At 38.5% G+C, this 71,075-nt stretch overlaps 6 protein-coding genes across 8 annotated transcripts in view; 5 read left to right on the forward strand and 1 right to left on the reverse strand.

Moving 5' to 3' along the window:
• Window positions 1–107, forward strand: part of derl2 (derlin 2) — a 9,042-nt gene extending 8,935 nt beyond the window's left edge. Inside the window, 1 exon segment of the mRNA NM_001016097.3 lies at window positions 1–107. This exon segment is cut by the window's left edge and continues 343 nt beyond it. The gene's annotated coding sequence lies outside the window, so the exon portion shown is untranslated.
• A 4,992-nt stretch (window positions 108–5,099) lies between these two features.
• On the forward strand, window positions 5,100–17,913 carry dhx33 (DEAH-box helicase 33). The gene is made up of 12 exons (XM_002932278.5): window positions 5,100–5,439; window positions 8,362–8,522; window positions 9,112–9,339; window positions 10,059–10,229; window positions 10,384–10,569; window positions 10,819–10,930; window positions 12,663–12,822; window positions 13,472–13,560; window positions 13,671–13,798; window positions 14,816–15,019; window positions 15,315–15,401; window positions 15,701–17,913. The coding sequence occupies exons 1-12, from the start codon at window positions 5,238–5,240 to the stop codon at window positions 16,007–16,009; spliced, it is 2,037 nt and encodes a 678-aa protein (XP_002932324.1). The 5' UTR covers window positions 5,100–5,237; the 3' UTR covers window positions 16,010–17,913.
• Window positions 17,914–20,133: 2,220 nt separating this feature from the next.
• rcc1l (RCC1 like) lies at window positions 20,134–30,662 on the reverse strand. 2 transcript variants are annotated; one of them, NM_001007509.1, is given in 12 exon segments: window positions 20,141–20,540; window positions 20,707–20,792; window positions 21,582–21,755; window positions 22,690–22,777; window positions 23,962–24,143; window positions 25,480–25,564; window positions 26,559–26,610; window positions 27,732–27,798; window positions 28,228–28,356; window positions 28,739–28,868; window positions 29,862–30,162; window positions 30,532–30,614. In NM_001007509.1, coding segments are annotated over 11 exon segments (1,350 nt in total). In that variant the 5' UTR covers window positions 30,141–30,162; window positions 30,532–30,614; the 3' UTR covers window positions 20,141–20,462.
• A 191-nt stretch (window positions 30,663–30,853) lies between these two features.
• cep97 (centrosomal protein 97kDa) lies at window positions 30,854–45,755 on the forward strand. The gene is made up of 12 exons (XM_002932277.5): window positions 30,854–31,350; window positions 31,621–31,730; window positions 32,930–33,072; window positions 34,141–34,299; window positions 35,066–35,167; window positions 35,545–35,658; window positions 40,939–41,105; window positions 41,490–41,654; window positions 41,936–42,057; window positions 42,265–42,955; window positions 43,358–43,433; window positions 44,942–45,755. Exons 2-12 carry the CDS (start codon window positions 31,697–31,699, stop codon window positions 45,599–45,601), a joined length of 2,433 nt encoding a protein of 810 aa, XP_002932323.1. The 5' UTR covers window positions 30,854–31,350; window positions 31,621–31,696; the 3' UTR covers window positions 45,602–45,755.
• A 3,339-nt stretch (window positions 45,756–49,094) lies between these two features.
• rpl24 (ribosomal protein L24) lies at window positions 49,095–54,172 on the forward strand. The gene is made up of 6 exons (NM_001017041.2): window positions 49,095–49,103; window positions 49,247–49,322; window positions 50,804–50,914; window positions 52,550–52,686; window positions 53,871–53,928; window positions 54,047–54,172. Exons 1-6 carry the CDS (start codon window positions 49,099–49,101, stop codon window positions 54,125–54,127), a joined length of 468 nt encoding a protein of 155 aa, NP_001017041.1. The 5' UTR covers window positions 49,095–49,098; the 3' UTR covers window positions 54,128–54,172.
• Window positions 54,173–59,928: 5,756 nt separating this feature from the next.
• On the forward strand, window positions 59,929–68,580 carry nxpe3 (neurexophilin and PC-esterase domain family member 3). 2 transcript variants are annotated; one of them, XM_004911711.4, is made up of 6 exons: window positions 59,929–60,395; window positions 61,617–61,690; window positions 62,583–63,334; window positions 64,497–64,570; window positions 67,171–67,356; window positions 67,953–68,580. In XM_004911711.4, exons 2-6 carry the CDS (start codon window positions 61,628–61,630, stop codon window positions 68,495–68,497), a joined length of 1,620 nt encoding a protein of 539 aa, XP_004911768.1. In that variant the 5' UTR covers window positions 59,929–60,395; window positions 61,617–61,627; the 3' UTR covers window positions 68,498–68,580. The 2 variants fall into 2 exon arrangements, with proteins under 2 accessions (XP_004911768.1, XP_002932334.2); XM_002932288.5 differs by having other exon boundaries at window positions 59,950–60,395; window positions 61,617–61,815; window positions 67,953–68,579.
• The last annotated feature ends 2,495 nt before the right edge of the window (window positions 68,581–71,075 follow it).

Below are 71,075 nucleotides of genomic sequence, written 5' to 3' on the forward strand. Positions count from 1 at the left end.
AATTAAGAAGGCCATGCTACATGTTTAAATGGATTTTAAAAGTGTTGTGTGTATTTTTCTTAATTTCTTTGATACAGATAAGGATACAATGCAATCTTTAAAAAAAAGCGTGTTTTTCATTTTTTTTAAATCACAGGGTGTCACACAGTATCACGAATACTTTGTAAAGCAATTAATCTTTTTAGGTACACTTACATCCATCTGAAAACTGCATACAAGAGTTTACATACACATAAACCAAAACCAACATAAATGCTGCATACACATACTCAAGTACCCACTTTGCCATACTATGTCCCTATTAGCGAAGAAGGCCAAGTCTAGGTGAAATGGATGAAAGGCAGGATGTACTTGTCACTGGGAAAAACAGGTACAAAAATTAGCCCTGCATATCATGTAAGTAAAAATAGCATAAATGTGATGCTAGGCCACTAAAATGTTTTTTTCTTTCTGCTCTACATCTTGTAGACCTTTCAAACCTCTCAACAACTGTTCCCCTGTTGTTTTCACTCCTACACCCTTATGTGCACAAATCGGTAACCAGAGTAACAAAATAAAACTGTTTAAAACATTATTTATTAAAATACCCTTCTGCTAGCTTAAAGGAGAAGGAAAAGCATTTTGTCTATTTTACTGCCAATAGATTATCTACATTAATGCAAGCTAGAAAGCTATATTTTTTCTGCAGAAAGCTTTACCTTGCCGTACCTGAAAAAACCCTGAGTTTCTTTTGATAGTATTTTCTGTAAGTGCTTATGGTTGTATTTACAGACTTTTCTGATAAAGCTTACTTTTTTTTAACCTTTCCTTTTCCTTTAAACATAAAAAATCCCATTATGGCATGCAAATAAGTGTTACCAAAAGAGTACAGGGATACTATGGGGTTTTTTTTTTAATGCGGACAGTTACTCTCAGGTAGAATATAATGTAAAATTGCTCAAAATGCTCTCGACTGAACTAAACTTTAGTAGCACTTTTGATACATATTCATGAAATTAGTAGTAATTGACTGCTAATATCACAGAAACTAATGAAAAAAAAAACGTAACGTGCAAAAGTGGTTGCCAAATGAGTGGATCTTTCTCTATCAGGCTAATCTGGGTGTGTGGCCCAAGGCCAAATGATTGGATTACAAAGACAGGACTATGAGCCACTGGAGTGAGTACTGCATCAACGAGCCAATGCAGTGCTCCAGGTCTGGACTGGGATTCAGAATAGGCATCTTAAATCTGCCCATGTATGGACACCTTTACACTTATTCATTCAGGTGAATATAAGCCAATGTACATGGTGTGTGGTGTTTTAGATGGCCAACATGCACCATGTTGAAAAGCATCACACAGCACTAAGAAGCATATGGAAACAATGGTTTTGTCTGAACCTTTAATAAATAAACATATGTAAATTAATAAAAGTAACTCTAAACAGCATGACATAAAAAAGTAAGTGTTAGTACTCCTTTAACAAATAGCTTCTTGCTGGCTGCTTTTGAAATCAAAAAGTTATTCTTAAAATATTCCTGCTTTTCCAAGCTTGACTCGAGGGTTATAGAAGTCACAACACTATGCTGTCATCACAACCGTCAGCTAAGTCACAACTTTTTGCTGGCTTATGAACCCTGCTGTCAGTATGTGTTTTAGGATGCCATGAATAAGGCAAAATGCACACCCTAAGAAAGAGTACAATATATACTATATGCAACAATTTCTTTATATAGTCAAAAAAAGTATAATAATAGAATATAAATATATTACAATATACCTAGCACAGTGCAAAAAGATACAAAGCGAGCAAAGATATGCTGGATAAATGAGAAAACCCTGACATTTCGGAACTACTGTATATATCTTATCAAGGGGATTCTGATGTATTTCTACCAGATCTACATTTAAATACCTTCTTAAACACCAGCAAACTTTTTGTGTTAAATTTAGTTGCTTTTGCTGTGTCATTTCTAACATTGTGTCAGGTTTTGTGACAATTGGTATAAAATTAAATTCAGGCATGTTCACTAAGCAAGCGTAAATTTTAGACAGGCATCTAAAGCTGGCCATACATGTAAAAAATTTTCTTTACTTCAAGGAGAAGGAAAGTCATTTTGGCATTTTACTGCCAATAGATTAGCCACATTAGTGCCACCTAGAACTATTTAATATACACTGCTCAAAAAAATAAAGGGAACACTTAAACAACACAATGTAACTCCAAGTTAATCACACTTCTGTAAAATCAAACTGTCCACTTAGGTAGCAACACTGATTGACAATCAATTTCACATACTGTTGTGCAAATGGAATAGAAACAGGTGGAAATTATAGGCAATTAGCAAGACATCCTCAATAAAGGAGTGGTTCTGCAGGTGGTGACCACAGAGCACTTCTCAGTTCCTATGCTTCTGAGTGACGTTTTGGTATCTTTTGAATGCTGGCGGTGCTTTCACTAGTGGTAGCATGAGACGGAGTCTACAACCCACACAAATAGTTCAGGTAGTGCAGCTCATCCAGGATGGCAATCAATGCAAGCTGTGGAAAGAAGGTTTGCTGTGTCTGTCAGCATAGTGTCCAGAGTATGAAGGCGCTACCAGGAAATAGGCCAGTACATCAGGAGACATGGAGGAAGCTGTAGGAGGGCAACAACCCAGCAGCAGGACCGCTACCTTCGCCTTTGTGCAAGGAGGAACAGGAGGAGCACTGCCAGAGCTCTGCAAAATGACCTCCAGCGGGCCACAAATGTGCATGGGTCTGCTCAAATGGTCAGAAACAGACTGTATGAGGGTCTGACATCCACAGGTGGGGGTTGTGCTTACAGCCCAACACCGTGCAGGACGTTTGGCATTTGCCAGAGAACACCAAGATTGGCAAATTCGCCACTGGTGCCCTGTGCTCTTCACAGATGAAAGCAGGTTCACACTGAGCACATGTGACAGAGTCTGGAGACACCGTGGAGAACGTTCTGCTGCCTGTAACATCCTCCAGCTGCACAGCCCTCCATGTGCTCGCCAGAGGTAGCCTGACTGCCGTTAGGTACCAAGATGAGATCCTCAGACCCCTTGTGAGACCCCATATGCTGGTGCGGTTGGCCCTGGGTTCCTCCTAATGCAAGACAATGCTAGACCTCATGTGGCTGGAGTGTCAGCAGTTCCTGCAAGACGAAGGCATTGATGCTATGGACTGGCCTGTCCGTTCCCCAGCCATGAATCCAATTGAGCACATCTCGGACATCATGTCTCGCTCCATCCACCAACGCCACGTTGTACCACAGACTGTCCAGGAGTTGGTGGATGCTTTAGTCCAGGTCTGGGAGGAGATCCCTCGGGAGACCATCTGCCACCTCATCAGGACCATTCCAGGCATTGTAGGGAGGTCATACAGGCACATGGAGGCCACACACACTACTGAGCCTCATTTTGACTTGTTTTAAGGGCATAGCATCAAAGTTGGATCAGCCTGTAGTGTTTTTTTCTACTTTAATTTTGAGTGTGACTCCAAGGGTTGATACATTTGATTTCCATTGATATTTTTTTGTGATTTTGTTGTCAGTACATTGAACTATGTAAAGAATGAACTATTTAATAAGAATATGTTATTAATTCAGATCTAGGATATCTTATTTTTGTGTCCCCTTTATTTTTTTGAGCAGTGTACTTATTCTGCAGAAACCATTACTCTAGCCGTTATAGCTCAGATCACACATTACTAAGGGAGGTGGATCAGGAGAGGGGAGAGAACTGCGCAGACTCTGGCCCCGGGAATTTAGGATGTTTCTGAGAGAGGAAGTCAGACACTGAAACATCATGTTTACAAAAAAAAGAGACAAGAAATCCTGTGTTTCTTCTGATAGAGGACTCTGTGCAGCGTTTCTGTGAGTGCTTATAACTGTATTTACATAGACCTTTCTGATAAAACTTACTTAGTTTTTACCTTTCTTTCTCCTTTAACAACCAATTTCAGTGTGATCCGACAAAACTGTCAAATTATCATAAGGTTAGTGGCACCAGTTGCACATCTAGTGATCTTTGATCCGACATCAGTCAGAAAATCGTCTTTTACAATAAAATTTGCCCATTGTCCAATCATTAGCAGGATACGGCAGGCAGCTACCAGATTGTCTAGCTTCATGTAGACGATATAAGTTGAAACGGTTGTTTTCCATGATGGACTAATCAATTTTTAAATGATCGTTTCAGGATAAGCTTGGTCCAAAAGAGGCCCCCTATTGAAAACAGATTTCACGAGATGGTTCTTTAACTTCCCATGGTGCCATAGAAACCTGACATTATTAATGATTTAACAATTAAATGTTCATTTTTACTAAATGTAACTTTAGCAGAAAGCAAATAGAAAAAAAAAGCTTCTTTAGGGCTCTGGCACACGGGGGAGATTAGTCGCCTTGCGAGGCTGTTTCAGCGATTTGCCGAAATCGCACCGCCGCGTGTGCCATCCCACCGGCGACTTACATGTTCGCCGGTGAGATGGCAGGGGAAGGCAACTCGGGGAGATTAGTCGCCCATGAACAGGGAGTTTTGTCGCGGGCGACTAATCTCCCCGTGTGCCAGAGCCCTTAAAGAGGCAGTTCACCTTTAAAAGAACTTTTAGTATGTTATAGAATGGGTAATTCTAAGCAACTTTTCAATTGGTCTTCATTATTTATGCTTTTTTTTCAATTATTTGCCTTCTTCTTCTAACTAGAGCTTTCAAATGGGGGTCCCTGACCTCGGCAGCCAAAATACAATTTTTTTTTAAAGGCACCACTTTTACTGTTATTGAAACATTTAATAACTTTATTTCCTATTCTGGTCCTCTCCTATTCATATTCCAGTCTTTGAAACCACTCCCTGCCTGATGAGGTAATTTAGACCCTTACCAACCAGATAACTGCAGAAACTCCACACTAGACAGCTGCTGAACAAAAAATTGAAATAACTAAAAACCTACAAATAGAAAATGAAGACCAATTGCAAATTGTCTCAGAATATTACTCCCTATACCATACTGCGAAGTTATTTGTATGATGTCACCATACAGTTCATCTAGTGTAAACATGACCACTGAATGAAAAGCAGAAGGGCTGCCCTACGTGTGAAGCAGTACCTATAAGGCACTTCCGGTATTGCTTCTTCTCCTACAGGAAGCACGTGTATCAGAGGACAGCTATGACGTCTCTTTCGTGCGCCAGGAACATGCTGGGCTACTGAAGCGCTTACGGTTCTAGAAGAGTTCGGATTACCGGCGGGTAATATGAATCATCATGGCCACAAACAGCCCCCGGCTAAAAAGTTTAAGCCGGGCTCCCCTCCGGTCAAACCCAAAATGCAGGCGGCGATTCATTGTGGCCCTAAGAAAATGACGGTGGAGGAACAGCGCCGGAGTCTCCCTATCTACCTGGCCCGGTCTCAGATCATTGCGCAGCTTCGGAAGCTGGACAGTGTAGTGATCATAGGTGTGTGATGCTAGTAGTGTTCAGAGCTGCAGTGAGCCAAGGCAGCCTGGGAATGTGATCATATATTTAATATGGGGCAAAAATAAATAATTGAGCCATCGTTAGTTAAGTGGGCTTCTCAGCGTACCAGTCTATAGAGAAGGTTTTTCTACTTTCCGGGTTCTAATCCACTTCCCCATTTGCGTCCCAAAATGCAGTTGGCCTCCCTGAATTCCTAAAGAGGTTACACGCCTTTTAAATCATCCCTAGGGTAGTTTCAGGGGTATTCCAAACATCTGGGGCTAATCTATGAACACATTTGTATCTGGGCAGTAACCTATGGAAACCAATGAAATATCATTCATATTTGTATCTACAGCTGCCTGTAGAATCACAGTTTCTTTCAAAATAAGCCCCCCTAGTATGTCCATAAACTTTATAAGTCTGGTTCTCATGCTAAACCTGTTACTTTGGATCTCCTATGAAGGTGTTTTATAGCAGTATATATTTTAGCATGTAACTAAAGGCTGTTGGGAGATAGATGTAGTTGTAGTTTAAGGGTAGCAGGTGGGTGATCATATGACAGCTTTTATCTAGAGCTTCTCTCATTGCTATGGATAGACCTAGATTAAACAAAACTATATATATATGTCCTGATTATAATGAGTTGTCCCTTTTACAATAATCATTGTCTGTTAGTCAGTGGGTTTACTACATGAGACACTTATGGAAGTTATTTGTGGTTGTTTCCGCAATTGGTATTGTTTGAATCTTAAAGGGGACCTGTCACCCTAAAGGTGGCCATACACGAGGCGATTTCGCTCGTTGTGCAATGAACGATTATATCGACAAACGATCGTATGGCGATCGAGTTCCCATACGATATGCCATCCACGGGCAACGATAATTCGGGAAAGATTTCGTCGCATCATTATCGTAAAATACGTACGATCGTACATCTACGTACGATCGAATGTCGTTGACTTCCGCTGCTGGCAATCGTGACATGCGCAGAGAACAATCGTTGAAAGACAAATGTCTGACACTCACACCAACTGGCAGATTTTATCGTTAAACGACCAAAATTTTTAAACCTGGCCGATCGATTTTGGGGACGATAATGTCGGCTCGTTTAGTGGGCCGACGATCGTTCGTACACCACCAACTATACGATAACTTAACGATAGCATCGGATTGTTCGGGAATCGGTCGTTTGTAAGTAAAAAATCGGTCCGTGTATGGCCACCTTAAGAAATAATTCCAAATTGTTTTTCTATTGTATTTGTCAAGTAAAATAAACTTCACTTACACTGTATAAATTATTTTAATCTTATTTTCTTTAGCCTTGGAATTCACAATTGCAGGAAGTAGACAGTCGCCATTTTGTGGACACTGTTATAAGGCAAGCTTTGTATCACCCCAAAATCTTGTTTCTGTGCCTGTATGGGGGGACCTGATGCTCATACTCATGCACTGGTTACACAATTAGATGGTGAGGAGGGAGGGGGAATGTGAGGAGAGCAGCAACATCTAAGAAGTTCTGAATTGAAAGTGAAAGTAACTGTCTGCCCTGCCCCTATGCCTAAGGCATAGAGGCGGGACAGGCAATATATGATTGACAGCTGGGATTTTTAAATGCTTTTATAATGGGTTTGGATGTGTTAATAAAAAAATGAGTGGGTTTCATGTTTAATTTGAAAAGGACTTTTATTATACAGCTTTTTATGTCTGGGTGACAGGTCCACTTTAATACCATTTGCATTGATTTATTTATGAGAATATGTTGGTGTAGATACATGTTAGCTACTTATGTTTTATGATTAACATGTGTTTTAGCATATTTTATTAAGCATGTGCACTTTATGTGGTACACGTGTGGTGTAATTAACTTTTTTTTTAAAATTTGTTGCAGATTTTGCACTTGTTTTGATTGATACAATAATAGACACAGATGCATTTTTATGAAGTGCTACTTTTTATATTGATTAATTTCAATGTTACATTGTAACTTTAACACTTTGGACATAATTTTTTTTAGAAGTTTCTGCTAATATGTTACACTTTAACTACTTGTGTGCGTAGTTCACTTTGGTGTGTGGGTTCTTAAGAGATGTGATTCACTTTCTGTTTTACATCCTGACGACGTTCCCAGATGGATCGAAACGCGTTGATGTAGATGGCAAATTGATGAAACAATAAATATTTTGTACTTTCAAGGACAAATGCTGTGAATGCTTTGCATTTATAAAATTGGTCCTAGCCATGGAATTAGCCTGATATTGGGGAAAAAGATCTGCTCTTTTGGCAACCTTGCCAAACCAGTGTATCTTAACGTTTATGGCCACCTTTTTGTTCACTTTATTGGCACTTACAACAACCAACTTTTAGATTGTAAACACTTTTGGGCAGGACCTTCTTTACCTCTTGTATCAGTTATTGTTGCTTTGTATGTAAATTTTTAACTTCAGTGCATACACACACGAAATATGTTAGCACTTTATAAATACATGATAATAGCTATCTGTAAGCAATGCCATATTATAAAGTCCGATTTGATCTTAAACTTGTAATCTTTTATTGGGCTGATCCACTTGTTGGTAGTTAACACACAGAGTTGCTGAGATGAAAAAGAAGTCAGATCTACTGTATTTACAGTTTTGTTGGTTTGATTAACAATTCAAAGCATTGCTTGTTTGCTATGGTCAGTAGACTCTAGCAACCACGTAATGGCTATTATTCCCAGCTGGTGAGATGTAGTGCAAAAATAATGATACAAAACCCACACAAAGATCTGGTACTGGGCCATTATCACATGTTTAGCTTCCAAACCTCACTTATTTGAAATAAGACAACAACAATTCACTTTATAGTTTGAGAAACACTGCCCTATTTTTTGCCAGTTTAGTCTTTTGGTAATGTTTCTTGATTTTCGTTTTTGCACAGGAGAGACAGGGTCAGGAAAGACAACTCAGATTCCACAGTACCTCTATGAAGCCAGCATAGGACGTCAGAGTATAATCGCTGTGACTCAACCCCGCAGGGTGGCTGCCATATCGCTTGCAACTAGAGTATCAGAGGAAAGGAGAACAGAACTAAGTAAACTGGTGGGTTCCAGTACCAGTTTTTTTTCTTAATTGTCCTTGCCTTATCTTGTGAACAGCCTTATGCTTATCCCAAGAGTTCTTATGGTTTTAGATAAAATGTATAATTCTGTGTACTACTGTACAACAAGCATACTGCCATAACGCCACCAATAAACTTGGTACCATTGCGAAATTCTGCAGCAAGTATCTGTGAGAAATAACATGGGTCTTGTAAAGATAAACAGTGTATAAAGTTATTTTGAACCTTTTTGATAATGAACATTTCCTGCGTCTATTAAACCTTAAACTTTTCAACTGCCCTTCTGCTGCTCTAAGCATGTGTGTGTTCATGGCAAGCTTTGGAGTGATACAGGTATTCATTGCTCAGTTCTTTTAACTTGAAATTTGCTGAACAAAACTGCTTTCTGATTGGTTGCCCTGGGTAACTGCACCAATACAGATGTACTTATTGTTAGTAAATTAGCCCCAGTATGTCTAGCATTTTAGATTCCCACATTGGCTCTTATTAACATTGGATGGTGTGCATGAAACAATATGACCACTCATATCACTGAGGCTGCACTAAATTCTTCTGCATTTCTGATTGTAGGTAGGCTATACTGTACGTTTTGAGGATGTCACATCAGAAGAGACAAAGATTAAATTCTTAACTGATGGAATGTTGCTTCGTGAGGCAATTGGAGACCCACTTCTTCGCAAATACAGTGTAGTTATCCTGGATGAAGCTCATGAAAGGACCATTCACACTGATGTCTTGTTTGGGGTAGTTAAATCTGCACAGAAGAAGCGGAAGGAGCAAGAAAAGCAGCCTCTGAAGGTAAGTGAAGATGTGATTCCTTTAGGCCCAGGTGCAGCCATTTTGCTCATCTACAAAGCAGTACAAAGCATCAGTAGGCGAATGGACCTGGCAATAGGCAGTTTTACACACTGTACAGCATCACAGATGTAGCAGCATAGCTTTAATGCCTCATATTTAATTATTCACTTTAATTGTGTGCTAATGGGGCATCATTAAGGCTAATGTGAGGCAATTTTTCTGTTAAGGCACGCTGGGGTAGTTTTCCAGTCAGGATTTACTGGAAAACTTCCCCAGTAGTTTAATTAAATGTGCCTTTTCCTGTGACGTTCAGTAACGTAAAGTAACTTCAGTAAAGATGAATGTATGCTTCCTCAAATGTAATATTTTTGTTCTGCTGACAGTTTAACCTGGTTTAGTTCCTCATGAGGCAGCCATCAGAACCCATAAGGGCACAAACTGTTGTAGATTCCTCCTTGATCCTTACCCTCTTGAAAAATGTCCCACCTGATACAGTTTTCCATGAGATGCTTGCCCCTTATCTATGATTTGTCTTCCTCTATGCCCCCTCTTGTTAAGCAGGAAAAGTTCTGTTTATTTCTGTTCTTTGCCAGAAGAGAGGGTCAGTAGATTCCAATTTGGATAATAAAGACAAAACAGGTTTAGCCACAATGACTTTGGAGCTGTTTGATGGTAATCTGTAATGCAATATTAATAATTGTTTTGCATACTCCTCACAGATTATTATAATGTCTGCCACAATGGATGTTGATCTGTTCTCAGAGTACTTCAATGGGGCCCCAGTTTTATACTTGGAGGGAAGACAGCATCCTATTCAGATCTTCTACACAAAAGAGTCTCAAAGCGATTACCTCCAAGCAGCCCTGGTCACAGTTTTCCAGGTCCACCAGGTACAGAATTTCTTCTAATATTGTGATGTGCCTTTTAAAGATAATAGGTAAATTAACACTAAGGTTATATAGATATGTTGTATTTCTGTCAGTTATTTTAAAATGCTGTTTTGAGTCACTTAAAAACATATTATTTATTTACATTTGACTTAAGGAAGTTCCGGCCTCTCATGACATCTTAGTTTTCCTCACTGGTCAGGAAGAAATTGAAGCAATGACCAAAACATGTCGTGATATATCCAAGCACCTACCAGATGACTGCCCTAAGATGGTAGTTATGCCTCTTTACGCATCTCTTCCTCACTCACAGCAGCTCCGAGTGTTCCAGAATGCACCCAAGGTGAGATTCACAGCACCAAATTTCCAAACCCTTTAAGGAAAACTATACCATTATAATGAATACTTAACCAACAGTTTATATCATAAGTGATCTATTAAAAAGTAGTACCATAGTACATAGTTATTTATATAAAGCAGTGTTTTGCATATGAGCTGTTTTATGTGATATATTTTTAGAGACCTCTCAGGTGCATGTACTTGGTTGTAAGGGATGTAACCTAATGTAATTTCTTTGTTCCCTGTCTCTTAGGGTCAACGCAAGGTTATACTGTCCACCAACATAGCGGAAACTTCCATAACAATACCAGGAATCAAGTATGTGGTAGACACGGGCATGGTAAAAGCAAAGAAATACAACCCAGGTGTGCAATAGTGCAGTACATTTTTTTTTCTATGTTTTATTCAGTGCACATCCTTATGCAGTAAATAGTCAGGCACATGAGTTTTGTTGTGAACTTTTTGTTTAAGCATCAACAAACACTAGTAAAACCACTCAGAATTTGGCTAGTGCCACACGAAAAAATGCAGGCCTAGAATCAGTCCCTATGCTTGAACCAGTCTGCTACCTTGTCTGCACCCAAGAGCATTGTCTCTGGTTGGGAGCAGGCAGGCACAAGACTTCAGCATTTTCAGCTGATATGCTTTGTGTCTGTCTGCATGCGGGCGGAGACAATGCTATGGGATGCAGGCAAGGTAGCAGGTTGGAGCCAGCATAGGGACTGATTTTTGGCCTGTGTTTTTATGCAGGCCGAGAATTAGCCCTGTGTGGCACTAGCCTTTAGCATGGCATAGGTATAGGTAAATACAAAATCTTGCTCAAGGATAGCGAGCTATATATATCTGTACTAAGAAGTATATCTATACTAAGAAGAATTAAATCAAAAACCTTAGATCACATAAAATTATCTTTTCTAATACCTAAAATATAATTTGTAGTAAAAAAACTTCTGTACCGCAAATTACTTTTGTTCTTTAACAGTCTGCTTACTGATGTTCAAGTTAGATATAAAGTGAGTATAGGACTGGCCAGAGCTGGGATGACTTTGACATAGTTGGCCAGCTTGAAGTATATTGCAATATATGGACAAACAATCCGTTTTGATTAAAGGGGAGATCATATCTTGGAAGCTTAATGCACAGAATGTCTTAATGTTCTATATATATTGATAATGAGTGAGTGCAGAGGACATTTGTTGCCGTTTGTATGAATTTATGGTCACATCCTAATGGTTAAAAATTCAGTGCTGAGCACAACTTTCCCTTGTTTGCTAATGTTTACCCTCAGACAAATGGCATTTGGAACAGCTGATGCTGTAATTCCCTAATTACTTTTCACTGGGATACTCTTTATTTATGGCTTACAGTAATGGAAAAATATAGAAGCTGTAGTAAGTTGTGTTCTGAAACATTTAGCTTAACCCCTCACTGCTCTACATTTAAGATCTTATTTATTACATATTGCAATTACCTTTTTATTTTCTATTTTTTAATGGAAAAAAAAACCAAACCATTGTTTGGATGAAAATCTTTCCTTATTCAAGAGTTCCCAAGATGTTTATGGGCCTTTTTTTTTTATTTTTTTTACACTCAAAAATATAAGCAAAAATTATATATCTTTATAATGAATGAATTATAATATAATATAAATATAATACATTTATAATATCATTAATTTAATTATATTATCATATATATGTCTCCACCTTAGGTATGCCTTCCCCATATTCAGAAAAGTTTTCACTTTTTGCAAGCCTTGGCTACTGGGCCTACACTACATAGTTTACCATATAATATTTATTGCAGCATGGATAGAAATACAAGCTGTTTTGAAGAAAGTAACCCTTTCCCCTTTTCTAATGTGCCCTGTTGCAGGTAGAGGAGAAAATCGCCTCTCCAAGCCTTGTACTGATTTCCTTATGTCTGTGTTATAAAGGCGTTTGGCCCTTATTAAACTGCAATGCAGATTGCTACAGTTATTTATTGACTGATCCTTTTGGGACTGGGGCTGTACATTCAAGTTATGTTCATATTAATTTTGCATATGATCCATATAAATGCTAAACCCAACTCTCTTGACTACTTTTGTGTCTGTAGAAAGTGGTCTTGAGGTTTTAGCAGTGCAGAAGGTGTCAAAAGCTCAGGCCTGGCAGCGCACTGGACGAGCAGGGAGAGAGGACAGTGGAATATGCTATCGTCTCTACAAAGAGGAGGAGTTTGAGAAATTTGAGGAAATGACTGTGCCAGAGATACAAAGGTAATATTTTTGTATAATTAATCCATCAAAATATTACTTTTATTATAGTCTTGCTATCAGATACAGCTAGAAGGAGTTGTAATTCTTAAATATTGATATTTCCTTAGAGCACATCTGTGATGCAAATGGCAGTGCTATAAAAATTGAAAGCTTGGAAAGAAAAGCATGCAGTCTGAGGTTTCTATTGCTAATTAGGTGACATCTTGAAAGGGCTAAATGGAAAGTTCCAGTAATTGTAATTAAAAATCTGAGCTAACAATCATATATTATTGCCTGCCCCACCTCTATGCCTCAGATAATTTATGTCTTAGTAAGTTACCTATTAAAATATATTATAAAATTGGCACAACTATATCTGTCAATATTGCCCCTTTACAACTTCATGTTGTGATGTAATGTCACTCACTGATCCCTTGAAAAACAAAAAAGAAAGTTCTTAATGTATGGCAAGAAGTGAAGTAGGCACTGCATCAGATCCCTGAGCAAGAAAATGCAATTTGTAATAGGGGAGTTGTTATTAGCACATTCACAAGTTTGCTTCTGAGGTAGAAGCCCCAAGAAATTGGCTACCTGCAGTTGATCATTTAAGCTAATATATAATCCTTTGAATTGGTTTGCTTACTTATTTGTGTATTTTGCGCGTTTACAGGTGTAACTTAGCCAGTGTAATGCTGCAGCTTCTTGTCCTTAGAGTTCCAAATGTTCACACTTTTGACTTTATGTCAAAGCCATCTCCAGGTGAGATTATACATAGTCTGATTACATATCAACAATTATACATTATAACTGTTGCTTTCAGAAAAATATGTTACCAAATATTTCCCTATTCTTTTATATATTTATATTAGATTCCATACAAGCAGCAATTGACCAGCTGCATCTCTTGGGTGCTGTGGAGAGGAAGGGGGATCAAATCGTCCTTACACCTTTGGGAAAGAAGATGGCAGCATTTCCTTTGGAACCTAAGTTCTCAAAGGTAACATTGGAAACTGATGAAGCTGTTTTAACACATCTTGTCAATATGCTTGAATTCCCCTTTAAACTTTGAAATAGCGCACTAGTGGACATCTAGCAGTGTGTCGCTGTACAATTTCCGCAAAAAGCAGATAGGAATGGCACATACTTTTTTTTTATGGTGCAGAACCAATTTATTCAGTTGGAAGGGGCAGGCAGGCTCAGCACTCTTATGCTGGGAGGGCCAGAAGAACTCTGGGGCAAGCACAGTGGTCTGTCTGATGTGTTCATGACCAGGCAAATGTCTCTGCCAGATGTGCTGAGGCAGAAAATTGTCACTAGGGATAACAAGGCAAACAATTTTAAGTGAAGCATTTCAAAGAAAGGTTGAAGTGCCATTACCTTTGTACACATTGTGAGATTTATGGTTAGCAATCTCTAAATACTTATGGCAGGATAATGTGACAAAGTGATTATGTAAAAGCAGAGTGCTGCTGTCATAGCACCAAGCACTAATAAGAAGGCTGCCAGTAAAAGAATTACAGTGAACTGGAACTGTGTGATCTCTTCAGTTCTCATCTGTCTCTTTACACACTCTATCTAACGCCGAGTTTCCAGTAGTTCTAAAAGTACTGCAGGACTATTGAGGGCAAGTCAGTAGGGTGGCAGAGCAATGCAGAATGGTGAAGGGTTTATGGTGGTGCAATACCTGTGATTGCAAATGGCCATAAAAAATACATGGAAGATGCTTTGGTAAACTGTTTTTGATGTGATTGATTTTCTAGTTAGAATGTGCCGTGGCAGAAAAAAAAAACCAGCCAGTTGAAAATAAAACATATATTTGTTATTGCATATTAATACGTGTCTTACATGCATATTCAGGCGAGCTATGCCATTATCTTTGTTGAATTGTCCATGTAACATTGCTGCTTTATTTAATAATACATAATGCATTTTCCTGCAGTGAATTCTACAGTATCAATGGAAAACTCATGTCATTACTTGCTGATAGTCTTAGGATTTATATTTTTTGTTTCAGACCATCCTTCTTTCTCCAAAATTTCACTGTACTGAAGAGATCCTGACTATAGTCTCTCTGCTGTCAGTGGACAGCGTACTCCATAACCCCGCTTCCAAACGTGATGAGGTACAAGCTGCCAGGAAGAAGTTTATCTCTAGCGAGGGTGACCACATCACTTTGCTTAATATCTACAGGGCATTCAAAAACCTGGGAAAAAACAAGGTTAGTCTTTTTTTTTGTTTGTTTATAGGAAATAAAGGGAAATTATTCAAATACCTTTTTTCTTTTTCTTTTTTTTTTTTTTTTAAAGCAGCCAAACTTTTATAAAGGGTAACAGTGATGGATGCTAGTTTTAGTTATTGCATGGGGCATATATTTAGAAATAAAGAACAGGCCCTGATTGCCATTGGGTTCAGTAGGACAAAATGTCATGTTACTTATATTGCAGTGATAATATAGTGTGTCTGTTGTGCATGGCAGCCTTGGCAAGTATAAACTGTGCTTTGCTTATCTTTAGGATTGGTGCAGAGAAAATTTCATCAACGGTAGAAACATGACTATGGTTTTAGAGGTGCGCTCCCAGCTAAGGGACATCTGTATAAAGGTATGTACATTTACTTTGCGTAGCAAAACTATCAGCAAGTTATATAGCCAAGTAAGTCACTAAAGTGCTATACTGCAAGCCATAGCTTCTCCGCTTTGGACTCTAAACGGTTTATGTAATAATTAGCGGGTAATGTTTACTGGTTTAAAAACAATCTTATTTGTTACTAGGGGGTTAGTGCCCCTGGGCAATCTTAGTGTCTTATTATTACATATGGGGGTTGGTACTGTGAAGGCACTTTTCTTTCTATACTTGTAGCAAACCTCCTTTTAAGATCCACTTATTATTTTCTTGCATAGCTGTCAATGCCAATGGAATCCTCGAGAACAGACACACGAAACATCCGCCAGTGCTTGGCTCACGGTTTGTTTATGCATGCCGCTGAGCTGCAGCCAGATGGAACTTACACTACGGTGGACACTCACCAGCCCATTGCCATTCACCCTTCTTCCATTCTCTTCCATTGCAAGCCAGCCTGTGTTGTCTACAATGAACTGCTTCATACCTCCAAGTGTTACATGAGAGACCTGTGTGTTGTGGACGCAGACTGGCTCTTTGAGGCTGCCCCAGATTATTTTAGACGGAAGTTAAGAACTACCAAAAAATAAACCTTTGTAACTCTTTGATGTGTTCTCTTCAGTGCTACAGGTGTTACTGTAGGAATAGGTAAACCATCGAATAGCAAGCTCATCAGTAGTATACCTGTAAATTCAAAGTTGCATTGCAGTCGTAGTGAAGGTGGTTTTATTTAAGAGAATCCTTTTCTTAAAATCTTCAAAATTATTACTGCAGGGTACATTATATATTATGTACACAATACATTAAGAATTGTTGGACAGATGGCCAATATATAATATATATTCACGCTATAATATGATCTTTACTACATTCACTCACTTATACCTCAAGCATATTTTATTTTTGTTTGTGTACTTGCCTTAATGTTTTTATATTCCAGAAAAGCTAATAGTACATTTCAACCAATAATTTTCAACCACTTTTAATTTTTTTTTATTGTGCCTATTATATTTTTGTTTTATTATCTGACATGTACAGAACCATATTTATGTTACATTTTAACATTTTTATTTGCTGAACATTCACTTTCTATTAATTACATTCTGCAATCTATTGGTATCATATGAAGTCAGATTTATTTTCTGTTCAAGACAGCTAAATTGTACACACAGTTATCAAACCTTATCTTATGTACTTTTGCAAGGAAATTCCAATGGAGCCACCCAGCTTGTGTTTGGTATTGTGTATCTTTTTATGCTACTAATATTCATGCATACAAATTTAAGAATGTTGTTGTTATTATTAGTAAGAACATGGCTATTGGTGTTCTAGTAAAATTAGCTTGATATATGTTACACAATATGCACATATAGCGTGTTTAGCAGTCTTATTCTTAGGCTGTTGCCATCATGGCGTGGATGCTCTTGTAGTTTCCAATCACTTGCAGCTGTGTGTGACTCAAGTGGCGCAGTCACTGATCTGTATAAGAGACCCCAGAACAGTGCAAGTGTGGAAGGATTTACATCCTAGTATGACCAATTCGCATGGATAATTTCTGGCAAATATGTAAAATTTCTCTTTTAGAGCACGTATGATACGCTGTAACCCAGGTTCTGGTATTTCATAGTGGGGGGGCTTGCATTGGGTGTATTGTTAGACGACTATAAAATACAGTGCTGGCTATGTATTGCCAACAGTGTAATGCAATGGTTATAGATCATAAAGAACAATGGCAGAACAGGGTGAACGAGAAAACTGTGATAGCATTTTAAAGATATACTAATCATGTTCCTAAATTTCAATAGATAGCAAAAAGTATAGTGTAGTCTAACCATACTGGCACTGACCTTTTCAGGCCTTTTCGTATGTAATGTATACAGAAGGGATTCTTGACCAAAGTTGGATCTTCATGTTCCTTTTAAATGGCATATCTTCCTACGATAGAAGAAGTATTGGCTTATACAGTTGTCTGCCAGATATAATTCGGAGCCACCCTGGGAAAAGGTTTTCCTTCCAAATGATTTTTTCTTTAAAGCAACGCTATTACACAGTTTGAGAAATACTGATGTAGTGTATATCTTCCAAGAAGGGGTCCTAAAAGTTTCAAAATAGCTTTAGAGGCCATTGTTTTAAAAACTTTTAAGACTTATTAAGCCTATTTTATCAAAATCATAATTATATATTATAACTGGCTGAATGTCTGCCTAACACTGGGTGATTGTTTTGGCTCAGATAGCAAATTGCAATGCATGTGCTCTAGATACAACATACAATAAAAGCACGTCATTTCTCAGGGCTGGAAGGGAAGTGTAATATAGTTCTACAATATTTAGATTTTTATATAGCAAAGGAATAATTTTTCTGTAAATTGCTCTATTCTTGCACTCTTGTTGGTCAAAATATTTATAAAAGGAATGGTCAAATTTCATTTGTGAGAATAAATATAAGAAATCTCTGGAAAGTAAATCTCTGGAGTAAAATTGTCAACCTAAAATGTGATCTGTGCTTATTTTGGTGTCTAATTTTGTTGGTTGTACTTTTCTTTTGAAAAAACTATTACTGCTGTAATTAAACAGAATATTATACGTGTTAAAGTCAGTGGTGAGTAGAGGAAAACATGTTTTAAACAGTGTTTTGCAAATTTCACTGCATGTAAATTATTGCCTAAAGTTTGAGCATCTCAATAGTGGCAATGATCCAGGACCTCAAACTTGTCACAGGAGCTCCCCATCTTGGAAAGTGTCTGTCACATGCTCAGTGAGCTCCGAGCAGTTGTTGAGAAGCAGAGCTTAAGGGTCGTAGCAAATTATCAAGCAGAAAATGAGGGTTGCCTTTCATATAAGCTGATGCTACAGGGCTGATTATTAAATTCTGATGCTTATTGTACTGGTTTCTAAACTGCCATGTAGTAGTCTCTCTTAATTACTAATTAGCCTTCTATTGTGATATTTATTTTCTGTATATACAGTATATTGTGAGTCGGCCCCTAAGCTCAGTAACTGACAGCAGCACAGAGCATGTGCAGTGAATAGTCAATAGAAAATGGGGAGCTAATGGGGGCATCTTTGGAGGAACAGATCTTCCCTGCTAAAGGGCTGTGGTTGCCTTGGGCTGGTACAGAAACCCAAAACATAATGTACATTTCTGCCCTACTTCTTTTGTAAGGAGTTCTCCATTAATATCATAATAGTAAGATCAAGTCTTAATCAAGGGTAAACTACCAATCTGCATTCATATATGTGATGTGTGCAAAGTTATGGCCACATCTATGGGTAATTATCACCAGAGTATGATTAACAGCACATGAACCTTTTTTTTTTTTTTTTCCCAAATGAATAACAATGGCTTCCTTGCAACCCTCCAAATGTTAATCACTGTCATTCTGTAAAACAATCAATATGGCCTATGTAAGTATGGACTTGCTGCATCTTGAAAATATTATATCCCCATCTGTACAGAGACTGGTAGGGAATTCCCAGACAATCACCATAATCCATGAACCTTAAAGGACATGTAAACCCCACACACAAAAATGTTATCAGAGAACAGCCTCTTTGAAATCTTTCAATACCTGCCACCTTAATCACTTAGATTTATTTCTCCTTCTGTAACCCACTTGGCCCCCCTCAGGAATTTGCTTTGACTTCTGGCTTGTGGGCATGCTCAGTTGTACTAAGCTCAGATTACTAGACACACCCCTAGTAGCCAGTAAAGAGATGGCATTGCTGGTTCCCATAGAAATTTAGCTCTAGCTGTCTGCTTCAATTTCTTTCTCCTAACCTCCTCTCCTGAGCTCAGCTCAAAGAAAGCAGAACATTTATCAAAGACAGTTCTGCCTGTGTGAGCCTGGAATGTATGCTGAATAAGGGTGTGTGTGTATGCCGTTTGCAGATTTAAATGTATCTAATTATGTATCAGAGGAATAATGGCCTCCAGTTGAAAGTTGCTATTTGCTTTAGGAAAATGTGATGGTGCTGGCAAGCGGAGGGGATATATGCAGTACAAATGATGCCATTTGGGTGGGGGAGACGTGCCCAACTGATATACATTGTAGGCAAATGTAGGCTTTACATGTCCTTTAAGATGGCCATACACTGTGGGATCCGCTCCTTTGGCGAGATTGCCAAGCGAGTTAGTCTTCTCCCGATATTCCCACCTACAGGTGGGTGATATTGGGCTAATTCAATCGTTTGGCCCTAGGGAAAGAGTTTGTTTGTTCAAAGATAGGGAGCTCTGAACAACCTGCCGTGTTTTAAGGGAAAAAAGTTATTGAATAAAACTGGATTGGAAAATATGAATTTTTTAAATTACCAGAATGGGCAGAATGCATTTTAAAACATATGTATTGTGCCAATTTTTAACAAAGATGGTTTTAGGGGTATATTCTCCCTTTAAGTCCACCCTCTGTCTTAGATGAAGCGCTGTTATCCCGCACATACATGCTAGGTTGCATTAGCCAATGAATGGACAGAGAATGATACTCTTGCAGAACCTGCATTATTTCCTGTCAGGTGATCAAAAGGGAGCACACAATATGGCAGCGCAAGGTTAAAGATATAAAAAGGCAACATTTACTCATATGTATATGGAAAATTGGCAAGTTTCTTTGATAGGTTACTTATAATAATATATTATCTGTTGGTTAAGTATTCGCTCTGAAGGTATAGTTTATTTTTAAGCACTTTCAGAGTATAGAAAACAGTTTACAACATCATAGTCTGTTTAAAGTCTTTAATGTCATTACAAACATCCTTAAAATGAATGCCAGCACAGCTGGCTGCATTATACAAGTGTAAAAGGAAAATAACATAACCTCTTTTTATGACATATTTGCCAAACATGAATTGGGAGTGGGACATGATGATTAAAGTTCATTTTAATTCAGCAAAATGCTGAATTAAATATCATAATTAATATCATAATTCAGTTGTTCAGAATTCAACCTAGCTGGTGCTGCATTTGGTGTTCTAGTAATGTACAGCAGCTATTACAGAAAGCTGCAACATTCGCTAGTTCTTTGTTGGCAGAAACTGCTACCTCTGCTCACATAAATGATTTCACAAGAGCCACCATATGGTCTACACCGCAGGAAACATCCACTACTTCTCCAGGAACAGTCACCTTAAAAAAAAAAAAAAAAGGATAAAATGCAAGGGAGATTGTATTCCGCTTTATTTTTGTTAAACTAAAAAACTTTAAACAACAGAATGATATAAGAAATTAAGGATAAACTGGTAATGCTATGGCTACAAAAATAAACTGAATTATGTCTTTCTGTAATCCTTACCCGCCAGGGAAAATACTGATCTTCAAATCTTCCCGTACCTAAGCAACCCCTCAAATTTTTACCCCAAACAAACAGCTCTCCTCGATCTGCAACAAAATCACAACTTTTATTGTTTACATTTACGAACAGTGTGTGCCTTTGGATGAAATAAACATTAAAATTGATAGGCCACTTAAAAATATTATCCCTTATAGTTTTATGAACACATGCTTTATAAATTAATCTAAAATAAAGTCTTACATAGTTTATAAAAATCACCTTTCTTCTGTGAATTGTTAATCTTTAACCTTATTTCAAATGAAATTCACTATATACTTATTATGGGATACAGAGTAAGTTGCTATTAGTCAGTCTCTCCCATTAGGTTGCTGTTGGTGCCAGGCAGTGGTGTGTGGCACATAGCTGAAACAGCTCTCCATGGAAAATAAAAAATCTGCACTTAAAGAAGATGGAAAGGTGAAATCTCTGGAGGTGGCAAATGTTAGACATGATGTAAAGTGGCCTAGGGGTGCACAAACTATAAATCCAGGGCTGACCACAGTATTGCTTTCAGATGGATTTTGGCTTAATATCTATCAGCATAAAATCACTGTGGGCCTGATTTGTAAACCAATGCTGAGGCTGGCTGTTTACGGCAAGTTAACTAATAAACTCTGTTATATACGGTAACTTGACAATTCAACTGTAATTCAAACTGAGTTTTGCACCAAAATTATGTCAAAGTACCAGGCTGAACGCAGAAGTAAAAAGTAAATGTGGCCCTGTTGTAGAATGAGCAATATTTTCCCCTTTTTATTGGGTAGAAAGGACACAACCTTAGCAGATCAATTAGTTTCATAAGGGCTTTGCATTCAACATATAACAAATTAACTTACTGTTCAATGCAGCAAAGTGTCCAAGACCAGAGAAGACCTTGGTTACCCTTATATCAGGATTAAAGTCAGACAGACCAAACAGGGATTGAGGAATAATTTCAGGTTGCTGGGCTTCTAAGAAATTTGGTCCTTTTCCAAGAATACCATATCCCCAGACAAAGACACTCCCATCTCCTAAGCACATAGAAAGAAAAAAGCTCAGATTTAAAAGCTCAGATTTTAAAGCTCATCCTATAATTACTGCCTATTCAGCCATGTTTATTTCTCCCAGTTATTCAGTACAGCCCCATCATAAATCAAACCAATCCACTACGGCTGGAAGGGGCTGATTTATCAAAGTCTGAATTTCGGACTTCAAAAAGTAGGAGTGGGAAAAAATCGCATTAGATACGAAAATTTCGGATCACATCGTGGTTGTACGAAAATATTGTGGTATGATTTGAAAGTTCCAAAATTTTTGTATCCGAATGATCGTAAAAGACGCAAAAAACTTTCTGACTTTGAACCTTCTGTGCCTGTTTTTGGAAGCCTCCTATAGGACTCAATGGCATTCTGCAGCTCCAACCTGTCCCAAGGAAAGTCATGATACCAAAGCTTGAATGAATCTGAAAATTTTGTACTCGTTGCAACAAATATGATACAAATTGTCACAAAGTATGAAAAAGTTTCAGAAATTAACAAAAATTTTGTAGAAAATACGCACAGTTCTAAATGTCAGAACAAATACGATTTTTTTCCATTCGGACTAAATTGTACTTAAATGAATAGGCCACTTATTATAAAGTTATAAGCTCTCAAGGTCCAGTTTCCACAGGCAAGCAGCATTCCTTTTCAGCAAACACAGCTCTTTACAAGACAAAGTAAGGTGCATAACATTAGATTAGGCACCCCAAGTGGTTATAATCAGTGTCAACATATCCCTAAACTACTTTATTTCAGTACAATTGCCCAGAGCAAATAATCAAAACTTAGTTTTCATTTTATTATAGCAAACAAAACAAAACTACTTGCTGATTGGATGCTATGGGATAAAATGTAAAATCTATGTTCATATATATACCCTAGAGAGCAACAGGCAATTGAAATAAAATGGTAGCTCAAAACTCACCGTTTACAGCAATACAACCTGTGCCCCCACAAGCGACGTGCTTCACTTTTCCAACATGCTGGAATGGTAAGTGCTGTGGTACATTGACCTGTAAAAAAAAAAAAATATATATATATATATAATTATATTATTTACTATCCTTACCATTTTACGTACTGTTATAAATCTTTAGGAAAAGATAATGCAGCCTAAGGGTTCTTATTACCTATCAGCGGGTAGCATTTATTCGTCACCTGTTTAAAAACAAACATCTCGAAGGTTGCTATGGGCTACTGTACGTGGGCAAACTTTGTGCCTTTTACTACATATGTATTAATGTTTATGAAGACACAAAAATATTCCAACCCAAAACTAAGTTTTTACCTGCCTTAACGAATAAGGTAATATCCCATTTGCATCTTCCCTCTAGTGCTGCATGTTTATATTTGGAACAGCAAAAATACTATATGTAGATATTGGTGTTTTAGGTGTATGCTAAAAACATTTATATTGGTCACTATCAAACAAATGATAAAACATGAGCATTTGTAGGAAGATTTTAACAATCAGGCTTAAAGGTCACTACAGAACAAGCAATGTATTTGATGTCTCCTGTCATTAGTATTTCTAGTGATAAGGCTAAGGTTACAAATTGTCTCATGACCACAAGTGCTGCAAAGATACCATTCAGGACACTGTGCTGACATGGATTAGATCTTTTACCAGAGGTACCTTTTTGGGCTATTGTGCTTAGATAGTATTTTCCTTGAGATTGATGGAGAGACATGGCTATGCCAAAACAAGGATGATGATTAATTGTCATGGGATCTGCCCCATAATAGAAGAAACGGGTAATGGGTAATGTGTTGTATTGGAAGATGTCCCGCAGTGTTGTCAGGAGCTTTCTCTATGCAGGAGCTATTATTTTATTATGTATTGTCATTGACATTGTTTTAATGTTTACTACACATAATGCTGTCTAATATCCTGAGTTGAACCTAAATAGTTCCGGTCAGCCTCAGATGGATCTTTAGGCCAGGCTCAAGTAAGTTCATTGTTAGTTAAGTTAATTATTCAAATATTAGTGACTCTTTGTGCATAGTTACTAATTACAACTTACTAAAGTTGTAATTCCTGCTAGTTAAACCTAATTATTAACTTGTTATATTTGACCAGTGACAGTGCTGTACAGCTATCAGTGGAGGAATAAATCAGTTCAGGGTCTCAGAAGTGGAAAGTTTTGAGCCCAAAGTTGCTTCTGTGCTTGGATCTGGGAAGAGATGAGAAACTTACCTGTGTGGAATCAGTGACACATGCAAGCTGCAGGTACTCAGAGTTTCCCCAGCCATACAGTTGTCCTTCCTCTGAAACAGCGAGGCAGCAATCCCCATAAGTGGCCACCTGCACAATATTCACACCTGCCATATCACCGCCCAGCTTTGTTGGATTGCTACACACATTAAAATGACCAAGTCCTGCAAGAAACAGTCAGGCAGCTGGCTAGCTATAATTCCAAATCAGTGTATTTCAGCTTACTTTTTACAACAAAATGGTGAGAGTCTGCTTAACTCACACAAGGACACACAAATCCCAAGAAACTAGGGATGGAAATGAAAAATATCCCAGGCCATCAGCACCTTATAACCACTGACTATTATGAAGATAATTCTTGTAATGTTCCTTTACAAACAATATAACATGTTAAGAAAAGGTCAGTCATACCCATATTATATGTTCTTTGAGAAACCTCTGTGTTCACATGTCTATGAAGATTTTTATTCATCCAGGTCATGGTATATCTAGTATAAATAAATTTAAAGCAACTGGACTTGTTTGGTAATCATTGAAGAATCATTGGTAATCCTATCAAAGTAACTCCACAGCATTCACACCTCTGTGAGTTTCAGATGTCACCTTTCTGAAGAGTTACAAAGTGCCATTGTGATTGGATTAGTGGGAGATTAGTGCTGAGGACTTCCCATACCAGTCAGTTGAACTGAAGAAGCTGCTCGGATGAGTAGTGAAACGTCTTCAATGTTTACCAAACAAGTCCAGTTGCTTTAAATGTATTTATACTAGATACTTTGGGGCACATTTACTAATCCACGAACGTCCGAAAAGCGTCCAAATGTGTTTTTTCCGTAATGATCGGTATTTTGCAACTTTTTCGCGAATTGTCGCAAATTTTTTGAGCGCTCAATACGAAAAAGTCGCGACAATTCGCGAAAGTCGTAATGGCTATGAAAAAGTCGCAACAATTCACGAAAGTCATAATGGCTATGAAAAAGTCGCGACAATTCACGAAAGTCATAATGGCTATGAAAAAGTCGCGACAATTCACGAAAGTCATAATGGCTATGAAAAAGTCGCGACAATTCACGAAAGTCATAATGGCTATGAAAAAGTCGCGACAATTCACGAAATTTGCAGTGGCTATGAAAAAGTCGCGACAATTTGCGCAAGTCGTAACGGTTACGAAAAAAGTCGCAACAATTTGCGCAAGTCGTAACGGTTACAAAAAAGTACGAAAAAGTTGCAAAATGTTCGTTTTCCAATCCGAATTTTTCTCATTCGGATTCGTGGATTAGTAAATGTTTGTGTTCACAGTTTGGCACATCCCATAAAATGGTGCCTTATGGATACCAGTGATTACTTCTTTTTTTTTTTTAATTCAGGCAAGTTTATTACCAATGATTACTTCTAGTAATTATATGTAAATGACGAGACACATTGTAAGAACTCTAAAAAGACATTTCTGTGTAATTTTATTTAAATTAAATAGCTGAATCTTGATAGGGGTGTCAGACTGACCTGTTTGCCCATCCGCTCCCCATCCACAAGAGTACACTTCTCCTTTCTCTGTCCTGAACAAACTGTGGTCTTGACCACATGCAACCTGAATGAGACAAAAACCCAAACCACATGAGTTAAGATATAGAAAGCAATGACATACATTTTTTAAGATAACCATCCTGTATGAACATATTTTGGCTTATCTACTTGACAAAAACTTTTGGTCATGATTGGTCTTCACTCAGACACTGATCAAACCAGTTAAAAAATGTCATTGGATAAGAACCTCATCGGGCTGGGGATCCTGTCTGAATAGCTTCCCCATGTAATCTGGTCACTGTCCAGGGGCCCAAAGGATAATAAAAATCCAACCTTGTTTACCACTTTGGTGTTCAAATCAGGCAAAGGTCATTTGGCAACTACACCAAAAAAAAAATGGATGAGATTCAATTTGAGATGCAATTCAATTCAGAAAAACGTATCTCTCTGTTTATCACATGAAAACTCTATTGAAGTCTATGGGAAGAAAGTGGAGTTGAATTAGAAGAAAAGTTTTTCTCCTTGAACTGAATTTGTCTATGAGTTTTCACATGAAAAACCATGAAATAACTTTTTCTCACTGAACTGAATATGAATTGGCCCTATGTTTGGGGATTCTGCAACTGCAGCATTTAAGCAGTGAAGATGCCCCCAGCAGCTCCACAGCTGTCAGTTACTGAGCTTAGGGAACAACTCACAATATACTGTATATAAAGAATATAAATGTCACATGTGATACAAGGCAGATTAGTAATTATTTTACACAATGTGCAATTTGCATTAGGGATGAAGGATTCGGATAGAAGTTGTTGCTCTGTTGAGTATTAATACCCAATGATAAATGCAGAACCTATTCTGATTAAATTAACACCTTTATCAGTTTTAGAAATGTTCCTGACATTTAGGACAGTTTGATAGATGGGAAAAAAATCACATTTGTTCTTAAATCTGTCCCTGCATCTTGCATATAGAAACATTTATTAATTATAAGACTAGCACTAGACAGATAACACAACCACTTGTGTTTTTAATGTCCTAGTTTTTGATGATACTGGTACCTGAACCACTCTGCTATCCAGCTCTCGGACCCTGTGAATCAGCTGGCTTTCACTAGCAAAGAAAAAAAGAGCAGAACATTAGAGCAGTACAAAGAATGGTAACAATAAGCTAAACTAACCCCATTACAGCCATTTCAGTATGTACAGACCTAAAAAAAACAAGAACAATAATAATAAGAAGTATTTGGATAAAAGTAGCATTGTTTTAGAAACAAAACATTTTAATTTACTGGTAAAAAAAAAGTTGTTGTTTTCTGCTGGAATGGAAGAGTTCAATTTTTTAGTACTTATGTGACTTAGTCTGTGTCTCAAAACACACTACACTACTGCTAGAAGACTTAATAATTACAGAAAAAGCATTAAGGAGGCTTAATGGAGTAAAAAAAGGATTCAAATATAAAGAAATATATATATTAAATATATATCTGATTCTTTTAACTGGAAATAAAATTAAAAAAAAGCCTTACATTTAAAAACGTAAATGCCATGAGACAACAATTCTTTACAATTCCATTTAATTTGAACTTACACTTGCCTGTGGTAGGGCAATTACTCATGACATATTTTGATCTCCACTACTCTGAGAGGATATCAGCCTTATTACATCTTCACATTGTGAACCACATGGGCAACAAAATCCCTCATCTTGGCACTCTGGTATAGCTAGTTCCAGTTAGGAACTAGCAAAAGTAATGCCAGGTTCAGGCTCTAAGGTCCGTGACAGACGGGGTGATTAGTCGCCCACGACAAATCTCCCTTGATGCAGGCGACTAATCTCCCCGATATGCCATTCCACCGACAGGCAGATGAAGCGAGACCCACACTGCATCGACAACTAAATGCCATCCCACCAGTGGGCAGATGAAGCGAGACCCACACTGCATCGAAAACTAAATGCAATAATCAAATTGCAGTCGAGTGTACATATTTGGTGGCTAGTATTAGACATCTGGACATCAGATGCATGAGAACCTAAGCACTATATGAAAGTCCAACATATGGCCTTGCCCGTAGGGTAAGTCATGAAGATCACTGCAGAGGAATCATCACTGTATAACAGAATCTAAATATGATTACATTTTTATATGAATGATATAACCAATGACCCCTGTAAAATTACTATATTTCCTCATTTTAGCAAATTTGCAGAAAGGACTAAAAATACAAACTTACCTATATATTTCTCCTTCAATAACCTCTCGTGCACACTGCCCGTAAGAGTTATTTCCCAAACTGAAAACTGCAAAATAAATGGCAAATTTATACATGCGAAAAGGTTTTACAACCATCTAGAAATCAACTGAACCTCCCAAGCTGTAGCTGTCAGGAAATTCTGAGTGCTGCAGTATAACAATATTTTAAGGCAGAACAATCTGCTTTTAGTGTAGTTAGCTTCTACAGCTTTCTCTCAGTCCTTCTCATTAAGCCTGGCTGTTGTGACTAGGATACAAAGAATCTTTTCTATCCAAGGTTGTTCTAACACTCCTGTTTGGCATTATCAAATAAATCCCAATAGCCAAATAGTAGGAAGCTAAAGCTCACTGTGTATCGAAGCAAAAGTCTACAGAAGAAGCCATATTCTTTGTTGTTTTTACTTTTCAGAACAATTCTAATTGTGACCATATCAGTTCTACTTTAAAAGTACAGATAATGCAATAGTATTGGTTACCTCCTTCTTTGTCTGTCAAAATGAGCGAATGTGCCCGGCCACAAGACACCTGCAACACTTTGGTCTCTTGGGGCTTATCCAATGGTAATGGGATAGGAGATGGCTCCAGAATGTACTCATATCCTTTAGCTTACAAGAGACAAATAATTGCATGTCATTACTTCTACTAATAAAAAAACAAATCATTTTTGGAAAAGAGACTTGTGCTGGTAAGATTAAAATGTTAATGTTGGCAACAATACCCTTTAGAGCAGTGACACACAGGGAGATTAGTCGTGCCGCGACAAATCTCCGTTGTTGCGGGTGACTAATCTCCCTGCAATGCCATCCCACCGGCTAGAATGTAAATCGCTGGTGGAATGGCATACATGGCACCGCAATTCGCTTTGAGAGGTATTTTTGCCAGTAGGATTAGAAAATGACATCCAATGGAATCTGTTAAGCATGCTCAATGCCCAAGGAACAGTGAGGTTCACACAGTGTGGGGAAGAGATAGTATAGTATTACTCACTTCGATCTCTTCTGCTTCTATGAAATCCAATTTGTGAATCCTTATTCAACCCCATTCCCCAAATCTTTGTGATGTTAGCAGTTTTTGAAGATAGTAAAGTGAATCCATAGCCACAAGCCGCTGATGAAATCTACAAATGCATATAAAAATTAATTATTGTTAGAAAAAAAACATTGGTTCTTTGCAACTTTCATATTACAGTATTCGTATATTTTTTTTATATAATACTTTTTATTATTTAGACAACACAACAACTTGCACATTTTAATTTAGCAATCACATCAGAATAGTACAGTAAGGAAGTATGAGAAAGTTTGCTTCACTTGAGTTCAGGGCATATACAAGTCTTTAGCAATTGCTGCCATAGGTAATGTAGTGGTTACAGGTGTTATAAGAGATAGTGGTCTTTAAAAGCAGGAGCTGAATTCGGTCAAGTATCCAGTGATTGGGTTGATTTGGAAGTTATATCACACCAGCAAAACTTTGTTAAATTTAATTTGCGTGAACCCCTGATCTTATATGCAAACTTAAATCGGGGGACCAAGTTAACTATCTGGTTCCAGGCTCATAAAACAACTGGAATAATATTTTAATGGCCTTGATGCAAAAGTGACAACTAAGAAGAAAAATTATTTTATATGGAATTCCTGTTAGACCATCTTCCTCTTTTACTACCTCACCCCGTCAGTACAACCTGTTGAGAGGGAATGTTACCCAGGTAAGAATAAGGGAAGTTGATTTGTGTTTACTTTTAGTAGAGTAATGATTAAGTTAGAGAGTTGCATAAACTGCAAGTAATTTGCAGTTTATAGGATGCTACCCACCCACCGCCATACGGCTACCCCAGCTCAACCCTGCCTGCTGCTTTCATTTATAGAACAGCATCGCCCAACCTTCTTCAGTCTTCATACAAAAGTATGTAAATAAAGGAGGCACAGCAGACAGGGTCTGGAGAATCCCTTTAGGTTTAGTACAATACTTCTCTATGAGGGAATTACTAAATTGGTAATTGGTAATTTTCTGTATTACTACATGTTGGTAATAAAGGGGAAATTGATTGGTAAATTAGAGATGATTGTTATTTTTCTAAGTAGATTATACATAAGCTTCCCCTATACCTCACCTTTTCATCCATATCCAACCTGTAGGGCGTTAGCTGGAATTTTTTTGGTTTCTTTCTTCCGGTCTCAGGGATGACAAAACTGGGGATGCCCAATGCTCCTGTGTGAGAAAATCCCCAAACGAATACCCGCTCCTTCCTTTTTGCTCTCTCGCCCACATACTGAAACACTGGAAGTTCATCTTGTTCTCTGCTCTTGCTAACTTTGGCAGACAAATGTCTCTGAAGGTGACCTTTGCATTTCAGAATACAGTGGCCTCTGAAGAACAATGAAGTCCACATTTGTAGGTGGTTGTCATGAAACCTATGTCCAGGGATACATAACCCATATAATTAACACACTTGAGATTTTACTGCATTTTATTACAAAGAGGTGATCTGATGCCTTATCTGTGTACTTGAAAAGGTTTGTGCATGATCCCACAGCTTTCTGTCTATTAGTGAGCTATAAGTTTCATCATCCTAACAGAGAATGCTGAGCCCAATATTGCAATATACTACTGAAGGGCCCAGAGCACATTGATGTCCCTTTACCCAGATTGCTGGAAGGGTAGTACTTGATTTTAACTTCATACCTATGGACAAGAAGCGTGACTATATCAAACCCCCACTTATCCCTTTGGTGCCCTGTACAAGAACATAATTGGTCAGTTCATCCCTTTCATTATCACACCTGCAAAACTGAAGCGTTGCCGGAATGCATTAATATTACTGCAGTCCTGAATGCGCTTTCTTCTGCACGTGTATTCCCATCAGCAGTCCTACATTCTATAACCCCATCATTATTCACGCCCCCCCCCCCCCGATCCTTGCTCCTCCCACTTCCTCCTGTCTTGGTCATTGCCATTTACCCTCCTTACTGTATTTTTCATTTTTAGCTGTAGCGTAGCCCCGCCCAAAACTTAGCCAATCTTAGTTAGCCAATCTAAGTTAGCCAATCATAGTCTGGTTTACAGTTATTCACAAGAGAGCTCTTCTAAGCTATTCGCTAGTTCCAAAAGAGGAGGAGAAAACATGATAAAGCAGTAGCTTCCGGGAAGGGCCAAGTAAACAAACGAGCTAGCGAGGAGGGAACTGCAGATTCGTAATTCTAAATAGGAGTCGTTTTGTGCTTTAATCATTAAATTTTGGAGCCGTTTATTCTTTGAGAGTGGGGGGTTACTGTGCTATTTTTTTTAATTGGTCACTTTGCCATTCTGTGCAAAGGCTCTGTGTATCAGTCTCTTCAGAGGCTAGCTGTGCCATGTAAGATTGGGGGGAATTGTTCCAGTCCACCTTTCCAAGATATGACCAGTGAAGTGTCGATGGCGTCATTAAGATCGGCGATGGAACAGGAAGTGCAAGACACAAGCGCTGTGTTAGAGAGCTTTCTCTTTAGTGTGTAAAATTCAAGGCGGGGCCTAAACACTGGACTACAATCCCCATAACCCAACGCTTCATCCATAGTGACCGTTTAACTGACAACGCTGAGAAGAGGGAACATATCGCTACCGTATGTATTTTTTCTTTCATGTTGTACTAATTGCATATTGAGATAAGCAGGCTTCTTCCTTTTGTACCTGTTGTGGGGAAGCCCTAAAGTATGTTCTTTGTTGAACTGACAGTTATGCATTTAGTACACAATGTGTGTATAGCAGTGGAAGCCCTGGATACAGGTATAAGCCCACTTTATACATTCTTTTTTTTATACATTTTAGAATGCTGAGAATAAGCATGAAATACTTTTTGAAATATAGTGAATACATTATTTATTGATTTGCAGCTAAATGACACCACTGTAGTCCCACTGTGGCAACATACGTGGCTGATCGAAGCTAAGATAAAGGAACCCAGCTGATATGGCAGTGGCACATTTGGCTTGCGAGAGTCAAGGTAAGTAGCAAGTCTATTCACCAGTGTCAGCAAGAGATTATCAGTCTACCCTCCATAGGGTGCCCATCTTGTCTAGGCTTTTCTATCTCTGCTGGCATTCTACCCTATTAAAGGGCACCTCCACCCAAAACTTGTGCATTGAAAGAAATTCTAAATCTAAGCAGCTTTCCAATATACAATTTTGTTTTTTAATATAATTTATAAATATTCTAATACTACTACTGAATGCAATATCTGTCTGGCTGTTTATATTCTATGAACAATCCAAAAAACAAAGAATACATAGGACTCAGGTGAATGAAGTAGAATTTTTACCCATAATATTAAAGGGTCCGCATGCTCATGCCCTAGATCTTCAGCTTCAGGGAGCCAATAATGGGACATCAAGAAGAACAGGCAGGCACTCTGGATAAATGAAACTTTCTCAACAAGTTGAAATAAAACCAGTATAGTTTATTTAAACTTACACATAATGCTATAAAGCCTTAAGCGTTTTGTACCTAAATGGGTACTTAGTCATAGGCTCATGTCTAAGTACTATAGACATGACATCTATAGCCTATGACTAAGTACCCATTTAGGTACGAAACGCGTAAGGCTTCATAGCATTATGTGTAAGTTTAAATAAACTATACTGGTTTTATTTCAACTTGCTGAGCTACTAAGGACGTTTCATTTATCCAGAGTGCCTGCCTGTACTTCTTGATTCCCCTGTTTATATTCTTTATTCTTCTGGTTCTGGCTTCTGAAACAGTTTAGCAGAAGCCAGCTGATTAACAGACATTAAGGAAAACTGATTTTTGCTACATTGTTTCAGGAGACAGAAACAATACCTGTAGACCTTCAGTGGCAGGTACACATGATGAGCAGCCAGGAAGTAAACCTTTAACATAATGTTGACTGTGCAATATTGATGCTGAGCTATATATTTTTGTTATACATGTAAAACGTTTGCTGAATTGGATGTACTGCATGTACATCCAATTCAGAAGAAGCTGCTCGGATGAGTAGTGGAACGTCTTCAACGAATACTTAACAAGTCCAGTTGCTTTAGATTTATTTATACTAGATATGTACTGTATGTATTTTGCTTCCATTAAGTGCAACTCTTTGTATTTGTGAGACGTGTCATTGTTTTCAGTAAAGGAGAGGTTAGGTCATCTGTCATTTTCTTATTTGTAAATTTTCCTAATTCTTAGGTTCTATGGTTGACCTCTCAGGACAAGGGCTTCAGAAATTGAGCCCTACACTTCCTTTTGGGAATGACACACAAACTCTGATATTGGACAAAAATCAAATCATTAAGCTTGAACATATGGAAAAATGCAGAAATCTAGTACAGGTTTGTAGCTGAAATGAAATTTGGGGGGTGTATTCACTGTGTATGGGTTGCTCAGTGTAGATCCCATGCTCTTGACTTAAACTGTTAAAATAGCTTTGCATTGACATGTATATTAATATTCATGTTGCATGCATGTTGACGTATATTTTTCTCTAAAATTTCATTTCTGTGATGTAACTGAGACCATTATTTTATGTACACCTATGTGTGGGCTTTATTTAAGCATCCCTTCAGGATGGCTATAGCTTTGGAGCTATGTTTAACACTGTATATATTTATCATTGGGTATATAGATTTTAGTTACAGTATTGTGTAGAAATGCTAAGCAATAAATGTTTAACAAGCACTGGGAGTGGGGTTATCAGTATTTTTCTTACATAAACAAGCTATATAACATAACTTTTGATGTGTATTTTGAAAAGCTTTAATAAATATGGTCAGAAAAGTTGTCAGTGAGTCAGTGGAGACCCAGACATACAATCCTTTATATTCCAATGCTGACTCTGTGTTACTTATAATATAAACAAGTTAAACAAGCAAATTTGAAACCCATGATGTTTCCTCCAAGAGCATTCTTGAGCAAATACAGCAGATGATACTCACTTGTGGAGACCACCAGAGTGATTGTCTTGATAACAATTGCATCACATACTTATTCTTCATTATGGCCATAGGTCAGTGTCTAACAATAAAATGTTTAAGATGTGTAAATTAGATACATATTTTAGATTCAATACTAGTCAATTAGTGCTGGAGTCTCTTTGACTAGCTCAAACTTTAATTCCATTTACATTGTGTAATGTAATATGACTAACTTAGAGTTAAAGTTACTGTGGTTTCTCTATAATTGTATAGATTTTCATTTTAAGGGTCACTAAAATTGGGCAGGCTGTAATGTTCATTCATGGGTAAGCATAATAGATGTGCAAAAATGTAAATGTGATTTGTGTTGCCTAAAATATTAATGTATATTTTTTTAAAACTGAGTTTGTATTAATAGCATACTCTGTAAGATAATTTGATGGTAGGATATTTATGCCTGTGTTGCTTATTTATCGTTTCTATTAGCTCTCAGTAGCCAACAATCGTCTTGTAAGGATGATGGGGGTTGCAAAATTAATACATCTCAGAGTACTAAACTTACCACATAACAGTATTGGGTATGTCGAAGGACTGAAGGACTTGGTTAATCTGGAATGGCTTAATCTTGCTGGAAACAATTTGAAGGTAAAGAGTTTTATCAGCATTGCATCTTTTCTACTGTATGCCTTAGGTCAGTGGTCCCCAACATTTTGCTCCCCAACCCCTTGGATGTTGCTTCCACTGGCCTCAAAGCAGGTGCCCATTTTTGAATTTCTCACTTGGAGGCAAGTTTTGGAGGCATAAAGACCATGGGAACTGCCAAACAGAATCTCCTGTAGTCAGCCAGTTCACATTGGGCTATTAAATAGCCAATCACAGCCTTTATTAGTCACCCCAGAGGGACTTTTTTCATGCCTGCATTGCTCTCCAAATTATTTTATATTTAAATGTTGCTCACAGGTAAAAAAGGTTGGGGACCTCTGCCCTTAGGTCTTGTATGCAGTTTAAACTGGACTGCTATCACAAAACCTGGTGGTCCCAGTTCTCATGGGGCCTACTGGCCTGGGCACATATCTGGGCGGGCCTCTGGTATGGTGCAGAGGGTAGAGTGTAATTGCATTAGGTGGTAATCAGTGGCAGTAATCGGCTGCAGTGGCATTGGGGGTGCTTTGGAAGGGCTTTGGGCCTGTTATTGGTGAGCTGAGTCTCCTGAACTGAGACACTTTTCTATTGTGGTGGAAAATCCCCAGTTGACTGATAATAATAAGTCAGCATTGGTTATGCCTGATGTGTTTTCCATATAGTCTGAGAAGCATTACTCTCTATAGATTGTCTGGCTTATGTTAATTGTTGACTATTATAAAAACCTAGTCATGCTGTTTGGTAAAATGTATCTGTTTGCTTTATTTAGATAATTGATCAAATAAACAGCTGCACCTCCCTTCAACATTTGGATTTGTCAGACAATAACATATCTCAAATTGGTGACCTCTCTAAGCTAAAATCTCTGAAGGTAAGACAAAGTTTTCTATTTATCTGTTTTCAGTTGAATTTTGCACGCTGTGTGCAGGAGGGTTAACACTGACCACATATTTTGTGAAATATATATTTATATATAGTTTGGACCATGACCTAGAAATTGGGCAACGTCTCCAGCTGTCTTTTTAACATTGCATATTTCAGTTTTGTTAAGCAAAACCATATCCTTTCTTATGTTGGTATAAGAGCACATTATGACTCTTGAATGATGAACCTACCGTAGCTTACTTTCTGTTAATATGGAGTAACTATCCTTTTTCACACTATATATCTTAGTTTGTTAAACTTTTACATTGTTTGCACATTGAAGGCATGTAAAATGACAATACAATTGTTGTTTATCTTTTGTAGACTTTACTTCTGCATGGCAATAATATTGCATCATTACGAGCAGCGTCTGCTTGTCTTCCTCAGAGCCTTACTATACTTTCATTGGCAGAAAATGAAATTAGAGACTTGAATGAAGTAAGTGAGTTTCTGTCGCTAGAAAAAGCGATCTTTTAGAGTTTTATAGTATTATATTGAAATAGTCACAAGACATATAATTACACATTGACATTTTATGAAAAGAGATTTCAAAAATGCAATACAGTTATTAAAACAGTAAGATTGATTGTATAGTACTTAAAGGAAGATTTAATGGCATCTATCTATTAAAAGAAAAGTGTATTAATTAATAAGTTTCATCCTATGAAAATAGGAACCTATTTAAATATTATGAGTTATAATTTCAGTAACGTTTCTGAAATCAAGTTACTCATTTAGATTCTGATTGGGTCTAATACATCTTTTGGCAGGTCACCTTTGCCTAGATGATGTGTTAGACCTCACTCTTTTAAAATAACTGACTCTGCCACAAATCCTGCACCTAGAATGACAGAATTGGTGTCAGAGTCTGTTATTTTGAAATACTGAGCAGTAATATGTCTTCCAGACAATGGGAGCCCCTTCAACTGATGCATCAGACCTAACTATCAATTACAATCTGATTCATTTATAATGAGAGGAGATTAACATACAGGGAAACTATACCCCCTAATCATTACAGGTTTCTCAAAAAAATAGATCACATAAAACAGTCCATTCATCTTTTTCATAAAAAATACACTTTTCTAGCAGTATGAATTTAATAATCCCAAATTGAAACACTGCCATTTTAAGCATTAGCTCCACCCTCTGACTCATATGAGGCCCAATGCTTACACGCAAACTAATACAATGCTTACACACAAACATACATGCTTAGGTACATTAATCAGTGAATGGAAGGAGCTGTGTCTTATACGTCCACCTAGTTAGTATTACAGTTATAGCTGCATTATTTCCTGTCAGGTTATCTCTGAGCAAGCACACAGACAAACTGGTGGCTCAAGGTAAAAGATGTAAAAGGGCAGTATTTAGTGATGTGTGCATTCCAATTTGGTAAGATTTGTTAAAATGCCACTCATTATAATATAAATTATCTGATTTAAAAATTCATTCTGAAGGTATAGCTTTTCTTAATTCAAAAATTACAGATTTTTTTTTTTAAATAGATTATATTTAGAAAGTTTGTTTTCTCTTAAAGCTTCTCTTAAGCTTGAAGCTTACATTATATTTACATTTTTACAATAGTTCCTCTTTTAAGTTTTTCTTTAAGGCATTCTTATCTGTAGTTCCAGTGTTCACAAATGTTTGTCTTTCTAGACAGGTTTGACCTGATGCTGATCATTCTTTTCTACATTATTCATTCTTTCTTGTGATTTGTTGTGAATGATTTGTAGTTAGAACAAAACAGTTGTTACTCAGGCATTCTCAACGGGTAAAAGGCCATGGTACCCATTTTGAGAATGTTTTGCTCGTTGGTATTATATGTAGATAGCAATTATGCTTAACAAAATGTAGGAACATGAAGTATCTGAAATGCATTTAACGTTGCTATATATTCCAGTGTAGTGGAACAAAACAATTGTTACTCTGACATCCTGAACTAGTGAAAGGTCATGGGACTCATTTTATGAGTGCATTTTCACATTGTTAGTTTTCAGATAATATGTGCATAGCAATTATGGTTTGACGTAATGTAGTAACAAGAAATTTCTGAAATGCATTCAATTTTGATATATCTTACATTGAAAGATCCTTAATAGTTAATTCACTTTTTTTTTTTGTTCTTTACAATGACATTGACAATGACATTCTAAACCTATTGCTATCAGATTTAATCCTTTCATTGCCAGAAGAATTTCACACTTACACTTGTTTTTGAACATTTTGTACTCTTTCAGTTTACAGAATTCCTGTCACTCTATGCAGATCTCAAACTTTAAACCCCCCCCTCAAACAATATAGCTAAATTCTTCATGATTAACTGTTGCTTTAAATTAATTCAACGAACATGTCAACGATATACACAAACTCGTTATGATGACCCATACATTTCAGACTTCTAGATTTCAGATTTATTAGTCCACAATACTTTTATTTTTCATTTTGCAGAACTCCAGTTCTAGTATTTTTCATGCCAGTACTGGTACATGGGGAGATTAGTCGCCCAAGATAAATTTTGGCTGCCGCAGGCAACTAATCTCCCCTAAATGACATCCCCCTGGCAAGAATGTGATCACTGGTGGGATGGCATATGGCCGATTTGGTTTTCTGAAGATGCAACTTTGTAGCTGTGTGTCACTGCCCTAACAGTGCTTTCCTAGTTGCTACATGACTGTTCTACCTTGCTTCCTGAAGTCTTCTCTGCACAATAAAAGTTGACCATTTTTTTATGTTTGCATTCATTTAGCTGTGCCTTAATATCTGATGTGGTTAATCATCTGTTAAGGTGGCCTTCAGATCCGCGATGTCGCCAAGCGAGCGGATCTTCTCCCAATATCCCCCACCTACGGATGGGCGATATTGGGCGAATCCAGGCTAATTCGGTCGTTTGGCCCTGGCGTCAACGAGCCGATGCGGTCCCCGATCCAACTAAATTTTTTAACCTGCCCAATCAATATCTGGCTGATTTTCAGGCCAGATATCGGTCGGGCAGTCCCACCGTTAGTACCCCTACACGGGCCGATAAGCTGCCGAATCGGTCTAAGGGACCCATATCGGCGGCTAGAATCGGCCCGTGTATTCCCACCTTTAGGCAGGCCAGATGGCAAAACAACTTGCTTTGCACTGTAAAAACTAGAAGTCCAATTAAATCAAAATTACATTGCAGTAAGATCAGTTGTCAAAATTTCCACTAGTCTCACTGTGCAGTGAACAAATATGAGCGCAAACAAGCATTCAACAGAAGTGCAGAACTTAAATGGCAATCTATATGTAAAAGTCAAATAAATTCACCTAAATATAAAAAAAAAAAAAATGTTGCTCACGCTAGTTGCTCGCAAAGCAAAACCTTTATGGCTGAATAAAAGAGTTAGGGTTGAGGTTGGTAATAAAAACGTGCTTTTAAAGCATTCAAGTTAGCTGAGACAGCGGAAACTTTCATCAGGTACAAGGAAGCAAATAAAGCATCCAAAAAAGCTATCAGACAATCTAAAATAGAGATGGAAAGGGATATTGCAGCTAGGAGTAAAAAGAATCCAAAATTATTTTTTAATTATGTGAATAGTAAAAAAATGAAGCAAGAAGGGGTGGGAACTTTATTATCACGGGGGGGTACGTTGGTTGATGAGAATGGGAAAAAAGCAGAAATTTTGAACTCTTATTTTTCATCTGTCTATACATCTGAGGAGCCAGCTAATGAAGGCTTTCCTTTTAATATACCCAGTGCTAGTAATTTAGCTACTGACGCATGGGTCACTCAGGAGGAAATTCAAAAGAGACTTGAACATGTAAAGGTAAACAAAGGTCCAGGACCGGGTTGGGATTCATCCCAGGGTATTAAATGAGCTGAGCGCTGTGATTGCCAAACCTCTTCACATAATTTTTCAGGATTCGTTGAGGTTTGGCATGGTGCCGAGAGACTGGCGAATTGCTAATGTGGTGCCGTTATTTAAAAAGGGATCTCGTTCTCAGCCTGAAAACTATAGGCCTGTTAGTCTGACATCAGTAGTAGGAAAGCTTCTGGAAGGGGTAATAAGGGATAGGATAGTTGAATACATTGCAGTTCACAATACTATTAGTTTGTGCCAGCATGGTTTTATGCGTAACAGATCTTGCCAGACTAATTTAGTCGCCTTTTATGAGGAGGTGAGTGGGAACCTTGATGCTGGAATGGCAGTTGATGTCATCTACTTAGATTTTGCTAAAGTGTTTGATACAGTACCTCACAGAAGGTTAATGATCAAATTGAGGAATATTGGGCTAGAACATAATATTTGTAATTGGATAGAGAACTGGCTGAAGGATAGAGTACAAAGAGTGGTGGTAAATGGAACATTTTCTAATTGGACCAGTGTGGTTAGTGGAGTACCGCAGGGGTCAGTCCTTGGTCCTTTGCTTTTTAACTTGTTTATTAATGACCTGGAGGTGGGCATAGACAGTACTGTTTCTATTTTTGCTGATGACACTAAATTGTGCTAAACTATAAGTTCCATGCAGGATGCTGCCGCTTTGCAGAGCGATTTGACAAAATTGGAAAACTGGGCAGCAAACTGGAAAATGAGGTTCAATGTTGACAAGTGCGAAGTTATGCACTTTGGTAGAAATAATATAAACGCAAACTATCTACTGAATGGTAGTGTGTTGGGGGTATCCTTAATGGAGAAGGATCTAGGGGTTTTTGTAGATCACAAGTTGTCTAATTCCAGGCAGTGTCATTCTGTGGCTACTAAAGCAAATAAAGTGCTGTCTTGTATAAAAAAGGGCATTGACTCAAGGGATGAAAACATATTTTTGCCTCTTTATAGGTCCCTGGTAAGGCCTCACCTTGAGTATGCAGTGCAGTTTTGGGCTCCAGTCCTTAAGAAGGATATTAATGAGCTGGAGAGAGTGCAGAGACATGCAACTAAACTGGTAAAGGGGATGGAAGATTTAAGCTATGAGGTTAGACAGCGCACCAGAGGTCACCCCTATAGATTACAGGAACAGAGCTTCCATTTGAAGCAGCGTAGGTGGTTTTTCACGGTGAGGGCAGTGAGGTTGGGGAATGCCCTTCCTAGAGATGTGGTAATGGCAGACTCTGTTAATGCCTTTAAGAGGGGCCTGGATGAGTTTTTGAACAAGCAGAATATCCAAGGCTATTGTGATACTAATATCTACAGTTAGTATTACTGGTTTTATATATAGTTTATGTATGTGAGTGTATAGATTGGTTAGTATAGGTTGTGTGCTGGGTTTACTCGGATGGGTTGAACTTGATGGACAATGGTCTTTTTTCAACCCTATGTAACCATGTAACTATGTAACTATGTAGTTTCAATGGACACTACAGCACGTTTTAGCAAAAAAAAAAAAAAAAAAAGTAAGTACAAAAAAAAAAGTTTGAATACTGGTCAAATTGTGTGCAAAAGCTTTTTGTTAGTGTAAAAGTGTGTGTGTCACTTACATGTCTAGTAAGCATGGTGCGAAGGGCCAGCTGCAAATTACCCCCTGTACACCCAGTCCTAAAAACGACTGTAAAATGTATAATCTGTAGTAACCTGGTACTTTACTATCTAGATTGTAAATTTTATGATTTGTGGCAGTTGACCAGTTATCTAGATAAAAATTACTTTATTCTACAGGATACAAAACATTATTTGTGTTCTATTTTGCATATTTTGTTATGCATTTAAATCATAGTACATTGTATATTCATATAAATGGTTTATTGTTTACCAGGTGGCATTCCTTGCTGGCCTTGCCGATTTGGAACAGTTATCAATCATGAACAATCCATGTGTGATGGCCACACCATCTATACCAGGGTTTGACTACAGACCTTTTATTGTCAGCTGGTGCTTGAATCTCAAAGTTTTAGATGGATATGTTGTCTCCCAAAAAGAAAGGTAAATAATACTGACTTTTTTCTGAATAAAGAGTGGGTTGCATAATATTTGCTTCAATTATACTTTATATGCTTTTTTTGTTCTTAGTTTTATGACGCAGGGCTGCATACACCACTGCATAAAAACAGATATTACAGGGACCTAAGCTAAAAAAATTAATTTGTATAAACTTACATAATAGTGGGATTGGCTTAACATCTCTTTTTGAAGGCCCATACTGTTAGCGATTCAGTCTGAATGGCATGTCTGACTGGTTTATTGGAATTGCTGCATGCCATAAGACTGAATGAGGACAAAGAGAAATTCATGTATAAAGTACTTTTACCATACTGAACTAATTAAAGCTTTTACTTTTATCATTAAAAATATTCTATATATTGCTAGCTTGAAAGCAGAATGGCTATACAGCCAAGGCAAAGGGAGATCGTATAGGCTTGGCCAGCACATTCCACTAGTCCAGTACCTGGCAACTGTGTGTCCTTTAACTTCAGCACATGGTCTTCAGACAGAAGAGGATGCAAAGTTGGAAAAAATTTTGAATAAACAGAGGTAAATGTTATGTACTGTGTACATATTAAATATAAACCTTGCAGGTAAATCTGCCGTATATAAATAATCCTGTATTTGCTGTAGTTACATAAATATACTACATGTTTGAAATTGTTTTGTTAATGTGCTCTATGGTTTGTAGTCAGTAATAATTTTTTTTAGATACTTTAAATTGTTATTTAGATTTTGATAATTCAGTTAGTTTTAAACTAATACACTGAGTTTTCTGGGTGACAAGATAATTGTAGATCAATTGCTAATGCTGTTCTTTTCTTGGCTAGATTGCACCAGAAGCAATTACTGCATCAAACACGCAGTGAAGGCTACCTCACCTCATCTACTCCCAATAAAAGGCTACCACTCTCACCTGAACAGCAAAGCCCAACACATGTATTACAGAATGGTAGGTAACTGTTTCAATTTGAATCCTAACTGTAATATGCCTTTTGTCAATAGTCCCCACATTTTTTCCCATGCGTATAAATCTTTTAGCAAGCTGTTTTCACAATGAGTATTGGATGAACAATCCCTTTTTAATGTATTAAAAAGGCATATGTATGGTTTTATAGAACAGAATAAAAAAACAGAACTTGTTTTTGTTTTCTTTTAGAACCCACAGTACAAGTAAATAATTGGCTATGGTCAAACAGTTCTGAGGATCACTCCTACGCTGTTAGAAATATCTGTTCCAGTTCCCCAGGGCCATCGCATTACAGTAGTCTTTATATGGAAGACATCCAGACAGATGAAGACAAACTCAACTGCAGTCTTCTTTCCTCAGAATCTACCTTTATGCCTGTTGCTCCAGGCCTTTCCCCTGTTTCACCAACAGAAGAGTTTAGGGTTCCAGCCATAAAATCTGACCTACTGCTCAATGAAACTGTGATAGAGTTTAACAAAGACAGCACTGAAATGCCCCCCACTGCAACTACAGAAATGTCAAAGCTAACTCAAGATCAGACAGCAATGCAAGATGATCAATCATGTGTCTATCCAGTTATCCAAGATGAGAATTTAGCAGAAAATATAATTCATTGCGAGACTTCCATTAGTGTTGAGAGTACGCAGATTTCAAATGGCCAAACATGTCACAGTATAATAATGAATAGTAAACAGTCTTCTGTTCTGGACCAAGATGCAAGCCACCTAAATAAAATAAACACAGCTGCTACAAAAATTCAATCCTGTTGGAGAGGTTTTTATGCAAGAAAGTATAACCCAAAAGTTAAAGATGTATGCTATGAAATCCGACTGAGCAGAATGCAGGAGCACATTGTATTCTTAACAGAAGAAGTCATTAGGTGAGTTTCTACTTGTTATTGGTTAATGTGTAAATACCATTTTTATTATTTACTACACTGACCTGCTTTGAACAAAAAAAAAAAAGAATTTTCTCAAAAAGCATAGCCCAAACAAATTTCTAGTAACAGCTATGTGCTCTATAGCAGTGACACAGTTAGCCAGAATGACTTCAGTTTTTGACATCCAGGATAGTAGTAGTTTTGATATCAATTACAACGGACCTCCTTGCCAGTTTTATTATTTGCAGTGGAAAGGGAAAACACTTGTAGCAACATGGTCTTCCAATGCAGTTACTGAAGAAAATTCTTTATTCTTTAGCATTGTTTTTTTAGTCAAAATTGTTTTTCCAATGACAGTAAATAAGTAGCTTATAAATCTGGTCCCTTGTGTCTGTGCTGTAGGCTAAAAAAAGAGAAAGAAGAGGAGCGAATACAAAGACTTGTGCAAGGGGAAGCCGTGAGGTACCTTTGGGAACAGGTATGTTTTGAATTACTTTTTTACTCTTTAACAATTTACGTACATTATATTGCAAAATATAATATTTTCCAGTGTGACTAGTGTAAGATCTCATCACACTGCATAATCACGCTCTGTGTGATAAGACAAAGCTTTCCAGTTAGGTAGTTTGGAGTAAAAAGATTTTTTTTTTTTTTTTATCTATTTTGAATTGTTTAAAATGTGTGCTTTCCAAAAAACATTGCTATTCTGAAGTAAGGTTATCAAATGTTGAATGAAAAACTGGGGAAAGGTAGTGTGGTGTGGCCATTTTAAATAATTGGGCAAAAGGCGCATTTTCCCAGGGCCACCTGTAAACGGGGCCAACTAGCACACCTTTCATCTAGGATAACTTTTGGCAGAAGTGGCAGACCCTTCATTTTAATTAAGTCGAAGAGCTCTACAGTAGTGTGATTATTTTAATTTATTTGCCTTTTTCTTGTGGCATCACCATTTTGTAATTTGCTCCCTGTGCTGTCAGTCCATGGTGGCACACCTAGGCATCATGTCTACTTCCTTAACAGCAGACCATTTCTTCACTGGCTGCCTTACTGTATTGAACCTCATGTACTTATGACAAATTTCCTGGTGCAGTCGGGGCCCGCCAACTAAATTTTACCCAGGGCCTGTTGGTACCGTAAAGCGGCCCTGAGGTGCCGTGTACTTTGCACGCTGAGGATTTTTAGGCCGCATCTACCTTTTGCCACACCCCTTAAATCACTTCTATTCAATAGATACTTTTTTTATAATTTGAAACAACAGCTTCATTCTAACCTTCTCCAGAACACATTGCAGCATAAAAGCTGAAAAGATGGGAATGGAACCAGGGTAGCACAGCTATAACACCTGCGACACATTGACATTACTGTAATTGCTCCATTAACCTACCATACCCACTTTCCACACATTTTTCTTTTTATTTTCTTATGCTTTATCCTTCTTTTTCCATCTGCTTTTTTGCTCTATACATTTTTCTCCCCTGCACCTTTTTTTTTTTTTTTTTTTTTTTTTGCAACTTGCATGCTGCATTTTGCAAGGTATAAATTGGTTAGACTGCCTCTCTTGTGCCCCTTAGTGTTTTAGCATTTGAAGTAGTAAAGATGCAGTGGCAAGCTGCAGATTCAGGCCCTTCAGACCAATTTGTAAACTTATCTGCTTGTGTATTGGTCCCTCCAACGGGTCTACCCAACCAATATCTGCGCAATGATGCTGTCCTCAATCCGACTGCCTACATAGCAGCAGTTATGATCTTATCATTGGCCTAAGCTCCAAGCAATTGGGTCTGCTTGGTATTGTAAACCCCAAGGTGGGCACGTCTTTGAAAGATATGCTTGTTTGGAGACCTTGATAAACAAGTGGATCTTCATGTGTGTGGCCAGCTTTAGACAAAAAAGTAGGTCTGTTCTTGCAAGGTTGTGTAGCAGCTAGTGATTTTCCTTTAGTAAAATACACCAAAAACTTCAGATTAAAATTTCTCTTCTATTTCACAGGTACAAGCCATACAACAATGGCAAAATACAGTAAAATGGCAAACTGCCAATGGTTGTAATGATTTTCAACCACTCAGTAATTCAAAGCATGACAATCCTGTTTTGGAAGAGATACCTTCTTGTAATGCTTTAATCCCTGAAAAGCTGAATAGAAAAACATCACCAGACATCCCAGACTCTGGGTTTCACTCTGTCATATTGAATCACTGCACCCTGAATAGTACTGAGAAGAATTCCTCTGAGGAAAGCGAATATTCTCAGCCCTCTCTGGATACCGTTCGACATTACAATGACAAGGCACCAGACAGCCCTTCAGAACACGATTTGACTAGAGAAGAGCAAAGCCATAGCAGCAAAGAAAGTTTCACCAGTGAGCAGGACAGCAGTCTTCTGCAGCAGTATCTAAAGTCTGTTGAGCAGCTGGATGAGACTGAAGATAATACAAGCTACAGTGACAGGACTGAGGAAAGTAGACCTGAAATTACCAATTGTTCAGACAATTCTGACTTGTCCTGCAGCATCTCCCACTTCCTACCTGAAAACAGTAAGCAGGAAAACACTGACATACATAGCAACTTACCTTCTATAGATGATGGACAAAGCACACAAAAAACATGTGATTCTGGTTTACCAGTGCCACAGCCAGAATTAGTCCTTTAAGTACCTGTGTGTCAGCAGAATTGGTTTATTGACTTTCGTGTGGAACTGAATTTGAGAATCTCTTCTACTTTTATGCACTTTAAATTATCACACCATTTTACTAAAAGCACATCATGCCATCTTTCTGTTCAATAAATTCCATATTTATGTACAATCCTCTGCAACAAGCATCTATTTTCTGTATACTGCTATTTCATACAGTGTAGGTAGTATAACAAAGTATATGTGAGTGAACTGTGCAGTGTGCATGTTGATGGAAAGCAGAATTAACTTTGCATGTATTTTAACTATGCCTTAAATATCTTCTACCAAACTGTTATCGTCTATTAGCAGTGTTAAAAAAGAAACATATCATACAGTACACCAGGAAAAGCAAAGGTAAATGCAGCACCTTTTCTTGAACTGTTATTCATCTTGTTCTCACAGACAATATGAGGAATCAGTCTAGAGTCTGTAATTTCAGCAGTAAAGAAATCAGAAGAAAATATCCAGGTTATATAAAATATGTGGCTATTAAAGCCAGTTTGAACGGCTTTGTATTTCTTATGTAGTTTGACTCTCCAGTACCTCAGAAAACATTTTGACAAACGTAGCATCCAAGATACTAAATATGACTACTGTAAAGATAGTTATTGGAATAGTACAGGAAAATGTTAGTAAAAGTTGATATGCCTTTCAAGATAAATGTCACATGTACACAGGAATTGAAAAAATGCACCAATATGGCCGGACTGTGTTACAATCTTTCCAATCACTTATGGAAATGCAACTGCAGCTCTGAGTCAGGTTATTATCCCTCTTACAGGTTGACAACTCAATCACACTTCAATCTTTTTTTTATTTTTACACATATAAACTGTGGCCCAGTAGCACCACTGCTAACAATTGATCCAATAACTCAGTGGAGGAGTCCTCAGTCACAAATCTGTATCGCCCACTTAACTATCTGACATTTTATTTGAAGAGTGTGGGGGGTGATTTAATCTCATTCTCCCTTAATTTTTGGTGTCTTTGTAGGATAGGTGAGTGGGTAAAAACTCACCAAACCTACAGACTATAGGCCTGACACATTTTTTTTGGAAGGATGTATTTATGTCCAGGGTAATACTACCCAGTTTATCTTTTATAAAGATCCTTGCCTTTTTGTAAATTGTCAATTATAGAAAACCACCAGGACTAGATGCTAAAAAGAGGTGATTTATATGTAAGATGCCCCTTCTTGGGATGCTCCAACTAGTGTAACTTATTTTTGTAAGTTATTGTTTAGAACTAAATAGATCAAGTAATAAACTTATTGAAAACCTGACAGCTTGCGGACATGACCACCAGATATGTGCCATATTTCCTAGTAAATTGCAACACTCCTAACACATTTATTATTACTGCTTATACATAATTTTGCATTCATAGTCTGAATTAAACACCAATGGAAGGTGACTTCATAACCTTGCCGCAGGAAGTACTGTAAAACTGTTTTAGGTTATTCAAGACTTTGTACTATTTACCTAGTTCATGTTCCCAAGTAAGTGACAGTGATCTGTCTTTTAGAAATGAGTTCAGTATAATATTGATTTTGGTATAGGGGCATTATACCATCTATACACTATTTTTCAAAATATATCTGGGTTTCTTTTGTTCCAAAACTTTGTTATAAAATAGAGTAATTGAAATGCGAAAATGTTCCAATGGATGGTGATCTAAAATAAAAGGCCTCTCGCTGATGGTAATGAAGCCATATTATGTCTCATCCATCCACTACTGAATGTTATGTTCCTCTCAAGGAAACTTTGAGGAATATATATAGTTTTTATTTTTTGCATGATTTTTCATGGTGAGAACATTCTTCAAGACTCTGAATATATGGATTGTTTAATATAGCTATAGCTACAGGTTTTATCACCAGTAGGGTTGCTACTAGTCCAGTTTTGACCCAGATGGCCCATAAAAGCTTTCACTTCAGAAATCCCATGGACATGGTTATGTTTGGATCTATATTTTTTTTTTTTTAAGTTGAGCATCTTGTGACTGTACTTGAAGATCCTGGATGTCCAGCATTTCATGAATTTAATGTAATAATATGAAAAATTCATACTCACTTTCTTTTCATTCATATGGATTTTTTACAATCATCCTGTAGAAATGAATAGAAAGTGGGTAAGGTTTATTTTGGTGAGCTCTAATCTCACACTTTGATAAATCTGGTCCTAACTAACATTTACTCACCATTTGATAAATGTGCTTCTAAAATTCCCATATTTATCAAATGGTGAGTCTAACTTTCACCCACTAATAAATATGCTTCTAAAAATCCCATAGGAATGAATACAATGTGGGTGAGTTTTTATGTATTAAGCTCTAAACTCACATTTTGATAGATCTGCCCCTAAGGGGCACATTCATCAAAGTACAAGTTCGAATCCTGAAATGGGTAAAATTTGGATTAAATATGATTATTTCTGATGATCGGAAATGTCATGAAAATGCTTACGAAAAAATCGTAATAGTCATGATAATATCTTAATGGCGTTAATGACTCAGTGGCACTCTGCAGCTCCAACCTGGCCCAGGGAAAGTCACGATACCGAAGCTAGAATGAATCCGAAACTTTCGTACTCATTGTGACAAATATGATTTTGTTGCACAAAGTGTCGCAAAGTAAAAAAAGTTAAAAAATTAACAAAAATATTGGAGAAAATACACAAAAGTGCCCCTTAATTTGAATATTCTCCCCATGCTTTCCTTTTGGAACACCAATTTCCTCCATTTTAATACACACAAAAAGTGCAGATAAAACTAACCATAGTGTGTATGTAACAGGACCTTAGATTGTAAGCTCCACTGGGTCAGAGTGATAACCTGTGTAAAGAATAACACCTCTGCACAATACTGTATACATACATGATAAGGTGAAGGTAGCATTTGAGACAGTAGGTTGGCAGAAAACATCTTAATTTTCTCAGTACTTTTGTACATTTAGGCACCCGTCACAACGTAATCACAGGTAAAGCTGAGTTTAAACTTTGGGTCTTTAACATCAATATTCAACAGCGAACCACAGCAGCGTGATTTTAAATCTCCATTAAATCACTTTCATAAATTAGAAATTTTGCGTTAATATAACATATACTGGAATTTCCTGATAAGCTTGCACTTGAAGATGACCGGTATCGGCAGCTACCGTTTATATGAGCCTGAATGTGTAGTAAGGTTTTCTCAGGGAGGAATAATGTACATTTAACTTGTCATTCACACACAATAAAAGCGAACGTTCTTTCTGAGCGTAAACAGTATATTTCTCCCTGCTAGTAGCTCCATTAATCTGCTCTGTTCTGTTCTTCGCGTCAGCGGTGAGCTCCTCCAAGTTAAAGAACAGTCTACGAATGACTTCCGGTTATAAACACAGTGTAGTTTTCCTGAAAGCACAGCGCCCCGCCCCTCCTTATATATAACCCGTTACCCAGAATCCTCTCTTCCTCTTCGCCATCTTAGCCGGCGCCATGAAGTATGTTATAGTTATGAACTGTAAACTGTCTTGGTAATCTGTCGCCATCCTTTAGCCCAGGATGCCTTTTTGTGCTCCCGATGTCACGGAGCATCTGCCCGTTACTTCTCGGATCCTGACTTGCCCTTATTTTCTCTCCGTAGGGTTGAGCTGTGCAGCTTCAGTGGCTACAAGATCTACCCGGGGCACGGGCGGCGCTATGCCAGGACCGATGGAAAGGTAAGGAGTGAGCCCGTGTATAAGGGGCAAGGGGTTGCGGATCTGTGTGTAGGACGTCCGTGGCTGCAGAGCAGTCTGTGTGTGTATGTTGCTATAGGCCCAGGCCTGAATGAATCTGATAGCTAAGTACGTACAGCGAGCCTTTCAGGCTACGGCCTTTCAGCTGTTCTGTAGCACTGGTAGCCAGGACTAATGTTATAATAGCCCAGAGTTTAAGGAGGGTCCTGTAGGTGTAGTAAGAGGGCCACAGGTTGGACCCGTACTCATCTTGTGAGTTATGACCCCCCTTAAGCGCTCCAGTGTATTATTATTGTTAAAGGCCTGTGCTTCATCATAATAACCAATACGGCAATCATGTACCTAGGATTTCCCTGTTCCTGCTCTTTATTGAATGTTGATATGGTTCCATTCCTTTAGGCAGTGTGTTTAGCTGTGAATTCATGCAGATTGGGCACCCCCTGTTATTGTAGAGTCCCTAACTCATGATGGCTTCAACCTAAATAAGGAGCAAGCAGCAATACAGTGTAGTTATGGACTTCCAGTGGATCCCATGGTCTAAAAGAACATATGGATTATCAGTTGTATGGAATTCAATGTATTTTAGTGCTTAAATGCAGCTAGGTAGGTAACATGTCATTTGTGGCTCACCACGCACCTATAAAACCTGTATAGCAAAAGTGAACTAAATCTTAGATTACATTTTTCCTGATTCTATTCATTTAACCTGAGAAAAGTGTGCTGTTGGGCAACCTGCAAGCATCAGTGGCTGTGGGAAGGGGTTAATGGGATAAGTGTTGTCACTTTTAATGACCATTAGTTCTATGATGAAATGACCAGTTTTCTCCCTGCCCTTGTGCACTATAAACTCTGTAGGGTAAAATGGGCCATATGCCTATCACCACTTCCCATGGAGATATATAGGAATCATTACTGGAATTCTGACTGGCTTTCTGTGTGGGGGTATACATGTCTCTGCAGGTGTCTATATCTCAGGGAAGCGATTGACATTGAGGTGATTTCTCCGTTGCTAGCACAGCAGCAGTAAAGATGCCCATAGCCTTAAGGGATGAGGACACTTCGTTTTTTTTTCTACTGCCAGCGACATTGGTTCTACATCAGCAGCAGGGGAAGAGATAATAGTCGCAACAGTGTAGTACTTATGTTTCTGGGTTTACGGCTCTGGCACACAGGGAGGTTAGTTGCCCGCGGCGCCACGTACTCCATCCTACCGGAGATTTACATTTTCGCCGGTGGGATGGCATTTCGGGGAGATTAGATCTCCCTTGTCGCGGGTGACTAATCTCCCCGTGTACCAGAGCCCTTAGGGAATTTTCTGTCTTTCTCTCTCTCAAAGCACAGCTAACCCAGACAGGTTGGTGATGGGAAAAGGATTAAGATCCTCTTCATTGGTTGTTGTATGTGTGTTTTGTTTTTTTAGATTACAGTTCTTTGTTGCTTATTCAGTGTTTTTGAATTTTTAGGTTTTCCAATTCCTGAATGCAAAATGCGAGTCTGCTTTCCTTTCAAAGAGGAACCCTCGTCAGATCAATTGGACTGTTCTGTACAGACGGAAACACAAGAAGGGGCAGTCTGTAAGTAGCTGTTAAGTTTTGAAGGGATGTTCCATTTTAAATATCTGGTATCAAGGTAGACACCAAGGCTAGGGGTACAAGGTCTGTTTTCTTGCTGTTGGTGTACTGAAATGTGAATGTATGCATAAGCTATAAACTCCAGCAGCATTGTGCCACCCATGATGCAATCGGTTAACCACATAATGGGGAATGTAATGTAAGTCCCAAGTGCAGCAATCAATAGCAGTCAATGAAATGTTTACTTTTAAACAGGTGACCTGTAAATGCTACTTGGTTGCTATAGGTGATGACCTGTAACAAGTGTGGCACTTGACATTACATAGCCCCCATCATCTGTTGCAAATATTTTATGCACCGTTATCTGTACACCGCACAATTTTAGGTCCTAAACCTGTGTATATATTGTGACTTGTCATATAAAATAAAAACAGTGTTGCTGGCCTCCCTAGCTACTAATAAATATTTTAGGAGAATGTTCTATATGTATTGTTAGAAAACAACTTTTGGTTTCACAAGGGAGGGGAGATTGTATTCTCGAAAAATCTGCCCTTGGATCTTTTTTTTTTTTTTTTCTTACCAGTTTGGTTTTTTAAATTGTCTGGATGCTTGATTTTCCACAACCTTACACCGAATGCTACTGCTACATGCCACACTTTTGTTAGTGGCAATTTGACTTCCTGAATAGGAATATAAGCAATACAATATTATATCTCTAGCCTCACAGGCTGTGTTCTGTCTACTGAGCATAACTGCCCCAGCAATTGCGTTAAAATGTTTTGTTCCAGGTTGGAGGGGGGGGGCAAATAAACTGTAAAGCAGGGTCCCCCAACCACCGGTCCGGGGACCGGTGCCGGGCTGTGCTGAACCGGGCCACCTCCCAATTACCTGTGATCCCAACTCCCCGATGTGTTACACAGCCATGGCAACAGCTTTTCGAAGCCCAGGAAGCTTTCTACTGATCAGGACAAGGACCAAAGTACTTTATTAAGCTGTATGTATAATAATAAAGTGCATAATATAAAATTTAATAATTACATTTACATTATATGTCATAATTAAATTATATACTATGTTGCGCCCCCACCCCCGGTCCTTGGAAAAATTGTCTTGCTTGAAACCGGTCCGTGGTGCAAAAAAGGTTGGGGACCACCGCTGTAAAGGACAAACAAAGGTGTTTAAAAGATCCTTAGAAAGCCTTTGAACAAGTGTCTAGTAGTGTAGTAGTGAAATTTGGCATGTAATTTCCTCCACCATGATTTTTGTGCAGATTTTTTCAGAATTAAGTCATGTGGCAGTGGTGTTAAAGGTCAACGGGCATGTACAAGGCGGCAAACGTGTGATTAATACAGAGGACTTTTTTTTTTTTTTTTCTAGAACATGTTTGGGTGCACATTCCCTCTAGCTCATCAATATAATTATACTTTGGAGAATGAAACCTAAGCAAAACAAACACTTTTTCAACAAGGTTCAAAAGGGGTTATACAGTATAGAGGAGAGGCTGGCATGTTTAAAGGTGGCTTTAACTTGTGCATTTGTCTTGCCGGTTGTATATATCCGCAAAACATTTTAAGACTTGTAGTTTTTAAAAGTGGATTGCAGGAGTTAGGCATTAAGAAGTCTTTTCTGTTTTAACAGGAAGAGATTCAGAAGAAACGTACTCGCCGTGCAGTGAAATTCCAGAGGGCTATCACTGGTGCCTCTCTGGCTGAAATCATGGCCAAGAGAAACCAGAAGCCCGAAGTACGAAAGGCTCAACGAGAACAGGCTATTAGGTAAAATCTGACAGTCTGTAAAACTAAATGTGCAGAGACCTTCCTTCTCAGAATGTAGAATTTTTTTTTTTTTAATCCAACTAACTTGCATACTTTAAAAAACAAAACAAAAAAAAACGTTCTGCCTATTTTCCCCAGGGGATAACGGGCTCACTGATAAGCAAAAGATATGCTTTAAAAGATTCCTTTTTTGGAAAGCATGCTTTGACTTCCAAAAAATGCCATTGAGTATTGTATCAATTGTATTTAGAGTCGGTGAACAAGCTTGCTGAGGTATTCCTGAAAAGCATGGGTAGAGCAAAAGAAATTAAATACAGATGACATACATTGATCAGTATTTGTATGTTTGACATATGCCCTCTGTACTGTGGAATGTAGTGGACAAGCCTATTGTTAAATCATCATTATTATTATTTAGGCAAGCACCGAATGCACTTTTTGGGGATTTGGTTGAATATGGAGGATTTGTCCAAACTGAATCTCAACCCAAATTTGCATATACAAATAGGTAAAGCAAGAGGGGACAAATTTACAATATTAATCATGTGACTCAAAGGGGTTTGGATCTGATTAGGCCAATTGCTGATAAATTCAGATGGAGTGCATCACTAAAATCTGTTTTTGAGCTGGACTGGGGAATTGAAGCTACTCCATGTTTGGTCCTTGTAAGGTAGATAGATTAGTACACAACCCCCACTCTCCCCACCTTGTTGTCATTGTTTGCAGGAGTCCATTATGCAGGTGGATTATCTGTGAACTGGTAATCTAATGATGTACCTTGCAAGGACCAAACACGGAGTAACTTGAACATAGATAAATAGATATTTCATGTTCAGCACAAGCACTATTTATGGACAACAGGATGTATACTGATGTATATCAATGTCTTTGTTTCCCCCTAAGGGAATATAAAGGCTTCCCCCTAATTTTAGGGATTCTATCAAAATCCCCTTGTAGCAGCTAGTATGACACTTCGGTTGTTGTTTGATGCTACAGTTTGACACACAACATGATCAATCATTAGTTGAACACAATAGAAATCCTTAATGACTCCGAGTTGCCGACAGCTAGGCTCTTTGTTTGGGCCCATGAAGTTGGTTGAGAGTCACTTAACAATAGTCCTCTACTGTTGCTCTCGTATTAGATTAGATTAAATTAATTGCTGGAATTTGTTTTAATTTTAGAGCTGCCAAGGAAGCAAAGAAGGCTAAACAGGCAACCAAGAAGGCTGCCCCTGCAAAGGTAATTTTGTATTATTTTTTTTAACAATAGTTGCTGTAAGCGCTAGTTTAACATTAATAAAAAGTGTTCTTGATTTTGTACATACCTCATGGAAGTTTTCCATTTTTTTTTTTTTCAGGCACCATCAAAAACTGCACCCAAGCAGAAAATAGCCAAGCCTGTAAAGATGCAGGCACCCCGTGTCGGTGGAAAACGCTAAATATACTTCTTGTGGACATTCTAATAAATCACTGTTTTGAAAACATTTTGTCTGTTTTTAGACTTGATTTAGTCTGGAATTTTGTTTCCGGATAACTGATAAAAGCTTAAGTTTGAGGCTGGAATTTTGAGGAAGGTTTTATACAAACATATATTCTTAGTATGTATGTAATACATTGCTCATGTGCATGAATGATTTACCCTGGTAGTCTGCTCAGTCGTGCACAATGATATATGAAACTCCTGCTAGCAGGGAACTACAGTTTACAAGCAAAGCAAACAATGAGTTATACACTATCTACTAAACAGCAAATTTATAGTGAAATCTTATAATAATACATTCATTGCCAGGGCAATAGAAGGTCAAGCCCACCAGCCTCTCCAAAGCCACAAAGTTCTGGCCACAGATCTTCAGGAATGAGAGAGGAGTCCTTGAATCACTTAGATTGTAAGCTCTATAGGGTAGGGAGCTCCTTCCTCTTGTATTTTTGACACTTAGTGCTTACACTTTAACCCTTTAAGTGCCAGTAGAATTTTGCATTTTGTGTAGTCTTTCACTTTAGAGGCATTTCCTGGGGGGGATTTTTGTTTACCTAGGAAAAACTATTTACATTTCTTTTAGGAGATCCTAAAGTGCTAAATTTAGAATGCTTTCTAAATCTGCCTGAGCTTTTGTGTGTTTCCATTTCTGGAATACCATTAGAAAAATTGATATTTCTTATGATAAAGGGTTTTAGAAAAGACATTTTATGGACAAATTTTACTGATTCGGAAAGCTGCATGTCTCTTGTGCCAATGCCAGATACATATCGTTTTATGAAGGGTTCTGACTGCTATAGATCAATCTCCCAGCAGTAAATTATCAAATTTACCCTCAAACATTAGGTTTACCCTAGGAAACCATACATTTTTTAAAAGTATGCATTGTGCCAAATAAAAAATAAGTAACTGTTTCTCCTTAGTACCAAACAGCAATGGTTTTCTGTACTTAGCAGTTTCTATAATTTGTATGTGTGTATAACTTTATTAAGTGCCACAAGGGTACGCAGCGCTGTAAAATCTTACAGAATACAAAATTACACACAGAGAGGACAAGTGATATAATAAATAAATACAATATATATATAATATATATATGTGTGTGTGTGTGCGTGATGTGGTATGAGACACAGTAGGAAGTAGGTCCCTGCCCCGTAGAGCTTACAATCTAAGTTGTTGGGTAACATACAGGCATAAACTGGAAGGTAAGAGTGCACCAGGTATGGGCATTTGCCCTTAAGCGCAGGACTGGGCAAATAATGTTTTAGTGCTCCAGAAGGTAACAGCTGAGCTTTTTCTTAAAGAGTGGGTGAGGTTTCCCTACGGAGGGATTCAGGGATAGAGTTCCAGAGGTAAGGAGCAGCAAGATAGAAAGAAAGGTTTAAGACGAGAGAGTGCAGTGGGTGTGGATGGTGTAAAAAGACAGAGGCTCTGAGAGGAGTGGAGGAGATGACCAGGAACATGCAGGGAGACCAGTGAGGAGCAGAGGAGTGAAGGGCTTTGAATGTTAGCAGAAGGATTTTGTAAGCTATCCTTTGCTTAACAGGCAACTATGCTAGAGAGCTTAATTGAGGCTGAACAGGTTCCCTCTTCGGAGAGAGCAGGAGGATCCTGGCAGCAGAGTTTAAGATTGATTGCAGGGGAGAGAGGTGGGAGGCCGGTTAGTAGGAGATTGCAGTAATCTAAGCGGGAAAGGATAAGGGCATGTATTAGTGTTTTAGCTGTTACTGAAAGAAAGGGGTATATCTTGGCAATATTGCGGAGGAAAAAACGTCTGGTTTTGGCAGTGTTATTAATATGGTTAGAAGAAGAGTGACTGGTCAAAGATAACCCCAAGGCAGCATGCAGAATTTACAGGGTTGATGGTCATGCCATCAATAGTAATGGTAAAAGGAGGAGGGGGGCCAGTTTGAACATCAGTGGTTAGTGCAGGGGTGTCTAAATATATCTGGATGTCATCTGCATATAAGTGATATTTAAGACCAAAAGAAGAAATAAGGTCTCCTAAAGAGAGTGTACAGGGAGAACAGCAAAGGACCAAGCACAGAGCCCTGAGGCACCCCCACACTAAGCGCAACCGGGGTAGAGGATTTGTTAGCAAGAGCAACAGAGAAGGAGCAGTTAGAGAGATAGGAAGAGAACCAGGATGCTGCTTGATCCCGGATACCCAGATAATAGAGAATTTGCATAAGAATAGAATGGTCAACAGTATCAAAAGCAGAGGAAAGGTCTAGGAGAATGAGAACCAAGTAGTATCCTTTGGCCTTGGCAGTCTGGAGATCATTTGCCACTCTACATAAGGCCGTCTTAGTGGAGTGTGCAGGCCGAAAACCAGACTGCATAGGGTCCAGCAGATTATTGGTGCAGAGGAAGTTAGTGACACGAGAAAAGACAAGACGTTCCAGGAGTTTAGAGGCTAGGGGCAGGAGAGAGACGGGACGGTAGTTAGAAAGGAGGACGGGTCCAGTGTAGCCTTTTTAAGAATGGGTTTGACACATGCTTGTTTGAAGAGAGAGGGAAAAGTACCAGAAGCCAGAGAGGAATAAGTGGAGACACTTGTGAATTTGTCGTTTAAATGACATTTGTACATTGTTTTAACGAACACAGTAAAGCTCAGTGTAACTGTCAGACCAGTGCTCTTCTGTTTTGTTTTATTTCACCCAGTCTCCAATTCAAACCTCTGGTAGGTGCCCCATTGGGGGATCATTAATATATTAATGGGGATTAGCAGACTATTGTTAGGGGACAAGTTTCTGTCTAATCCTAGAACAAAAGCTGCAAAAAGCCTCATTTTATAAACAAGTAAAACAATTAAGAAAAAAGTTCAATTATATTTTATATATAAAAAGGTTTTACCTCACATTTGCATGGTTATGCTAGTTTTAGCTTAATGAACTAGACAATAACATTTTGAGTGAATATATTGTATACATTTTTATTTAAAGGAAAAGTAAAGCCTCCCAGGCAAATTTTTAGTTTTAGTAGCAGTGCCCCCTCTTTAATCACTATACTAACATTTGCCCCAACTTATTTGTGCCCCCATAGCATGTCTAGAGCTACAGAGCTGTTTGACAGCATTAGTCCCCACCTTTATCTGTGTCCCTTCTTTTCCTAGCTGCCATCTTGGTGATCAGCAAACAGCACGTGCACACTGGCACCCAAACTGGGATATTGGGGTACAAGGTTGGACTGGCCCAACAGGGCACTGGACAAAAACCCAGTGGGCCCTAGTCCTGTTGGACCTCTTTTCACCGGGCATGTTGATGTGTGGGCCGGATTGATGTTGACCAGTAATGAAAAGGGGCTAGAGAAGAAGGTATTTAGACCCTTAAATATTGTTACAGAAGTGGAATTACACAGAAATATAGAAAACACTTGAAAACCCAGCTTCTCCTGAAAAAAATGATGTATAGATTCTCTGGGCAAATTACCCTTCAGGAAATGCCCCAAAGTGAAATGGCATATGAAATGCAAAATCCTGCTGGTAAAATCCTTATTCCAAGGCTCATGTAGCTGTGGGTTTGATGGCACCAACAGATTTACTAAGAGCTATAAGCAAATTCATAAAAAAATGTTGGTAAAATGTTGATAAAATCACAAAAGGGGAGACAGAGATTGTGAATTGGGTGGAAAATCCGACAAATCTGTCTCCACTTTTATTTTGTCTCAGTGTCACCACTTTTGTGAATTCCTCCCCATGTGCACTGCCAAACAGAGCCTTCTGTAGTCTGCCAGTTCAAACTGGGCTACCAAAAAACCAATCACTGCTCTTATTGGTCACCTCCTAAGAACTTTCTTCATACTTATGTTGCTCCCCAACTGTTTTTATATTGAAATGTTGGGGTTGGGGACCCTTGGCTTAGACAAATAAGTTTTACGGACAGAAACAAACCAACACCACCTATGCACCAAAATCACAACAAATTAAATATAAACACTGAAATAACATACAACGGCATTGCACAGTGCGTTTAGCGAATACGATATTCGCAATGGCAATTAGCGTTTTTTCCATTTATCCAATATGTCTCCCTTAATGCTTTGGTTACATTTTCCTCGGGACTATCTTTTTACCAGGTTTGATCTGTTGAGTGCATTTGAGTCCCATGGAAGGCATCAAAGCCAGAGGTTTGCGTAGCACAACAAGCTTTTGCGGTACAAAAATGTTGTGACTTTCAGAACACAATTGATTTTAGTGCTTTTATTGCATTCCGCATTGTTCTTTGTTACTTGTGTTTGCACATGGAAATTTTGTCTGCTATATATCGATTTGGGTGCATCTGCATGCCACATAGCTTGGTAAATCTTGGGCATCAAACTATTCAGTATACCCCTGGCGTTCATATTGTTTTATGTTGATATGTTATGAAACGTGGGGTACATAATGGGGTAAAATGCAAGCTTTCTGACTATTTTTAGAAAGTTTGTAAAAAACCATAGCTTTGTAGTTTGCAGTAGAAAAACATATTACCCATTTCTATTTCGTCAGAATGTGTACTTTCAGAAAATGTATGGTTTTCTAGGGTCTCCGTACTGTTAAGGGGTCTTAAGGCACATATTACACATACCGGATGCTTATATTGTAGCGGCCAAAGTGTCAGATGTGAACATTCATATGCACTATTTTCATTTGGGTGCCTTTGTACCCCACATAGTTTGGTAAATCTATACATATTGGGTGTGAAACTGCTCAGTAGGCCCTTGGCATTCATATTTAGAATGTTTTATGTTGGAACATTATGAAATGTGGGGTATAGAATGGGGTAAATTGCAAGCTTTAAGATAATTTTCAGAAATTACATAAAAATTGCTACATTTAGCTTAGCTTTGCTGTTTGGTGCTTTGCCATACAAAGACATATTTACCCATTTTACATTCATCAGAATGTGTATTTTCTGAAAATATGTTTTCTGGGGTAAACCTAATGTTCCAGGATGTTTGGCTTTGGAATCTAAAGTATGCCCTATTCTGCTGTAATGGTTTGAAATCTCCATAAAACTACACATATGTAATACTGGCACATTCAGGAGACATGAGGCTTTCCGAATCAGTTGAATATTTGCCCATAAAATAAAATATTTTTCTGGTATAAATCCCTATATCATGAAAAAGAACATTTTTTTCGAGCTCTAAATCTTAAAAATAAACAAAAATCCAGAATTAGAAAGCTCGGGATCTCCTAAAAAAATGATATATAATTTTCCTACCTAAACTAATCCCCCCAAGTAAATACCCCAAAAATTAGGACAAAATGTTCAAAAAACATCTGGCACTGAGCGTAACTGAAATGTGAAATTCTAGTTAAACTCTAGTTAGTTGCTCATTGCCATGTTAAAGGGAAAATAGGAATAATAGTTGATGTGTATCCTGAGGGATGGAGGTGTTTGCCAAATTCTGTACAAATACTAGCTGGCAGCTACCCCAGATTGGTGTGGTTTTCTCCTAACAGAAGCACCAGCCCAGGGTAGTTCCATTAATTAATTTTCTTTGGTGGGCACTGAAGTTTGCCCAAAGTTTGATCCTTCATACCTTCCTGCCCCTGTCACACTGCTTTGTCTTTACTTGAAACTGAAGTAACAAGTTCATACATGACAATTTTGGGCCCAATAACTAGTCATTCCATTGGTGAAAGGTTTATGTGGGAGATAGCTCATATAATAAACAAGTCCTAATATAAACAGTTGATGTCAGATGAAAAGTAGATCATATAAATAGTTAAAAATAAATGCGCTAGATAAACACATCTAGCAAACTAACTGCAAGTCGGTAGAATTTCAGTTTCATTTAGGGGTCGATGCCGCCCGCCCTTATACCGGGGGTCACAGAGTCTGTCCATGGACCGCTGCACCCTGGCTGCGCTTTCAGCAGTTCTAAATCTTCGTCCCAGAGAGCCAAACGTAGTTTGAATAAACTGCCGGCCTCTTCCTAGAGGAGGGGCTAGTGGGGCTTGTCATGGCTCTGCTTGTGTGGCCTACAAGGTCTATGTTTCGTTCGCCGATAAGCGGATGAAGCCATGAAGGGCTTTGGTAACTACAATTTAACAGTAGTGTAGCGCGACTCATTTATAGCGATAATAGTCGGGGCGGAGAGACAAGTAGCCGCTTCAGGGTCAGTGTGTAATGCAGTAAAATGGCCACCGTATTGTCTCTTCTCATCAGGATCGGAGGGGAAAACGTTTGGCTTGGCACCAGCATGGCATCATGTCCTGTGTCAAAGCTACTGGTGGAGAGGTGAGAGAAGGGTCCTGCTGCTTTATATCCGCTTGTTCTCTCATGTTGTGGCACTTCAGTTCCTAGAGGCTCGGGGGTGCAGGCATTACTCCACTTGCATCCCTATAACCGCTCATAGAATGATAGAAGGTACCGACCCTGTCATGTGGCTGTAGTGTTCCCTTGCATCCCTAACCATGCTGAATTGTCTGCACTCTGTGGGCAGATGTCTACATGTGTGCACTACTGTACTGCTTACATTTTATTTTTAAACGAAGGCTGGTATTCCCTTTAGGAAAAAAAATGCACCTGCCCAGGAAAGAATGTGATGCAGTGCTGCACTGGGTGCTCCTTACCTTTCCCAAGCATCCCTCTGCAGATTAAGATGGCCATACACGCACCAGTATTATCACTTATCAGTACATGTATGGCAGGAGACAAGGCGACCAATATCAGTAAAGGACTTGGATATCTATCCTTTCATTAATTGGGCTGGATGGAAAATTTGGATCAAGCGATTGAGCACTGGCAAATGTTTAGGACAGGGGTAGAATTCCTTTGTTTTTACCTGCATATCGGACGATTCAGCTCTGAACGTTAGTAGAGTGTTTGAACAATCTTTTATAATTGTAACGTGTAAGGCCACCATTAGATTCACACATTCGCAATAAACATTCTTTTGGATTCTTGCATTTTTACACTGGGCATTTTAAGTACACAGAAGCCCAGAAAGGCCCCAGGCCTGCATAAAGGCACCCAAGGCAAGCTTCCGGCATCACCCGCCAGGGGCGCTGCCATGAAGAGATTTGCCTCAGGCGGCAGTGGCAGAAAGTTACCAGGGGTGGTAAGTTAAAGAGCCCAAATTTAGATTTATGGCGCAGTGGCACTCTCTGCACTAGTGATGTGCCCCCCCTCCGATGAGATTAAGCTACGTGAGGGGGGTGGCATAAATTTGGTCACCTCAGGAAGCCAGAACCCCTGAAGCGGCAGCCCCCCTTTGTGAATTTTCCACTGATGTCAGTAAGGAAAGGAACATCACAGTACAATTCATTGTGGGTTATGTAGTTCCTACATGTCTGTAAGCTGCAGAGAAGTTATAACAATTTGTAACATTAATGTTTTAGTCCCTCCTCCCCATCCATAGTTTATATATTGAGGGTTTCTGTGTTGTATGGGACTCTTTAACAAATTTTGGTTTTAAAGCTGGCATTCCCATTTTTTTTTGTTCTGGCTTATTAACAGGATAACAGAATATGAAGTTGAACAACAAGAATTCCTTGTGCAAATGTCACCTGACGTATGAGTGCTCTGCACAGGTATAATATGGATGTGGAAGAGACCCATGGAAATGCGGCGTTCTTATATCAAATTCCAAATATTCTCTGTGATTCTAACTGTATTAGCAATCCTGGTATTAGTTAACAACATTAGTCAGATAGAGGTGAGTTTTAAAATATTAACATAGATGTTATTTTGAGTAGAGTGCTGGCAACAAAATCTTTGGTTCTGTCCTGTAATAGAATCCATAGGGTATGGAAACCAGGGGGGGGGGGGGGGAAGAAATAGACCCTGGGAGACCCAGAAGGTACACAGGGCTCAGTGGGGCACTAATTAAAATCAGCCACTGTCCATGGCCATGTTTACTTCTTACTTTAAGAAGTTCCTAACAGAGCACTTTCTCACACAATTTTTGATATAAAAATAGAATGTTTACTGGGTATATAAGTATGTTTTGCTTAGATATTGCCTTGATGATCAGCAGTTTTGCACTAATAGCAATGGTCCCTAAGAAAATACTCTTTTAGCGATCAATCTCTATTATACTGTAATAGGTGTTAGAGCTCAGTAACAGCAACATGGTCTCTGAATTGTTAATAACAGTTCTGTTACAATGTGACTTTTTGATGTTTGCAGCTTTTTAGGAGTGGCTGTAGTGACATAATGCAATGCATTTACTCAAGATGTTACCATAGCTGCTCATAGCAAACACAAAAGGAACATCTGGAGTGCCCCCCAGTTGTTACAAAACAATAACTGCCTACAGCATTACCTAGAGGTAGTTCATCAGGGACAGACAGAGGGACACCTTCTGATATGCACCGTTGGACACTGACAAAAAAGCATTTTACTCCACAAGAGCAATGGCCCTCAAACATTGATAATTGCCATTGCATGTGTTAATACTTTTAACCTTTATGTTTTTGGCAGCATTTGTATCAAAGCACAGATTTAATACTGAGCCAGGCAGCCCCGGATCATTTAGAGCAACCTAATTCACCAGCAACAAAAGAATTCTTTTGTGACTACCAGCGCCAAGTTCTTACTAGATCAGAGCATGAAGAACAGGAATCCTTACTTCAGTCTCTTGAATGGCCAGGACCACCACATAGGAAAATAACATTTTTAAAGAGCAGTGATGCAGCGCATAGTTGTTTTGTTATTTTAAATTCTCAGAAGACTTTTGCGGTTGGGGATGTCATAGAAGTTCTTGTCCGAGTGCAGGATTTTGAAGGCAGGCCGAAAAAATATGGTGGAGATTACCTTCAAGCAAGGATTCACACTCCTTCTTTGAAAGCTGGTGCAGTCGGAAAGGTAGTGGACCATCAAAATGGATTCTACACAGTTTTTTTCATATTACTTTGGCCTGGCAATGTCACTGTGTCTGTGGTTTTGGTGCATCCAAGTGAAGGCATCCAGGTTCTTCAGCGTTTACGAGAAGAAAAACCTGACCGTGTGTACTTTAAGAGTTTATTCCGATCTGGTGGCACTGCAGAAACCAAGATGTGCAATGTTTGTTTGTCTAGAAAACTACCTGTATGCAATTACACTGATTTGCAGACTGGGGAGCCATGGTTTTGTTACAAGCCTGGAAAATTATCCTGCTCCAATCGAATCAACCATGCAAAAGGAGGCTATTTGAAAAATCTCTTGACATTTGAAGAAAGTCTTTTATTTCAAAGGTATTTTAATTGTGGATGTTAGCTCACATTATATTTAAAGGAGACATATCCTATAAAAATTATGAATGTACCAGTGAATTATACTCCTCTAGATATAGAAGGATTGTGCTTAAAAAGTTGTGTTTCAGACTGATTTATTGAGAAATTCCACAAAAACCCCACTAGCCCCGCCCATCCATTCCACTTCCTGCTGGCTGAATTCTCTGGATGAGCTGGGGAGCCGACGGCCCTCTGTACCCTGCACTGTAGGATAGGAACCAATCAGCAGCTAGGCTGACCTGATAGGGAACTGAAGCCTGTCTTTGCTTGTGGGAGTGTAGGGCTGTGATTGGCTCTCCCTCTCCTACTGTGCTTCTGGCAGGGACCGTTAGGCCACGCCCACTCTTCATTTCAAACTTGGACAGAGAAGTGAGAGGATCTATAGGGAGCTCCAATAAAGGGGCCATTGTTACAGATAATGTAATGTTTAGCCCAAAGGGAAACCAGCACCGTATATTATTCATAATTGCCTACAGGGTTAGGGGTATTCCCATTTATCCAATATGTCTCCTTTAAAGTAACACAGCTGAGACAGAAAAAAGTAGATGTTCAAACATATAACTGTTTCTTGAGGGGATTTCTCCTGGGCTTTAAATATGTCAAACACAGCCTCATATAAGCATTTATTTTAGTTTTGTCACTTCAACCGCCTGGCGGGAAATCTCCATTCCAGTGGACAATGAAATGCCCAACAATACCTGCCCCATCACATTTATTGGAATCACTTAAAAATGCCTCCTTCCACATTTTAGGATGATTACTCAAGATCGCTGCATGTAATGTGTTTTTAATGTGATTCCAAATAATGTGTAGGGATGGGTATTGTTGAGCTTCATCACCTGTGGGAGAGGAGAATTGCCTGTGTGACAGGCCCTAAAGAACAAAATTATAATCACTAGGGGTGCTAAATGTTAAGCACCCCACAGTGTTTTTATTCGCTTACCTGATACCCCAGGGCGGTGCTTCTGGCCCATTTGAGAAAAGAGCTATATAAATATTTCCCATTCTTTCCTAACGTTTGCTAATCGTAAATATATACTGTATTCACCAAGGTGTATAAATATATGTATACATTTGCTCTGCTACCAAATGTTTCTTATTTACAATTATTTTGTTTTTTTAGTGGTATAAACATTAAAGTGCCAATCTTAGCAAGTGGACCTGACACAGTGGTGGTACACCCACGTAGGATGAAAGGTAAATTCAGTAATGTCTTTCATTATTATTGCATTTTTATCCTGAGCACTGATCTTACCTTTAACAAAGGGCACCTTAATTTGTCTCAAAAGATAAGCTATATATTTAATATCGGCAAAAGATCCTCTCATTTGGCTAGAGCTGGGCGGTATGACCAAAAATTAATATCACGGTATTTTTCAAAATTATATCGGTGTCACGGTATTTGACGGTATTTTTTTTTTCCATGCATGATTAGGTGTTAACCCCATTTCCTAATAAATTAGAGAATAATTACTGCAGTATTGAAAATCAGAGTCAGGCAAGCGAAGGATCGGCAACAGAAAGTCGTAAGGTAAATCAGGCAGGCTTAGTTTCCCAGGCAAGGCCGCAGACAACATAGCACAGGAGGAGGCATTTGATAACTTTAAATACCCCCCACACATGCGCAGAACCGGCGCCGTCAGCGCGCCGCGGACGTGCACGCTTTGACATGTACGTGCGCTTTGACGCACGCGCACCTGGACGCGCGTGCGAGACCGGGCCGCACGGGTGAGTACCCTGACACCCCGATATGGCGGTATCTGAAAAATGAATATAGTTTTTAAAAAAAACACCGGTATTCGGTATTAAACGGTATATCACCCAGCTCTACATTTGGCGACCTCACCAAAGGAGCGGATCTTAAAGTGACCTTTAGACACGATTTGATAACTAGTTTGATAAATAAGTTGACCAGTAATATTAAGGGCTTAAGCCTCCACAAGTAACTTAATTAAATGATTTAAACTTAATTAATTTTGGAATTAAAAATTAGTTTTATCTGTTGTTAAGCTTCCAGCTTTTTCTGCTATGCCTAATAAACATGCAGGCGGTAGTTCTCCAAATGGCCCAGAAAGTGCATAATCCACTACACAGGACTTGTCTTGGTACATTGTTATGCTTTCATTGCTTTTTTGAGGGAACTTTTATTTAGGTCTCCACCTAGCAACACCATAGGCAGAAGTTGTCCTGTCCATTTGAATGGGAAGTAAATGCATGTAGGGAAGAACACTTTGACCACTATATTTTGCATTGAAAGCACCACGGCATTCAACATGCCCAGTGTAATTAGTCTTTAAGGTACAATTTTAGGACCACTTGTATTTAAAACCATTTTTTTCCTCTGTCATAGTTATACACATTTTATGTACATCACCAGACCCAACGACACTGATAATACAGGCTTTTCCAGTATTTCCTGATTTACACCAGTCATCAGAAAATTCTCTTTAATAGTACAAGTCTCTACACCTTAAAAACTTGTGATCATCATATGATTGCAAAAACTAACAATCGCTGTCATTCATTCATTGTATTACCCAATCTGATGTTTTTTTTCTTCACTTGGGTTTGTTCTCTTAATCATCACTATGGGGTGCATTAGCCAATGTATATATGTTGCTGCAAATAACCAAAACTATGTCATATGACGTATTTAAGCGCCTTATTACACCCTTCCTGTGATAATGTTCGCTGCTGTACATAGGATGTATATTTTGAAACAGGAAATATTAACAACTTCTCCAATGCTGCATTGCAACATATCTTTCTTAGATGTCTTTGAAATCTGTTACATATCATTATAACATAACAAATGTAAGAGATCTTTCAAAATGTCATGACATATCCTGGTAGTGATATATTTTTCTTACTCTGTTGAAATTTTATTAAAAAAGAAAGCATTTTCCCAGTTTAGTTCTGAGCCCCATAGATAAGGCACCCCTCAGTGACTGAAATCTCTACATTTATTCCTCAGCCTGGTGCTCCTTTTAGGGAAAAGAATTGCCCTGGAATCTTACCTGTCTGTCCCAGGCTTACCTTTCTTAGATTTGCCCCCGTGCAATATAAAAAAAATGTCAGAAAATTTTACTATACTTTGCAAGATATATCTGTAGTTTACACCTCTTCCTTGTGCACCTTCTTGTGCCAGCTGAGTTGTGTGCAGCCGGCTTTATTGGTGCCACATGTTAACAAACGCCCATACAGGCACATAGACCTCTCCCTGGTTAATAAAAAGGGTGCACATTTTTCACCTATATTGACAATTGCATAAAGCTTAATTTTCTTTGGAATATTTGATAGGTATATAGAATTCTGAGTAAAAACATGGCAAGTGGGCCAATATTTTGCACTGTGCACATACTGGTTTAGTAAATGATGGCTATATTTTTGTTAGCTGCTGACAGCAGCATAAAATGCCCTATGTGCCATTAGACTTAAGTTTTAAGATAAGGAGCAGCTGATTGAACTTAGGCCTTCTCAGAAGACTGCTAATTAGTTTTTGTCAGCTCATAAGAACCATACTCATTTTTAGCCATTGCCATGTTTAATGCAAGTTTTTTTTTTGTAACACAAAAAATAGATATTTCTTAATAAACAGGCAAAAAGTTCAGCACAAACCATTTGGTACCCTATGTTAAAAAATGTGGACTGCTGCCCCTTTAAGAATTGTGTTTTTGGGGCTACATTAAACAGTAAAGAAAATTACATAAAATCAGAAGCTTTTTGTTAAATTTGCTGTCTATAAATTAAATTGTATTACACAGGGTTTCCCTGAACTTTTGTCTTTTTTCCTTAAGATAAAGGCTCCAAGTTTGTGCCTTCTGGTTATTACTACCATGATAATTGGATATCAAGCAGATCTTACATGCGGCAGTTTAACAAACCTGAAGATATCACTAACTGTCTGCAAGGGAAAGTGGTCCACTTGTTTGGAGACTCGACAATAAGGCAGTGGTTTGAATATCTCACAGGGTTTGTACCAGGTAATTAATAAACATGTTTTATTTTCCCACAAAGTAAGATTTATTCATCTGTGTTTTTTATAATTGGAAGTCAGAGTGGGAAAATGAACACCAGAGAACTGTAATTGTAAAAAGTAAACGTACATGACGTCTGTAGAGTCCATGGGGACAAATGGAGAGCAATATTTTAAACCTCGCAAAACAAGGCGGTTCTTAAAAGACCCCTAAACTGGTTGATTATTCAATGGAATGGAATGGAGTTACTGAATGAGCTATTACAGTAATTGCTACATACATAACAGTAGCAACTTTAATTTACTGTTATAATTTGTGATTCGCGTATGCAATTTTAAGCCAGGAAAAGTTACAGATGCTGTTTGGGGAGTCCACAGTGATGCACTTTAGATGTGAGGAACCTGTGGAAGAGGTGTGGGGTGCTTCTCAGGCTTCTGTTCTCGTTTAAAACTGGTCATGCCTGCTGAAGAGGGGCACTAAGGTAACTGTTGGATGAGCCTCCCTGCGGTTTATGGCATCTGATAAGAGAATCATTGTCATTTTCTTTATGGGGTTCTTGGTTGAATAAAAATTTTGAGCCTTCTATCTCTTTTTTTTTTTAGGACTAAGAACCTTTGACCTTGGAAGCCCTAAAAACGTGGGTCCTTTATTGGCTATTGATGTGGAACATAACATAATGCTGAAGTACCGCTGCCATGGGCCTCCTATACGTTTCAGCACTGTTTCAAGCCATGAGCTACGATATATTGCCAATGAAGTGGATGGTATAGTGGGTGGCCAAAATACTGTTGTTGCCATAACCATTTGGTCCCATTTTAGTACCTTTCCTCTAGTAGTGTACATAAGGAGAATGAGAAACATCCGAGCAGCAGTTCTCCGCTTGTTGGAGCGTAGCCCTGACACATCTGTAATTGTTCGATCTGCCAATGTCCAGGAGCTTGGTCCTGAAGTCAGCCTGTTCAACAGTGATTGGTTCTCACTGCAGCTGGACATGGTTATGAGATCTATGTTTGCAGGTCTCAATGTGCTAGTTCTAGATGCCTGGGAGATATCTCTGGCACATTATCTACCACATGCATTACACCCTAAGCCAATTATTGTAAAGAATCAGATAGATGAGTTCCTGTCATTTGTATGCCCAAACTGACTACTCTGAAAAGCACTGAAAGCATAAGTTGTTATATTCAGTATGTTTCATACGTTTTAAAGGAGCTGTAACTAAAGTGAAGATGAAAGATCATAAGCAGTGTTTCCAGTCAACAGTCCAGTATATGTCTTAGGTTGAATTAAATCCAACAGGATTTGTGGTAAATGGCAAACCTCATTCTACTGAGGGCTACAGTGGCTTGCAAAAGTATTCGGCCCCCTTGAACTTTTCCACATTTTGTCACATTACAGCCACAAACATGAATCAATTTTATTGGAATTCCACATGAAAGACCAATACAAAGTGGTTTACACGTGAGAAGTGGAACGAAAATCATACATGATTACAAACATTTTTTACAAATAAATAACTGCAAAGTGGGGTGTGCGTAATTATTCAGCCCCCTTTGGTCTGAGTGCAGTCAGTTGCCCATAGACATTGCCTCATGAGTGCTAATGACTAAATAGAGTCCACCTGTGTGTAATCTAATGTCAGTACAAATACAGCTGCTCTGTGACGGCATCAGAGGTTGTCTAAGAGAATATTGGAAGCAACAACACCATGAAGTTCAAAGAACACACCAGACAGGTCAGGGATAAAGTTACTGAGAAATTTAAAGCAGGCTTAGGCTACAAAAAGATTTCCAAAGCCTTGAACATCCCACGGAGCACTGTTCAAGCGATCGTTCAGAAATGGAAGGAGTATGGCACAACTGTAAACCTACCAAGACAAGGCCGTCCACCTAAACTCACAGGCTGAACAAGGAGAGCGCTGATCATAAATGCAGCCAAGAGGCCCATGGTGACTCTGGACGAGCTGCAGAGATCTAGAGCTCAGGTGGGGGAATCTGTCCATAGGACAACTATTAGTCGTGCACTGCACAAACTTGGCCTTTATGGAAGAGTGGCAAGAAGAAAGCCATTGTTAACAGAAAACCATAAGAAGTCCCGTTTGCAGTTTGCCACAAGCCATGTGGGGGACACAGCAAACATGTGGAACAAGGTGCTCTGGTCAGAGGAGACCAAAATGGAACTTTTTGGCCAAAATGCAAAATGCTATGTGTGGCGGAAAACTAACACTGCACATCACTCTGAACACACCATCCCCACTGTCAAATATGGTGGTGGCAGCATCATGCTCTGGGGGTGCTTCTCTTCAGCAGGGACAGGGAAGCTGGTCAGAGTTGATGGGAAGATGGATGGAGCCAAATACAGGGCAATCTTGGAAGAAAACCTCTTGGAGTCTGCAAAAGACTTGAGACTGGGGCGGAGGTTCACCTTCCAGCAGGACAACGACCCTAAACATAAAGCCAGGGCAACAATGGAATGGTTTAAAACAAAACATATCCATGTGTTAGAATGGCCCAGTCAAAGTCCAGATCTAAATCCAATCAAGAAATTGTGGCAAGATCTGAAAACTGCTGTTCACAAACGCTCACCATCTAATCTGACTGAGCTGGAGCTGTTTTGCAAAGAAGAATGGGCAAGGATTTCAGTCTCTAGATGTACAAAGCTGGTAGAGACATACCCTAAAAGACTGGCAGCTGTAATTGCAGCAAAAGGTGGTTCCACAAAGTATTGACTCAAGGGGCTGAATAATTACGCACACCCCACTTTGCAGTTATTTATTTGTAAAAAATGTTTGGAATCATGTATGATTTTCGTTCCACTTCTCACGTGTACACCACTTTGTATTGGTCTTTCACGTGGAATTCCAATAAAACTGATTCATGTTTGTGGCTGTAATGTGACAAAATGTGGAATACTTTTGCAAGCCACTGTAGCCCTCAGTAGAATGAGGTTTGCCATTTACCACAAATCCTGTTGGATTTAATTCAACCTAAGACATATACTGGACTGTTGACTGGAAACACTGCTTATGATCTTTCATCTTCACTTTAGTTACAGCTCCTTTAAAACGTATGAAACATACTGAATATAACAACTTATGCTTTCAGTACTTTTGCAAGCCACTGTATATAATTCCAATTGAAAGCAGTTTTGGCACCCCTTGCCAGATTACATATTTGGTTTCTTTTGTAGATAAAACATTGTAAACAACTACTGCAGGGATCACAGTGTTAAAAACAACATATTTGCAAAGGTTAATGCAAAGTTAAATTTGATATCACAAACTTTTTAAAACATTGGAACAAAGAAAGTAGTAATTGTGGCATGTGCAAAGGTTGGACACCCTAGTAAGTCACAGGTCACAGCTTGTAAACACCTTTAGTATTCAGCTAAAGGCTATAAAGGCACAGTATACACCATTTTCAACGTAAGCTTAGTGAGTCTTATATCTGGTTTCTCTTATTCCTGGCACTGAACAAGAACATGAAGCCAGTTTCACTTCTGCACATTCTTTCATTACCTATCCTGAAGAAGAACTTCAAAGGAGCTGATAAAATTAATTACCAGTCCACTGAAGCCCCTGATAATGAGCTACTCAAAGGCTGCTGCTCAGAGAAAGGAGGGATTTTTTTGTTCAAAGGTAGATAGGGAGTTCTAAAAAAAAAAATTGCAGGGGGGGAGAAGGGATAAAGTCAGTGAAAATAGACCAACTTTGAAATTTGTGTTTT

The sequence above is a fragment of the Xenopus tropicalis genome, chromosome 2 (assembly GCF_000004195.4).
Source record: "Xenopus tropicalis strain Nigerian chromosome 2, UCB_Xtro_10.0, whole genome shotgun sequence".
Classification (NCBI taxonomy): Eukaryota; Metazoa; Chordata; class Amphibia; order Anura; family Pipidae; genus Xenopus; species Xenopus tropicalis.

Excerpts from the sequence above, each read along its gene's own strand:
- cep97 (XM_002932277.5), top strand. The coding sequence starts at position 31,697 with ATGGCAGTGGCACATTTGGCTTGCGAGAGTCAAG. Across the intron at positions 34,300-35,065 it reads TTGCTGGAAACAATTTGAAG|ATAATTGATCAAATAAACAG; the intron begins GTAAAGAGTTTT and ends TGCTTTATTTAG. Across the intron at positions 43,434-44,941 it reads TGAGGTACCTTTGGGAACAG|GTACAAGCCATACAACAATG; the intron begins GTATGTTTTGAA and ends TCTATTTCACAG.
- nxpe3 (XM_002932288.5), top strand. The coding sequence starts at position 61,702 with ATGTGGAAGAGACCCATGGAAATGCGGCGTTCTTATATCAAATTCCAA. Across the intron at positions 63,335-64,496 it reads GAAAGTCTTTTATTTCAAAG|TGGTATAAACATTAAAGTGC; the intron begins GTATTTTAATTG and ends TTGTTTTTTTAG. Across the intron at positions 64,571-67,170 it reads ACACCCACGTAGGATGAAAG|ATAAAGGCTCCAAGTTTGTG; the intron begins GTAAATTCAGTA and ends TTTTTCCTTAAG.
- dhx33 (XM_002932278.5), top strand. The coding sequence starts at position 5,238 with ATGAATCATCATGGCCACAAACAGCCCCCGGCTAAAAAGTTTAAGCCG. Across the intron at positions 12,823-13,471 it reads ACTGTGCCAGAGATACAAAG|GTGTAACTTAGCCAGTGTAA; the intron begins GTAATATTTTTG and ends GCGCGTTTACAG. Across the intron at positions 15,402-15,700 it reads TAAGGGACATCTGTATAAAG|CTGTCAATGCCAATGGAATC; the intron begins GTATGTACATTT and ends TTTCTTGCATAG.
- rpl24 (NM_001017041.2), top strand. Across the intron at positions 50,915-52,549 it reads AACACAAGAAGGGGCAGTCT|GAAGAGATTCAGAAGAAACG; the intron begins GTAAGTAGCTGT and ends CTGTTTTAACAG. Across the intron at positions 53,929-54,046 it reads AGAAGGCTGCCCCTGCAAAG|GCACCATCAAAAACTGCACC; the intron begins GTAATTTTGTAT and ends TTTTTTTTTCAG.
- rcc1l (XM_031895878.1), bottom strand. The coding sequence starts at position 30,140 with ATGTGGACTTCATTGTTCTTCAGAGGCCACTGTATTCTGAAATGCAAA. Across the intron at positions 27,799-28,227 it reads TTTGACAGACAAAGAAGGAG|TTTTCAGTTTGGGAAATAAC; the intron begins GTAACCAATACT and ends TTTATTTTGCAG. Across the intron at positions 26,611-27,731 it reads ATTGAAGGAGAAATATATAG|TGAAAGCCAGCTGATTCACA; the intron begins GTAAGTTTGTAT and ends TTTCTTTGCTAG.